This window comes from Salvia miltiorrhiza, chromosome 3, assembly GCF_028751815.1.
Source record: "Salvia miltiorrhiza cultivar Shanhuang (shh) chromosome 3, IMPLAD_Smil_shh, whole genome shotgun sequence".
Taxonomy (NCBI): Eukaryota; Viridiplantae; Streptophyta; class Magnoliopsida; order Lamiales; family Lamiaceae; genus Salvia; species Salvia miltiorrhiza.
This window is the reverse complement of record NC_080389.1, coordinates 8,255,205-8,327,293: the sequence shown is the minus strand read 5'-3', so window position 1 is coordinate 8,327,293 and position 72,089 is coordinate 8,255,205. Positions and strand designations below refer to the sequence as shown.

At 39.6% G+C, this 72,089-nt stretch overlaps 2 protein-coding genes and 2 long non-coding RNA genes across 9 annotated transcripts; 2 read left to right on the top strand and 2 right to left on the bottom strand.

Moving 5' to 3' along the window:
* Positions 1 to 13,019: 13,019 nt before the first annotated feature.
* On the bottom strand, positions 13,020 to 13,516 carry LOC131017359 (uncharacterized). Its single transcript, XR_009099561.1, has 2 exons — positions 13,326 to 13,516; positions 13,020 to 13,251 (listed from the first exon to the last, which is right to left on the bottom strand). It is a non-coding gene; the product is annotated as an uncharacterized LOC131017359 (long non-coding RNA).
* A 14,659-nt stretch (positions 13,517 to 28,175) lies between these two features.
* Positions 28,176 to 28,672, bottom strand: LOC131017357 (uncharacterized). The gene is made up of 2 exons (XR_009099560.1): positions 28,482 to 28,672; positions 28,176 to 28,407 (listed from the first exon to the last, which is right to left on the bottom strand). It is a non-coding gene; the product is annotated as an uncharacterized LOC131017357 (long non-coding RNA).
* Positions 28,673 to 35,388: 6,716 nt separating this feature from the next.
* On the top strand, positions 35,389 to 36,238 carry LOC131018253 (E3 ubiquitin-protein ligase RING1-like). The gene is made up of 2 exons (XM_057946977.1): positions 35,389 to 35,801; positions 36,211 to 36,238. The coding sequence occupies exons 1-2, from the start codon at positions 35,389 to 35,391 to the stop codon at positions 36,236 to 36,238; spliced, it is 441 nt and encodes a 146-aa protein (XP_057802960.1).
* A 4,676-nt stretch (positions 36,239 to 40,914) lies between these two features.
* On the top strand, positions 40,915 to 62,585 carry LOC131017356 (aspartate--tRNA ligase 1, cytoplasmic-like). 6 transcript variants are annotated; one of them, XM_057946088.1, is made up of 20 exons: positions 46,316 to 46,675; positions 47,018 to 47,579; positions 47,900 to 48,010; positions 48,121 to 48,234; positions 48,450 to 48,740; positions 48,837 to 48,947; positions 49,047 to 49,100; positions 49,296 to 49,375; positions 49,476 to 49,591; positions 49,921 to 50,035; positions 50,436 to 50,631; positions 50,740 to 50,832; positions 51,194 to 51,484; positions 51,554 to 51,664; positions 51,764 to 51,817; positions 51,956 to 52,035; positions 52,237 to 52,352; positions 52,483 to 52,597; positions 52,700 to 52,850; positions 62,343 to 62,585. In XM_057946088.1, the coding sequence occupies exons 2-19, from the start codon at positions 47,076 to 47,078 to the stop codon at positions 52,824 to 52,826; spliced, it is 2,679 nt and encodes an 892-aa protein (XP_057802071.1). In that variant the 5' UTR covers positions 46,316 to 46,675; positions 47,018 to 47,075; the 3' UTR covers positions 52,827 to 52,850; positions 62,343 to 62,585. The 6 variants fall into 6 exon arrangements, with proteins under 6 accessions (XP_057802068.1, XP_057802072.1, XP_057802073.1 ...); XM_057946085.1 differs by lacking the exons at positions 46,316 to 46,675; positions 62,343 to 62,585 and adding an exon at positions 40,915 to 41,185 and having other exon boundaries at positions 46,979 to 47,579; positions 52,700 to 53,092; XM_057946089.1 differs by lacking the exon at positions 62,343 to 62,585 and having other exon boundaries at positions 46,214 to 46,675; positions 52,700 to 53,092.
* Positions 62,586 to 72,089: the final 9,504 nt, after the last annotated feature.

Genomic DNA, 72,089 nt, shown 5'->3' with positions numbered 1-72,089 from the left:
AACGTTTGAATCAGTGTGTTGAGAATTATCTACGGTGCATGGCCAGTTCAAGCCCGAAACATTGGTTTAAGTGGCTGCCACTTGCTGAGTATTGGTATAACACCAATTATCACTTCGGGATAAAATGCACTCCTTTTCAAGCTTTATACGGCTCTCCACCGAATCAGCTAGGTATGGGGTCCTATGTCGATGTGACTAATGTGGAAGCTAAGGAAGTTATGGAGGAGCGCCGGAGATTTACTCTTCAACTTAAAGAGAATCTGACTGAGGCTCAAAGTTGAATGAAGTTTTATGCCGACAAGAAACGGCAGGACCGGAGCTTCGAGGTTGGTGATAAGGTTTATCTTAAACTTCAGCCTTATCGCCAGAATTCGTTGTCATTACGCCGCAATCTCAAACTTTCTGCAAAATATTATGGGCCCTATACAATTTTGCAGAAGATCGGAGCTGGCCTATAAGTTAGATTTGCCTGAATCTTCAAAAATTCATCCCGTTTTCCATGTTTCACTCCTTAAAAAGTGTTTGGGAAAGGGAATAACTCCGGCTGCTGACCTGCCGGCTGTTGATTTCGATGGGTGTTTTTTGGTTTCTCCTATGGCAGTTCTCGACCGCTGTACTCTGCAGAGAAAGGGTGTTGACTTTCCCCAAGTTTTGGTTCAATGGCAAAACCAAGATCCTGATCTTGCAACATGGGAAGATGTGGCTTTTCTTCAGCGTAAGTTTCCTGCTTTTGATCCTTGTGGACAAGGATCAGGTTTGGTGGGGGGTATTGTCATGGTTCACGAAGCAATTGAAGGGAAGGTTGAAGAGGCGGAGTTAGGTATTCTAACTAACTCGGCAATCGCGGGTGATCAGAGCCATACACGTGGCTATGAGTGGCGGAACGAGCAAAAGGAGTCGCGTTTCCTTTAATTGAAAAAACGTTGTTTCACTTTTGTTAGTTTTAATATTCATTCGGTAGTTATTACTGTAGCAGAGTTTGTTAAGTGATTGAATTACAAACAATTATCTATTATATTAAGTGATTGTTAAAAAAATGCATGAAAATGAAGTGTACGGAATGTTCAAAAAAATTAATAAGTCAAGAATAAACTTGATACGATTATTATATTAATGATAGAGCTTTTCGAATAAATTCAAACTCCAAAAATATAGAGACATAGATGAAAAAGGGCTATTTGAGCAGCTTACGTTCCATTTATAAAATAAAAGTTTTAATTCATTTCATTGATAGTTACATAAAATAGAGATGATACATATAACATATTTATAACTACATATATTATTTAGCTATCAATTATGTATTTCTTAAATCTAATGGGCTCATTGGTGATAAATTTAGGCTTTTTATGTGGATGACACTCATTTGGGCTGGAGTAGTAATTGGGTCGGGTCAGTAATTGTGATGTGCATATCTATCATCCTTCGTTGGGGTCTTTCAAAGAACGTAAATCTTCTATTATTAAACCTTAACCTATATGGTATGCTTAGAATTGTTCTATTTCAATAATTTAATATATATAATATTCATTATTTATTAATTAATTAACTATTACATTTCATATAAAGATTCATTAATCTTAATAAATATAATTAGTAATCTTCTTTATAATTGTAATGACCCGACTTTTTATTAAGGATTATATACTTTTAATTACTGATTTAAGGATGTATTATGGTAATTAGAGTTCAGCATCCATTAATAAAATACGAACTTATATGAATTTGATAATTTATATATGTGATGATTTATTTTTTTTATTTTCAATAGATGATGCACTCAAAATATATTTTGAGTCCATTAATTTATTGTGGAGGATTTAACACTGAAGTGTTAAATATGAATCTTTTATCGATTGTTTACTTAAGCCCATGAGTAATTTAATTTATGTTAGAAGCAAGCTCAAATGGATTTTATGCTTCAATAAGAATTAGGCTTATATGTCTTAATGTATTTAAATGAGTTTGGAACCATATAATTAATATATTAATCTCTTAGATATTTTATTACATATATAATTCTAAGCATGCTGAATCCTAAGCATGCTGAAGAATTTTGAGCGCATGCTGAAGAAATTCTTCAGTCTTACATACCAGCTGAAGTGTTCATACTTGTCAGCTGAAATTCCACGATCCTCATCCATCCAAACCACCCCATTTTTCTTTAAAACCACAGCCACTTTCACCATTCTCACACCACCATTTTCAACTACTGCAGCCCAATTTCACAGCCAATTTTAAGGTAATGCAACAAAGAAATTTCTGCATCTTTCCATTCTCTTCCCAAATTGATTTCTAATTTTTGTGATATACAATATCTGCAGAGACTATTATCCACCTACTCAAGGTATCATCACCCTCAGGGAACCACCAATTCATACCAATTCATACGGCTGTTCTGATATTTCACAACATGTTTACATATGCACATATGAACTGAAATTTATAGACTAGTTCAGTTTCAAGAAAAGAATTTCAGATTTCAATAAGCATTTACAGTATTTGATTTCTGCTCAAAATCCTATGCTATTTTGTGAACTAAATTGTGGCTTGAACCTACTGTGTGTGTGAGTCGAAATCAGAGGGAGGCGGCAGCCGCGGTGGCTCGTCGCCGGCGACGGAGCGGCGGCGGTGAACCTGTCGTTGTCTCCGATCTGCCAAGAAAGGGAAAGAGGAGTTTCAGTTTTTAATTTAAAATGAAATGAGAATAGGGAGATCCGGGGCTTACCTTTGTGAGACGGTGCTCGGCTCCTCACAGCGAATCCGACGACGAACGGCAGCGATGGAGGACGAAGAGACGGCGGCCTGGCTTGGACTCCGGCAGAGAGGGCGCATGCCCTGTTCCGATCTAGAGATCTAGAAACCGAGAGAGAGAATCAGGGCGGGCAGGCGGCGGCCGTGCTCTTCCACGGCCAGGCGATGGCCGTGAACATCCGTGGCGTTGAACGACGGCGGCGGATCTGCCATGGAGGAGAGGCGGAGGCGACGGAGCGGCGGCGTGGTTGCGCTTGCTGTGCCTTTCCAGCGGCCGAGATTGAGCGAGAGAGATAGAGGAGAAGAGGGGGGGAAGAGTTCAGGGAGAGAGGAGGAGAGGCCGCGCCGCTCGCCGGCGGCGACGGCGCCGTTGAACGGCAGCGGCGGCGGCAGAACGATAGAGAGCAGAGAGAGTCGGGAGAGAGAGAGGTCCGAGAGTTAGAGAGAGAGGTCCGAGAGTTAGAGAGAGAGAGAGAAGCTTGTGTGTTTTGGTGTGTTATGTGTGTGTTTGAGTGTATTTAGTGTGTGTGTATATTTAGGATAGGATTTGGGCCGGGTATGGGCCGATTTTTTTTAATTGTTTGGGCCGATTTAATTAAATTGTTTGGGCCGATTTAATTAAATTGTTTGGACCTATTTTAATTAAATTGTTTGGGCCTTATTCAAAAAAAAAAAAAACATGATAGACTTAATTTATCTAATTAATTTGGGCTTATATCTATTTAAGTTATTTGAGCTCTTAATTATTAATTTAAATTGAGCTTGATTAATTTAATTATATATTGACCTTTAAATTAATTATTTAAATGGAGTTCTTTATTTCAAGTATTTATAAATGGATTATAAAATGAAATATTTCGAGTTAAACTCTCATTTAAATTAATTCTTTTCAAAATGACTTATTAATATGGATTATTTGAAAATGATTAAACGATTTTTTAAAAAAAAAAAAATAAGAAAGCATGATCTATGATGATATAATTTATCTATGTAATATTATAGGATTTGTTTTTTTTTAAATGACGGAATATTTGACTTGATGACATAAATAGAACGAGTTATGATTAATGCGCATGTTGATGTTCGAATAAATAGTTTCGAACCTAAATGATAGTTATGTGATAATGTTTTGAGTTTAAGGTTTTGACGAGATAAGATTAATTCTTTCCAGTCCACATTAATTATTACTTGGACTCCTATTATTTATTAATAATGGGTCTCGAATTTATATTACTTGGGCTCCTACAATTTAATTGATTAAGTCCAATGAAATTTATTAGTTAAGACCAATGAGATTTATTAATTTAGGCCCATTATTTAATCCTAATTATTTTAATTAGTGATAAATTTTAAGACTTACTAATTATTAATTAGTAAGTGAATTAGATTATTTTAAGATGAGTAGATTATTAAAGATTAATAATCCGACCTCATAAGACGAGATTTAATTCCTTAAATAGGATTAGCATCTCATAATTTAATTAAAGGAATATGAGTCATGCATAATCATTTCACGCATCCTCATTTATTGAGATTTTTCGAGAATTAGAATCTTATTTTATTTTCTCGGATTAAAGGTCAAGCACCAGAGTTAGAGCTAAACCGTGAGTCTGCTATTCAGGTGGGCTTTCTACGTATAAACTAAAATTATATATTAGAATTGTTAAGACTTTATGCTTATGAATTTAAATGATATTGTCAATGCCTAAATGCTTTATGTTTTATTATTAATTGCCTATCTGATGTTAATCGAATTCGGATTCTGGATGGGACCGTAAATCCCTTCGGAATTAGTGTACACCTTGTGATCGTGAGTCATCTAGCGGGTTGGCCGATCATAGTGTCCGTAGAGGGAGGCCTCCCTCTCGGCACGAGTTACTGATATGGTAATTAATGATATAAAATACCTGCGCGGGTTATTGATGAAAGAAATGATATTATGTTTGGTAAATACGAGTCTTTAAAGGAAAACCCTCGTATCTTACTACTGTTGAAAGGCTTGACAATAAAATATTATGCATGTATGTAAATTTCGGCAAGTGTCCACTAAGTACTTTTGTACTTAGCCCTGCATGTATTTTTAAATGTGCAGGTTGAGCGGTGATCGAGGATGTAGTGTGCAAGCGGAGCTTTGTCAAACTAGGATGATTACCTCAGAGTAGAGTATATGTCTTCATACATATACTCAAATTGTTATTCCGCTGCGAACACTGATTATGTTAAGATATTATGTCAAACAATATGTATTATTTAATAATGTACTAAAAATATTGAGTACCCCGTTTTGGGATAATATTATGTACGGTCCCCTTGTGGCCTTCATTGATATCTAGACATTTCGATTGATTTCCTTATACAAGTCGAGTCATCAAGAAACCGAATATGCCCCTTTCTTACTCCCGCTCCTAAATTCCCCCCCTTAGTCGCGGTTTCCCCGAATTTGCTATCCTTAGCAAGTGCAGTCGTGACAGAATGGTATCAGAGCATTTCTTTTGCTCTGAGTACTACTCATTCCTTCTAAGTTGAGTCTAGATTAAGTAAGTAAATACACTTTGAACTAGTTGACAAAAGCTTGGCACTACATCTCGTCACGCTCAACGGAGGTTATGGTAAGTACTTTCAAGTTTTAATTAAGTTAATTTCTTGAAATGTATGAAGCATGAATAAGTATGACTATTGTATGAATCACAAGAACTTAGAACTGTTAAGTTATATATGCTCACTCTCACGACGGAACATAGAAGAGAACTTAGGGAGATGCCTTAACTTTTTCTTCATGTTACGATGACATCGACAATGACGGTCGAAATAGAGAAAGAAGAATCACACGAAGGGTCGCATGATGAAACCACGAGCATGAAGATTGAGCAGCGTAACGAACGCCAATAGTACGTTGATGGCATGGGCATAGCTTAAATATTCGAGTGTTTTTTTTTCTACGATGAGATCTCGAATTAACTTGGCCTTTCGAACTTATTTTGTTGAAACTTTTAGTGCTCGTTGTTAGATTTAAGAAAATATCATCATCACATAACAAGCCCTAAGTTCGGTAAACAACGACACTAGAACTATATGATAGTCGAATTAGGTAATCTGTGATTAAGTATTAAGAACCTGTATGACTTGTGTAAATGCTAGATTTAGATGATGAGGTATTTTTGCACGTTATGGTTATTGAACCGAACTTGTTTTCCGATTTTAGATATTTAGAACCTTATCGCCTTAAGTTACTTGTCGTGTGCTACTTTTGACGATAGAACTTCCTTTGTTAGATGGCGAGGACTGTTTTCACCCGACGACGACCACTACCCCCATGGGCTAGTCCAGAGGAGGTCGAGCGGTCCTACCGCACCTATGCTCCATGTCACGGGGATAACCTCGGACAGTTCCTCGCAGGTTTTCACAGACACTGGGTCGAGGCGAGTGCACATGGAGTATCAGGATATGACGGTATCCAGAGGTTGATCTTACTGTTACCTTCCGAGTGGCAGGGATGGGCTAGACAGATTTCTGCCCACTACATCTTTCGCCGAGAAGATTACCACGACCTCATGGGAGACTTCCCTAGCTTTATTGCGGAGCTTCAGATCTGTTTCACTTTGTGGGGCCGCGCCCCTCTAGGGCCCTACATCCTTCCGGGAGACTACGTACAAGTGGGGACGCCTTTGCCAGCGGAGACACCCGCTACTGCCCCTGAGTCTCCGATGGCCTTGCCACGAGATTCTCCACCACGTGCCTCAGTTCTAGGGCGCCGTGGTAGGCACGATGACGAGGCAGGCCCTTCTCGTCCACGGGCTCGCAGGGATTTCCCATCGCCCCCTGACTCATCAGCCCGGGCTGCTACTCCTCCACCACCAATGATACCTACGGCAGAAGCAAGGCTTTCGACTGCCATGGCCAACGCTGACAGGGTCATGTCCAACCTGAGGGAGTTCATAGATAGGGGCAAAGCCCCTATGCAGGAGGATGATGGTACAGTACCGTATGGTACGATGAGGAGTACTCATCCCGAGCCCGTGCCAACTCCAGCTCCGATCAAGCCTCGTGCCACGGCCAGGATCAGCATCAGAGACGATCCGATCCGTGAGATTGCGGACGATATCTTCCGCTCAGCCCAGATCATGCAGGAGACAGGCGAGGGCCAAGGAGAGACTCCGTTGCCCAGCTGGGAGCCGGGCGAGGATGAGGAGGAGGACCCCGAGGAGGATGAGGAGGAGGACCCCGAGGAGGATCCAGAAGAGGACCCCCTGGCGTCACCAAGGAACAGTCGTACCGCGACTCAGAGTTCACAAATTTGATAGTTTTAGCTTGTGGATGTACTCCGGAAACGATGATTCGTTCCAATGACTATGATTTTATTTATGTTGTTTCTAGCTAGCATTAGTACGGAAATGTTGGTCTCTAGGACGTTCCGTGAATAAAAACCCTTTTGTGATTGCTTAACTAGTAAGCCGGTACATCATAGGGAGTACTGGATAGACTTTACTTACATTTTGGGTTGACAATGTAAAAGCCCTCGATGAGACAATTTTCCATGAGATATAAATGACCCTAGCATGGGCTTCCTGCGACGATCTCGTGTATGTTTTATGTTTCTCTACGGGTTTTATTCTTCACAAGTCAGTTAAGAATGTAGTAACTTTGAATAATGTGACTTGTGTATGCAACGGTTCCTGTTAATATCTTAGTTTTGGAGTTATGATAAGTTAAATTTAACAAACAGTTCTTTATTAATTGCCTTAGAGATTCCTGTATAGAATGTATTAAAAAGGGTGTTTGTAATTTGCAGAATGCCGCCTAAACGAGGTCGCCCCCCTAGGAGAAACGTTAACAATGATGGAAATCGCGATGAAATACCTGAAGGACGACGAAACGACAGGGAACCTACCCCACCCCCTCCACCCCCTGCTAGAAGGACTGAAGAACTGTTTCTTCGACAGAATCCGCCCACATTCACTGGGACAGGCGACCCAGCCGAGGCCGAAGCTTGGATACGCGCCTTGGAGCGTATCTTCACTTTCCTACACTGCACAGAAGAGGAGCGACTCTCGTGTATGTCTTTCCAACTAGCAGGATCGGCTGACTTTTGGTGGGAAGCCCGCCGAAAGACTCTGACTCCCGAACAATGGGCAGCATACACTTGGGAAGACTTTAAGACGGGATTATATGATAAGTATATTCCCAAAAGCTACAGAAAGAAGAAGGAGGCTGAGTTCTATAGCCTGAAACAAGGGAAGAAGACGGTGACAGAGTATGACAGAGAGTTCTGCGATCTATCGCGTTATGCTCCACAACAGGTGGATACTGATGAGAAAATGGCGGAGAAATTTTGTGCCGGTCTGAGGCACGAGATTCGGATGACTCTAGCTAGTCATGGTGGACTCTCATACACTGAATCTTTGAACAGGGCACTGGACATCGAAGTTGCGATGCCAGTAGAAAGGTTAGCTCCATCACAGACCTCAGCGCCAGCCAACCCACCTGCACGCCCTCAGAACTTTAAAGGGAAGCGCAACTGGAACGACCATAGAGGAAATGAAAACCAGACTAACAAGAGGCCATGGCAAGGAAATGCGCCGTTGGGACAATATCAGCAACAAGGACAAGGGAAGCAACAGGGTCCTGCCCCGGCTGGAGGCAGCCAAAGACAAAATGAAGTTCCCCTTTGTCCAAAATGCCACAAACCACATCGTGGTGTCTGTAAGGCTGGAACTGACAGTTGCTACACGTGTGGCCAGAAGGGCCACTACTCCTCACAATGCCCCAACAAACAGCAGGGCGCGGCAATCAGGGCCACTTATGCCCAGCCCCTGCAAGCAGTTCAAGGGCAACACCAGCCCCGCCAACAACAGCCATACCAGCAGCAATACCAATACCAGCCCCGCCAACAACAGCCATACCAGCAGCAATACCAACACAAGCACCAACAGCGCCAACAGCAACAGAGGCGCCAGCAACCATTGCCGCAGCAGGCGAGAGCCTTTGCTCTCACCCAAAACCAGCCCGAGAAAAACCAGGGAAACCTGGCAGGTATGGGCAAGCTTAAAGGTTTTTCCATAATGATTCTGTTCGATACTGGTGCTTCGCATTCTTTTATATCTGCCCCTTGCGTAGATACTTTAGAAATCGAATCAGAACGAGCTAAGTGTGCCTTAAGAATCACTACACCCTCAGGAGGAAGATCTACCACCACACATGTTTGCTCGAATGTAGAATTTGAAATAGGAGAACTTAAGATGGTAGCGAACAATCTTAATATTCTGCTCATGTGGGACGTAGATATGATCTTAGGAATGGACTGGCTAGCTGAGAATCACGCCACCATCCTTTGTAGTGAACGAAAAATTTCTCTTCGACCACCTGGAAAGGAACCAACGGAATTTCACGGCATAGGTATGAAGAAAAGAGTACCAGTGATATCCGCATTACAAGCCAGAAAAGAGATGATGAAGGAAGGAAGGACAGCTTATCTCGTCTACCTAAACGGGGAAGCTAGTAAAGACAAGAAGGTGGAAGATGTGGCAATAGTACGAGACTTTCCAGAAGTTTTTCCTGAAATATTGCCCGGACTACCTCCAGACAGGCAACTAGATTTCACCATTGATCTAGAACCTGGATCTGCCCCAGTATCAAAGGCACCGTACAGGATGGCCCCAAAGGAACTACAAGAATTAAAGGTGCAACTACAGGAACTCTTGGACTTGGGTTTCATCAGACCCAGTGTCTCGCCTTGGGGAGCGCCTGTACTCTTTGTCAAGAAGAAAGATGGAACCATGAGAATGTGCATTGATTATCGAGAGTTGAACAAACTGACGCTTAAAAACAAATACCCTCTTCCAAGGATAGATGATTTGTTCGATCAACTCAAAGGAGCCAGTGTATCCTCAAAAATAGATTTAAGGTCTGGTTATCATCAACTGAAGATCAGACCAGAGGATATATCTAAGACCGCTTTCCGCACAAGATATGGTCACTATGAATTCATTGTCATGCCATTTGGTCTAACCAATGCACCGGCAGTATTCATGGACCTCATGAATCGAGTTTTCCATCCATACTTAGACAAATTTGTCTTAGTGTTTATAGATGATATCCTCATCTATTCTAAGAATGACCAAGAGCATGAAAATCATTTGAGAATCATCCTGGAGACATTAAAGACGGAGAAGTTGTTCGCCAAATTCAGCAAGTGCGAATTTTGGTTGAAAGAAGTAATGTTTCTAGGGCACATCGTATCAGCAGATGGAATCAAGGTGGACCCCGCCAAGGTGCAAGCAGTGCGCGAGTGGAAATCACCAACCACACCTAATGAAATCCGAAGTTTCTTAGGTTTGGCAGGATACTACCGGAGATTCATCGAAGGATTCTCTAAAATAGCGAGACCAATGACGCAATTACTTCACAAAGGAATCAAGTATAAGTGGAACGAAGAGTGTGAAGCCAGCTTCCAAGAGCTGAAGAAGAAATTGACAACTGCACCAGTGCTAGCAGTTCCAGCAGCCGATAAAGAATACGTGATCTTCACAGACGCGTCCAAAAATGGGCTAGGTTGTGTGTTGATGCAAGAAGGGAAGGTCATCGCCTACGCCTCGCGACAACTAAGGCCACATGAATTGAACTACCCCACTCATGATCTGGAACTGGCAGCAATTGTGCACGCTTTGAAAATTTGGAGACACCATCTATACGGAGTTAGATGTGAAATCTTCACTGATCACAAAAGTCTTAAGTATTTTTTCGAGCAGAAAGACTTGAACATGAGACAGAGAAGATGGCTCGAGCTCGTGAAGGATTACGATTGCGGTATCAACTACCACCCGGGAAAAGCTAATGTAGTAGCTGATGCTTTAAGTCGTAAAACTCAATCCGAGTTAGGACTTCTTCTCACTCAAGAGGACACGCTTGTAAGGGATTTTGACAAATTGAAGATAGAAGTGGTTCAGCCACCGGCAACGACAAGAGCAATTATTGCAACTCTAGTAGCCGTCCCAGACCTCAGAGAAAGGATCGTCAGTGCCCAGAGAACGGATGAGAGCTTGGAAAAAGTTCGTCTCAAGATCCGAACAAGCACGCCAGGAGGCTACCAAGAGGCAACGGATAACGCAGTTCTTTTTGAAGGAAGATTGTGTGTTCCCCATAACGAGGAACTGAGAAACGAGATCATGAGTGAAGCTCATGACACGCCCTATACCGCTCATCCCGGAAGTACCAAAATGTACCAAGATCTAAAACAGAAATTTTGGTGGGACGGGATGAAACGAGATATAGCCTCGTTTGTAGAGCGTTGCCTTGCATGCCAGCAAGTGAAAGCTTTACATCAACGACCATATGGGAAATTACAGCCATTGGAAATTCCAGAATGGAAGTGGGAGCACATAGCGATGGATTTCGTGACGGGTCTACCCAAGACAAATAGGGGCAACACATCTATTTGGGTAATAGTAGACCGTCTCACAAAGAGCGCTCATTTTATACCGATTCCAATTACCCATGGATCGGAGAAACTAGCCCAACTGTACGTTCGTGAGATTGTACGGCTACATGGAATACCAATATCCATTACTTCAGATAGAGATTCAAAATTTACTTCTAGATTTTGGATCAGTTTACAGAAAGAGTTGGGAACGAGATTAAACTTTAGCACCGCCTTTCACCCTCAAACAGATGGACAATCAGAAAGGACAATTCAGACCCTTGAAGATATGTTGAGGACGGTGGTGCTAGACCGAGGAGGAAGTTGGGAATCAGTGCTGCCATTAATCGAATTCGCCTACAACAATAGTTACCAGGCAACCATTGATATGGCACCTTATGAGGCGCTGTATGGAAGGAAGTGTAGATCACCACTTTACTGGGATGAGGTAGGTGAAAGAAAAATCCTTGGGCCAGATGCAGTAAGCGAGATGATTGAGACCATCCGCCAGATTAGAGCAAGAATTAAAGAGGCTCAGGACAGACAGAAGTCTTATGCTGATACCCGACGAACTGAACTACAATTTCAGATTGGAGACAAGGTTTTCCTTAAAATATCACCCTCGAAAGGGATCGTTAGATTCGGTGTTAAGGGTAAGTTGAGACCTCGTTTTGTAGGACCTTATGAGATCCTTGAAAGAATATGTCCCGTAGCGTATAGGTTGGCACTGCCACCTAGCTTTGGAAACGTCCACAATGTGTTCCACGTGTCACAGCTGAGACGGTACGTGTTTGACCCCAAACACGTGATTCACCAAGATGAAATGATTCTTAACCCAGACTTGACGTACGAAGAAAAACCTGAAGCCATTTTGGACCGAAAGGTGCAAGAGTTAAGGAATAAATCGATCGCGTCAGTCAAAATACTGTGGAGACACCATGGACCAGAAGAAGCAACGTGGGAACTTGAGGACCAGATGAAAGAAAAATACCCAGAACTTTTCACATAGGTATGCAAATTTCGGGACGAAATTTCTTTTAAGGGGGATAGTATGTAATGACCCGACTTTTTATTAAGGATTATATACTTTTAATTACTGATTTAAGGATGTATTATGGTAATTAGAGTTCAGCATCCATTAATAAAATACGAACTTATATGAATTTGATAATTTATATATGTGATGATTTATTTTTTTTATTTTCAATAGATGATGCACTCAAAATATATTTTGAGTCCATTAATTTATTGTGGAGGATTTAACACTGAAGTGTTAAATATGAATCTTTTATCGATTGTTTACTTAAGCCCATGAGTAATTTAATTTATGTTAGAAGCAAGCTCAAATGGATTTTATGCTTCAATAAGAATTAGGCTTATATGTCTTAATGTATTTAAATGAGTTTGGAACCATATAATTAATATATTAATCTCTTAGATATTTTATTACATATATAATTCTAAGCATGCTGAATCCTAAGCATGCTGAAGAATTTTGAGCGCATGCTGAAGAAATTCTTCAGTCTTACATACCAGCTGAAGTGTTCATACTTGTCAGCTGAAAATTCCACGATCCTCATCCATCCAAACCACCCCATTTTTCTTTAAAACCACAGCCACTTTCACCATTCTCACACCACCATTTTCAACTACTGCAGCCCAATTTCACAGCCAATTTTAAGGTAATGCAACAAAGAAATTTCTGCATCTTTCCATTCTCTTCCCAAATTGATTTCTAATTTTTGTGATATACAATATCTGCAGAGACTATTATCCACCTACTCAAGGTATCATCACCCTCAGGGAACCACCAATTCATACGGCTGTTCTGATATTTCACAACATGTTTACATATGCACATATGAACTGAAATTTATAGACTAGTTCAGTTTCAAGAAAAGAATTTCAGATTTCAATAAGCATTTACAGTATTTGATTTCTGCTCAAAATCCTATGCTATTTTGTGAACTAAATTGTGGCTTGAACCTACTGTGTGTGTGAGTCGAAATCAGAGGGAGGCGGCAGCCGCGGTGGCTCGTCGCCGGCGACGGAGCGGCGGCGGTGAACCTGCCGTTGTCTCCGATCTGCCAAGAAAGGGAAAGAGGAGTTTCAGTTTTTAATTTAAAATGAAATGAGAATAGGGAGATCCGGGGCTTACCTTTGTGAGACGGTGCTCGGCTCCTCACAGCGAATCCGACGACGAACGGCAGCGATGGAGGACGAAGAGACGGCGGCCTGGCTTGGACTCCGGCAGAGAGGGCGCATGCCCTGTTCCGATCTAGAGATCTAGAAACCGAGAGAGAGAATCAGGGCGGGCAGGCGGCGGCCGTGCTCTTCCACGGCCAGGCGATGGCCGTGAACATCCGTGGCGTTGAACGACGGCGGCGGATCTGCCATGGAGGAGAGGCGGAGGCGACGGAGCGGCGGCGTGGTTGCGCTTGCTGTGCCTTTCCAGCGGCCGAGATTGAGCGAGAGAGATAGAGGAGAAGAGGGGGGGAAGAGTTCAGGGAGAGAGGAGGAGAGGCCGCGCCGCTCGCCGGCGGCGACGGCGCCGTTGAACGGCAGCGGCGGCGGCAGAACGATAGAGAGCAGAGAGAGTCGGGAGAGAGAGAGGTCCGAGAGTTAGAGAGAGAGGTCCGAGAGTTAGAGAGAGAGAGAGAGAAGCTTGTGTGTTTTGGTGTGTTATGTGTGTGTTTGAGTGTATTTAGTGTGTGTGTATATTTAGGATAGGATTTGGGCCGGGTATGGGCCGATTTTTTTTAATTGTTTGGGCCGATTTAATTAAATTGTTTGGGCCGATTTAATTAAATTGTTTGGACCTATTTTAATTAAATTGTTTGGGCCTTATTCAAAAAAAAAAAAAACATGATAGACTTAATTTATCTAATTAATTTGGGCTTATATCTATTTAAGTTATTTGAGCTCTTAATTATTAATTTAAATTGAGCTTGATTAATTTAATTATATATTGACCTTTAAATTAATTATTTAAATGGAGTTCTTTATTTCAAGTATTTATAAATGGATTATAAAATGAAATATTTCGAGTTAAACTCTCATTTAAATTAATTCTTTTCAAAATGACTTATTAATATGGATTATTTGAAAATGATTAAACGATTTTTAAAAAAAAAAAAAATAAGAAAGCATGATCTATGATGATATAATTTATCTATGTAATATTATAGGATTTGTTTTTTTTTAAATGACGGAATATTTGACTTGATGACATAAATAGAACGAGTTATGATTAATGCGCATGTTGATGTTCGAATAAATAGTTTCGAACCTAAATGATAGTTATGTGATAATGTTTTGAGTTTAAGGTTTTGACGAGATAAGATTAATTCTTTCCAGTCCACATTAATTATTACTTGGACTCCTATTATTTATTAATAATGGGTCTCGAATTTATATTACTTGGGCTCCTACAATTTAATTGATTAAGTCCAATGAAATTTATTAGTTAAGACCAATGAGATTTATTAATTTAGGCCCATTATTTAATCCTAATTATTTTAATTAGTGATAAATTTTAAGACTTACTAATTATTAATTAGTAAGTGAATTAGATTATTTTAAGATGAGTAGATTATTAAAGATTAATAATCCGACCTCATAAGACGAGATTTAATTCCTTAAATAGGATTAGCATCTCATAATTTAATTAAAGGAATATGAGTCATGCATAATCATTTCACGCATCCTCATTTATTGAGATTTTTCGAGAATTAGAATCTTATTTTATTTTCTCGGATTAAAGGTCAAGCACCAGAGTTAGAGCTAAACCGTGAGTCTGCTATTCAGGTGGGCTTTCTACGTATAAACTAAAATTATATATTAGAATTGTTAAGACTTTATGCTTATGAATTTAAATGATATTGTCAATGCCTAAATGCTTTATGTTTTATTATTAATTGCCTATCTGATGTTAATCGAATTCGGATTCTGGATGGGACCGCAAATCCCTTCGGAATTAGTGTACACCTTGTGATCGTGAGTCATCTAGCGGGTTGGTCGATCATAGTGTCCGTAGAGGGAGGCCTCCCTCTCGGCACGAGTTACTGATATGGTAATTAATGATATAAAATACCTGCGCGGGTTATTGATGAAAGAAATGATATTATGTTTGGTAAATACGAGTCTTTAAAGGAAAACCCTCGTATCTTACTACTGTTGAAAGGCTTGACAATAAAATATTATGCATGTATGTAAATTTCGGCAAGTGTCCACTAAGTACTTTTGTACTTAGCCCTGCATGTATTTTTAAATGTGCAGGTTGAGCGGTGATCGAGGATGTAGTGTGCAAGCGGAGCTTTGTCAAACTAGGATGATTACCTCAGAGTAGAGTATATGTCTTCATACATATACTCAAATTGTTATTCCGCTGCGAACACTGATTATGTTAAGATATTATGTCAAACAATATGTATTATTTAATAATGTACTAAAAATATTGAGTACCCCGTTTTGGGATAATATTATGTACGGTCCCCTTGTGGCCTTCATTGATATCTAGACATTTCGATTGATTTCCTTATACAAGTCGAGTCATCAAGAAACCGAATATGCCCCTTTCTTACTCCCGCTCCTAAATTCCCCCCCTTAGTCGCGGTTTCCCCGAATTTGCTATCCTTAGCAAGTGCAGTCGTGACAGAATGGTATCAGAGCATTTCTTTTGCTCTGAGTACTACTCATTCCTTCTAAGTTGAGTCTAGATTAAGTAAGTAAATACACTTTGAACTAGTTGACAAAAGCTTGGCACTACATCTCGTCACGCTCAACGGAGGTTATGGTAAGTACTTTCAAGTTTTAATTAAGTTAATTTCTTGAAATGTATGAAGCATGAATAAGTATGACTATTGTATGAATCACAAGAACTTAGAACTGTTAAGTTATATATGCTCACTCTCACGACGGAACATAGAAGAGAACTTAGGGAGATGCCTTAACTTTTTCTTCATGTTACGATGACATCGACAATGACGGTCGAAATAGAGAAAGAAGAATCACACGAAGGGTCGCATGATGAAACCACGAGCATGAAGATTGAGCAGCGTAACGAACGCCAATAGTACGTTGATGGCATGGGCATAGCTTAAATATTCGAGTGTTTTTTTTTCTACGATGAGATCTCGAATTAACTTGGCCTTTCGAACTTATTTTGTTGAAACTTTTAGTGCTCGTTGTTAGATTTAAGAAAATATCATCATCACATAACAAGCCCTAAGTTCGGTAAACAACGACACTAGAACTATATGATAGTCGAATTAGGTAATCTGTGATTAAGTATTAAGAACCTGTATGACTTGTGTAAATGCTAGATTTAGATGATGAGGTATTTTTGCACGTTATGGTTATTGAACCGAACTTGTTTTCCGATTTTAGATATTTAGAACCTTATCGCCTTAAGTTACTTGTCGTGTGCTACTTTTGACGATAGAACTTCCTTTGTTAGATGGCGAGGACTGTTTTCACCCGACGACGACCACTACCCCCATGGGCTAGTCCAGAGGAGGTCGAGCGGTCCTACCGCACCTATGCTCCATGTCACGGGGATAACCTCGGACAGTTCCTCGCAGGTTTTCACAGACACTGGGTCGAGGCGAGTGCACATGGAGTATCAGGATATGACGGTATCCAGAGGTTGATCTTACTGTTACCTTCCGAGTGGCAGGGATGGGCTAGACAGATTTCTGCCCACTACATCTTTCGCCGAGAAGATTACCACGACCTCATGGGAGACTTCCCTAGCTTTATTGCGGAGCTTCAGATCTGTTTCACTTTGTGGGGCCGCGCCCCTCTAGGGCCCTACATCCTTCCGGGAGACTACGTACAAGTAGGGACGCCTTTGCCAGCGGAGACACCCGCTACTGCCCCTGAGTCTCCGATGGCCTTGCCACGAGATTCTCCACCACGTGCCTCAGTTCTAGGGCGTCGTGGTAGGCACGATGACGAGGCAGGCCCTTCTCGTCCACGGGCTCGCAGGGATTTCCCATCGCCCCCTGACTCATCAGCCCGGGCTGCTACTCCTCCACCACCAATGATACCTACGGCAGAAGCAAGGCTTTCGACTGCCATGGCCAACGCTGACAGGGTCATGTCCAACCTGAGGGAGTTCATAGATAGGGGCAAAGCCCCTATGCAGGAGGATGATGGTACAGTACCGTATGGTACGATGAGGAGTACTCATCCCGAGCCCGTGCCAACTCCAGCTCCGATCAAGCCTCGTGCCACGGCCAGGATCAGCATCAGAGACGATCCGATCCGTGAGATTGCGGACGATATCTTCCGCTCAGCCCAGATCATGCAGGAGACAGGCGAGGGCCAAGGAGAGACTCCGTTGCCCAGCTGGGAGCCGGGCGAGGATGAGGAGGAGGACCCCGAGGAGGATGAGGAGGAGGACCCCGAGGAGGATCCAGAAGAGGACCCCCTGGCGTCACCAAGGAACAGTCGTACCGCGACTCAGAGTTCACAAATTTGATAGTTTTAGCTTGTGGATGTACTCCGGAAACGATGATTCGTTCCAATGACTATGATTTTATTTATGTTGTTTCTAGCTAGCATTAGTACGGAAATGTTGGTCTCTAGGACGTTCCGTGAATAAAAACCCTTTTGTGATTGCTTAACTAGTAAGCCGGTACATCATAGGGAGTACTGGATAGACTTTACTTACATTTTGGGTTGACAATGTAAAAGCCCTCGATGAGACAATTTTCCATGAGATATAAATGACCCTAGCATGGGCTTCCTGCGACGATCTCGTGTATGTTTTATGTTTCTCTACGGGTTTTATTCTTCACAAGTCAGTTAAGAATGTAGTAACTTTGAATAATGTGACTTGTGTATGCAACGGTTCCTGTTAATATCTTAGTTTTGGAGTTATGATAAGTTAAATTTAACAAACAGTTCTTTATTAATTGCCTTAGAGATTCCTGTATAGAATGTATTAAAAAGGGTGTTTGTAATTTGCAGAATGCCGCCTAAACGAGGTCGCCCCCCTAGGAGAAACGTTAACAATGATGGAAATCGCGATGAAATACCTGAAGGACGACGAAACGACAGGGAACCTACCCCACCCCCTCCACCCCCTGCTAGAAGGACTGAAGAACTGTTTCTTCGACAAAATCCGCCCACATTCACTGGGACAGGCGACCCAGCCGAGGCCGAAGCTTGGATACGCGCCTTGGAGCGTATCTTCACTTTCCTACACTGCACAGAAGAGGAGCGACTCTCGTGTATGTCTTTCCAACTAGCAGGATCGGCTGACTTTTGGTGGGAAGCCCGCCGAAAGACTCTGACTCCCGAACAATGGGCAGCATACACTTGGGAAGACTTTAAGACGGGATTATATGATAAGTATATTCCCAAAAGCTACAGAAAGAAGAAGGAGGCTGAGTTCTATAGCCTGAAACAAGGGAAGAAGACGGTGACAGAGTATGACAGAGAGTTCTGCGATCTATCGCGTTATGCTCCACAACAGGTGGATACTGATGAGAAAATGGCGGAGAAATTTTGTGCCGGTCTGAGGCACGAGATTCGGATGACTCTAGCTAGTCATGGTGGACTCTCATACACTGAATCTTTGAACAGGGCACTGGACATCGAAGTTGCGATGCCAGTAGAAAGGTTGGCTCCATCACAGACCTCAGCGCCAGCCAACCCACCTGCACGCCCTCAGAACTTTAAAGGGAAGCGCAACTGGAACGACCATAGAGGAAATGAAAACCAGACTAACAAGAGGCCATGGCAAGGAAATGCGCCGTTGGGACAATATCAGCAACAAGGACAAGGGAAGCAACAGGGTCCTGCCCCGGCTGGAGGCAGCCAAAGACAAAATGAAGTTCCCCTTTGTCCAAAATGCCACAAACCACATCGTGGTGTCTGTAAGGCTGGAACTGACAGTTGCTACACGTGTGGCCAGAAGGGCCACTACTCCTCACAATGCCCCAACAAACAGCAGGGCGCGGCAATCAGGGCCACTTATGCCCAGCCCCTGCAAGCAGTTCAAGGGCAACACCAGCCCCGCCAACAACAGCCATACCAGCAGCAATACCAATACCAGCCCCGCCAACAACAGCCATACCAGCAGCAATACCAACACAAGCACCAACAGCGCCAACAGCAACAGAGGCGCCAGCAACCATTGCCGCAGCAGGCGAGAGCCTTTGCTCTCACCCAAAACCAGCCCGAGAAAAACCAGGGAAACCTGGCAGGTATGGGCAAGCTTAAAGGTTTTTCCATAATGATTCTGTTCGATACTGGTGCTTCGCATTCTTTTATATCTGCCCCTTGCGTAGATACTTTAGAAATCGAATCAGAACGAGCTAAGTGTGCCTTAAGAATCACTACACCCTCAGGAGGAAGATCTACCACCACACATGTTTGCTCGAATGTAGAATTTGAAATAGGAGAACTTAAGATGGTAGCGAACAATCTTAATATTCTGCTCATGTGGGACGTAGATATGATCTTAGGAATGGACTGGCTAGCTGAGAATCACGCCACCATCCTTTGTAGTGAACGAAAAATTTCTCTTCGACCACCTGGAAAGGAACCAACGGAATTTCACGGCATAGGTATGAAGAAAAGAGTACCAGTGATATCCGCATTACAAGCCAGAAAAGATATGATGAAGGAAGGAAGGACAGCTTATCTCGTCTACCTAAACGGGGAAGCTAGTAAAGACAAGAAGGTGGAAGATGTGGCAATAGTACGAGACTTTCCAGAAGTTTTTCCTGAAATATTGCCCGGACTACCTCCAGACAGGCAACTAGATTTCACCATTGATCTAGAACCTGGATCTGCCCCAGTATCAAAGGCACCGTACAGGATGGCCCCAAAGGAACTACAAGAATTAAAGGTGCAACTACAGGAACTCTTGGACTTGGGTTTCATCAGACCCAGTGTCTCGCCTTGGGGAGCGCCTGTACTCTTTGTCAAGAAGAAAGATGGAACCATGAGAATGTGCATTGATTATCGAGAGTTGAACAAACTGACGCTTAAAAACAAATACCCTCTTCCAAGGATAGATGATTTGTTCGATCAACTCAAAGGAGCCAGTGTATCCTCAAAAATAGATTTAAGGTCTGGTTATCATCAACTGAAGATCAGACCAGAGGATATATCTAAGACCGCTTTCCGCACAAGATATGGTCACTATGAATTCATTGTCATGCCATTTGGTCTAACCAATGCACCGGCAGTATTCATGGACCTCATGAATCGAGTTTTCCATCCATACTTAGACAAATTTGTCTTAGTGTTTATAGATGATATCCTCATCTATTCTAAGAATGACCAAGAGCATGAAAATCATTTGAGAATCATCCTGGAGACATTAAAGACGGAGAAGTTGTTCGCCAAATTCAGCAAGTGCGAATTTTGGTTGAAAGAAGTAATGTTTCTAGGGCACATCGTATCAGCAGATGGAATCAAGGTGGACCCCGCCAAGGTGCAAGCAGTGCGCGAGTGGAAATCACCAACCACACCTAATGAAATCCGAAGTTTCTTAGGTTTGGCAGGATACTACCGGAGATTCATCGAAGGATTCTCTAAAATAGCGAGACCAATGACGCAATTACTTCACAAAGGAATCAAGTATAAGTGGAACGAAGAGTGTGAAGCCAGCTTCCAAGAGCTGAAGAAGAAATTGACAACTGCACCAGTGCTAGCAGTTCCAGCAGCCGATAAAGAATACGTGATCTTCACAGACGCGTCCAAAAATGGGCTAGGTTGTGTGTTGATGCAAGAAGGGAAGGTCATCGCCTACGCCTCGCGACAACTAAGGCCACATGAATTGAACTACCCCACTCATGATCTGGAACTGGCAGCAATTGTGCACGCTTTGAAAATTTGGAGACACCATCTATACGGAGTTAGATGTGAAATCTTCACTGATCACAAAAGTCTTAAGTATTTTTTCGAGCAGAAAGACTTGAACATGAGACAGAGAAGATGGCTCGAGCTCGTGAAGGATTACGATTGCGGTATCAACTACCACCCGGGAAAAGCTAATGTAGTAGCTGATGCTTTAAGTCGTAAAACTCAATCCGAGTTAGGACTTCTTCTCACTCAAGAGGACACGCTTGTAAGGGATTTTGACAAATTGAAGATAGAAGTGGTTCAGCCACCGGCAACGACAAGAGCAATTATTGCAACTCTAGTAGCCGTCCCAGACCTCAGAGAAAGGATCGTCAGTGCCCAGAGAACGGATGAGAGCTTGGAAAAAGTTCGTCTCAAGATCCGAACAAGCACGCCAGGAGGCTACCAAGAGGCAACGGATAACGCAGTTCTTTTTGAAGGAAGATTGTGTGTTCCCTTCCCCTTCTTTATTTGATTTTGGTGTTGTTTTTGTGTGTGGAAGAGAGAAAAAATGGTAGAGAATGGAGGCTAGGGTTTGGGATTGGAGAGTTGGGGAAGATGAAGTGGGTGTGTGTGGTGAATGAATGGGGAAAGGAAGGGAAAAAATAGAGTTTTGGGGCTAAAATCGCGTCTGGGGCCCACTTGGGGGAAGCCCCGCCCTTTTCCCGCGGTCACGGCCCGCGTCCGCGGCCTTCAAACGTGGGGGATGCTCAGGGGACCCGCGGTCCCGCCCCGCGGCCGCGGTTGGTGACCGCGGGTGTCTCCTGAGTCGGGAACAGCTGACCCGCGGTCTTACCCCGCGGCCGCGGGTGGTGACCGCGGGGTACTGGGCGTTTTGCACAGTCTGCTCGTTTTGCTCCGTTCTCCCTCGTCCGGACTCGGATTTGGTCGCCGTTTGCGCTCACGGATTCCTCTCGAGACGTACTTCGATCTCATGTCTTCAAAATCCTCCAATTAATTCTTGATTTTCCCTGAAATCACTCCAAAACTACACCAAGGAATTAAAACTCAACAAAACTCAAAATTGGGATACAAACACATATTAGCAATCAATTCATGGGGGAAAATGACAACAATTCATGCGATATTGAGGTACGAAAACCATGTTTGTCAACCCCCCCAAACTTAAAGCGTTGTTTGTCCCCAAACAACAAAGAGAAGAGAAATAAAAGATAACAAACATGTGAGAATGAATTGGTGTCATTTCAAGGGCTTCAATTTTTTTTCAAAATATTTCACTAGTGTATCACAAGTAGATATGCATTTCAAGAAGTCACAAGTGATAGTAAGTTCAACATTATAGCCTCCAAGCTTGAATCCTCACAAGGTGAATGTTTCAATGATGCACTCGACTCTCAAGTGTTTAGAATGGACGTGTTTACACTCAATTCGAAACAATGCATGCAATCTACCATAGGCTTGCCATTTGTCCTAACTCTCTATGCTTCAATGTGTTATAAATAGAGATCAAAAAGGGCTTTCATTGGGTTGTAATGAGGGCTCTTTGGTAAGGTGAGTAGTTTTTTAGGCAAAGTTACTCATCCCACAATCCATCAATCACAATGAACAAATCAACTTCACCATTTCTCTTATCAATCAAAAACCAAAATCCCTACATTTCATCTTTTCATCCTTAGTGATATCTATCATGGCTATGATTCAAAAGGCAAATCACTCCCCTTTATGCTCTTTTATTCACATTCATTTTCATTTCTTTTTCTTTTTGAGCTCATAGGGGATTAGTGATTTTCATACAATCAAAGCTTGATAAGCAATTTCAATCATTTCCCAAACTTTTTTCTTCATCAAAGCAACCACTAACACTCTAAGTTCTACCCCTTTATCATTGGTTCATTCAAAGAAAGGCTACAAGGCACAAAAGGGGTAAACTAGGATCATATGAGAATTTGGCACAATTGGGGTCAAGTGGCTAACAAAGATGGCCTTAAATCACTTCAATATTAACAACACATCTACTTTTATTTTCAAGAGAGGACTCATGGCAAGTTCTAGAGACCAACATACATGCTCAATCGATTTACACTCAAGAACAAAATGAGATTGTGATAATATGACAATCAATGGCTCAAATCTTACAAGCTCATTATCAAGTTCTTGGAGGCAAAACATTTAAATCACTTGTCACAAGTTCAAACTTTTCATGCATAATCCACAAGTGATACACACAATTTCTTTTCAAAAGCAACATTCATATCATAAGCCCAACACACATTTCATCCAACTCATGTTTTTCAACAATCAAGCTCAAACTCAAGAGACATGGAAAAGCTCAAGAAAAGAGACAAAATCTCATTATTCGAAAACTAAACTAACTAAATAAATAAACAACGGATAAACGAGATAAGTAACCCATCTTCACCCTCCCCCAAACTTATTTCACACAAAGGAGAAATAAGTTTGGATGAAGGAGAAAATGGTTACTTGTCTCGTACTCACAAGCGAGGTGGAGGCTTAGGCGGTGGCCATTTCTCATCAAATTTGCATGCTCCATCCACCGCGACCCAAAAATATGGTGGCTTTGCAATTCTTGAGACATCACGGGCGTCATGGTAATCTCGTTCACCATCTAAAGTACCACAACACTCAAACAATTCCTTATTAGATAAATCAAAATGAAAATCAAAAGATGAAGATAAATAAAAGTGAAAGAAGCAAGCCTTCATAGAATCGCCCATGTCGAGGTAAGGATCGACAAAATTTTTGACTTTGCATTCTTTAAAGCTTGTGAAATCTTCATCTTTTTGGAATTGTAGAGGTTGCGTTGGAAAAGTTGGGCTCTCAACTTCAAGGGGTTTGGAGAATTGATCCTCATCTTCTTTATACTCTTCTTCAACTTCTTGAGGCTCTTCACTTAGCATCGGCATTGGTTCCTCATACAAGGTTCCATTCCGTAGGCTAATGGCCATGCACAAATCATCAATTCGCTTTTGATTTTCCATAGTGGTAGCCAAAGACCTCCTTTGCTCATCTAGCATAACCTCCGATTTTGCTAGACTTTTTTCTATCCAAGCTTGTGTAGTTAAGAAGCATTGTAGGAGATCGTCTTTCGAATTCGATTTCTCCACTTGATAGTATCGATTTCCCCCTTGGAAGCCTTCTTGAGTGGAATAAGAATTTTCATAATTCCAACTATTGAAATGGTCCTCATACTCCAATGGTGATTGCCACTCCATGGCATTGCACCCCATGTCATAATACTCACCATAGGAAGGTGTTGGTTGGAAGGCTTTTTGGATCATTGGTTGCCTACAATTTCTTTTGGCTTCCAAAACACGCAACTTAAGTTGCATCAACGCCAATTGTAGTTGGAGTTGCTCAACCAACTCATTCCTTCCATCATCCATTTTTGGTGCCGCTTTTACGGTTGTGGAGCAATTTTCTCTAACAAAAACAAATAAACATATAAATAAACAAACATAAAAACAATATCTAAATTAGATAAAAACAACTTTTCACAATATCAAAAGTAAAAACTCAACCAATCCCCGGCAACGGCGCCAAAAACTTGTTCGCTATTATTTTCACCACGCCGCAAGTATACGGTGTAGTTGCAACATAGGGAAGCAAGGTCGTATCCCACAAGGATTGGTGAATTCAAACTTCTAAATATTATTAATAAGTTGTTTTCAATCTATTTAGACAAACCAAAGATGAAGAGATATTGAGAACTAAAACAAAGCTAAATAAAGCAAGTAAATAAAATAACAACAAGATAAACTTAGTTAATAAATTGGGGAATGACTCGAATGAAAGTTATCCTAGGGACTAGATTTCGATGGATCGTAATGAACTTCAATCTAAATCAATATAAATCTTGATATGGCCTACTCATCTAGGGCGATCTCCCCACTAGTTTTAGCCCCCTCCCGGACGACTAAAATAGTAGATTACGGGTCATAATTGCCGTCCCCGGTCAATTTCTAACCTATAACTCCCAAGAGCACAAAAGATCAACAAGCCCTCACCCACCTCTCGACCTCCCGGTTTATTGAGATGATATGTATCAAACTCCTAATCTATTGTAATTATCTTCTCCCGATTCAAATCACAAATTAGAAATGCACAAAAGGTGGCCAACCAATCATACAAGAGATAAATCTAGGACTTGAAAAGATAACAATAAGCACAATCAAGATATATATTGAACAAAGAAATCAATCCATTACAAATCCATCTAATCTAATCCCTAAGATAAGAGATTTTAGCCAAGCATATTCATAATAAAAGCAAATCTCAAGTCATAAGAAAACATAAATAAAGATATAGAGAGATAGAGATTCATAGACAAATCCTATAATCTTGATCTTCAATCATGTAGTCTTGATGAGCTCCTTTTCAAGTCTTCCCCTTCTTTATTTGATTTTGGTGTTGTTTTTGTGTGTGGAAGAGAGAAAAAATGGTAGAGAATGGAGGCTAGGGTTTGGGATTGGAGAGTTGGGGAAGATGAAGTGGGTGTGTGTGGTGAATGAATGGGGAAAGGAAGGGAAAAAATGGAGTTTTGGGGCTAAAATCGCGTCTGGGGCCCACTTGGGGGAAGCCCCGCCCTTTTCCCGCGGTCACGGCCCGCGTCCGCGGCCTTCAAACGTGGGGGATGCTCAGGGGACCCGCGGTCCCGCCCCGCGGCCGCGGTTGGTGACCGCGGGTGTCTCCTGAGTCGGGAACAGCTGACCCGCGGTCTTACCCCGCGGCCGCGGGTGGTGACCGCGGGGTACTGGGCGTTTTGCACAGTCTGCTCGTTTTGCTCCGTTCTCCCTCGTCCGGACTCGGATTTGGTCGCCGTTTGCGCTCACGGATTCCTCTCGAGACGTACTTCGATCTCATGTCTTCAAAATCCTCCAATTAATTCTTGATTTTCCCTGAAATCACTCCAAAACTACACCAAGGAATTAAAACTCAACAAAACTCAAAATTGGGATACAAACACATATTAGCAATCAATTCATGGGGGAAAATGACAACAATTCATGCGATATTGAGGTACGAAAACCATGTTTGTCAACGAGGAACTGAGAAACGAGATCATGAGTGAAGCTCATGACACGCCCTATACCGCTCATCCCGGAAGTACCAAAATGTACCAAGATCTAAAACAGAAATTTTGGTGGGACGGGATGAAACGAGATATAGCCTCGTTTGTAGAGCGTTGCCTTGCATGCCAGCAAGTGAAAGCTTTACATCAACGACCATATGGGAAATTACAGCCATTGGAAATTCCAGAATGGAAGTGGGAGCACATAGCGATGGATTTCGTGACGGGTCTACCCAAGACAAATAGGGGCAACACATCTATTTGGGTAATAGTAGACCGTCTCACAAAGAGCGCTCATTTTATACCGATTCCAATTACCCATGGATCGGAGAAACTAGCCCAACTGTACGTTCGTGAGATTGTACGGCTACATGGAATACCAATATCCATTACTTCAGATAGAGATTCAAAATTTACTTCTAGATTTTGGATCAGTTTACAGAAAGAGTTGGGAACGAGATTAAACTTTAGCACCGCCTTTCACCCTCAAACAGATGGACAATCAGAAAGGACAATTCAGACCCTTGAAGATATGTTGAGGACGGTGGTGCTAGACCGAGGAGGAAGTTGGGAATCAGTGCTGCCATTAATCGAATTCGCCTACAACAATAGTTACCAGGCAACCATTGATATGGCACCTTATGAGGCGCTGTATGGAAGGAAGTGTAGATCACCACTTTACTGGGATGAGGTAGGTGAAAGAAAAATCCTTGGGCCAGATGCAGTAAGCGAGATGATTGAGACCATCCGCCAGATTAGAGCAAGAATTAAAGAGGCTCAGGACAGACAGAAGTCTTATGCTGATACCCGACGAACTGAACTACAATTTCAGATTGGAGACAAGGTTTTCCTTAAAATATCACCCTCGAAAGGGATCGTTAGATTCGGTGTTAAGGGTAAGTTGAGACCTCGTTTTGTAGGACCTTATGAGATCCTTGAAAGAATATGTCCCGTAGCGTATAGGTTGGCACTGCCACCTAGCTTTGGAAACGTCCACAATGTGTTCCACGTGTCACAGCTGAGACGGTACGTGTTTGACCCCAAACACGTGATTCACCAAGATGAAATGATTCTTAACCCAGACTTGACGTACGAAGAAAAACCTGAAGCCATTTTGGACCGAAAGGTGCAAGAGTTAAGGAATAAATCGATCGCGTCAGTCAAAATACTGTGGAGACACCATGGACCAGAAGAAGCAACGTGGGAACTTGAGGACCAGATGAAAGAAAAATACCCAGAACTTTTCACATAGGTATGCAAATTTCGGGACGAAATTTCTTTTAAGGGGGATAGTATGTAATGACCCGACTTTTTATTAAGGATTATATACTTTTAATTACTGATTTAAGGATGTATTATGGTAATTAGAGTTCAGCATCCATTAATAAAATACGAACTTATATGAATTTGATAATTTATATATGTGATGATTTATTTTTTTATTTTCAATAGATGATGCACTCAAAATATATTTTGAGTCCATTAATTTATTGTGGAGGATTTAACACTGAAGTGTTAAATATGAATCTTTTATCGATTGTTTACTTAAGCCCATGAGTAATTTAATTTATGTTAGAAGCAAGCTCAAATGGATTTTATGCTTCAATAAGAATTAGGCTTATATGTCTTAATGTATTTAAATGAGTTTGGAACCATATAATTAATATATTAATCTCTTAGATATTTTATTACATATATAATTCTAAGCATGCTGAATCCTAAGCATGCTGAAGAATTTTGAGCGCATGCTGAAGAAATTCTTCAGTCTTACATACCAGCTGAAGTGTTCATACTTGTCAGCTGAAAATTCCACGATCCTCATCCATCCAAACCACCCCATTTTTCTTTAAAACCACAGCCACTTTCACCATTCTCACACCACCATTTTCAACTACTGCAGCCCAATTTCACAGCCAATTTTAAGGTAATGCAACAAAGAAATTTCTGCATCTTTCCATTCTCTTCCCAAATTGATTTCTAATTTTTGTGATATACAATATCTGCAGAGACTATTATCCACCTACTCAAGGTATCATCACCCTCAGGGAACCACCAATTCATACGGCTGTTCTGATATTTCACAACATGTTTACATATGCACATATGAACTGAAATTTATAGACTAGTTCAGTTTCAAGAAAAGAATTTCAGATTTCAATAAGCATTTACAGTATTTGATTTCTGCTCAAAATCCTATGCTATTTTGTGAACTAAATTGTGGCTTGAACCTACTGTGTGTGTGAGTCGAAATCAGAGGGAGGCGGCAGCCGCGGTGGCTCGTCGCCGGCGACGGAGCGGCGGCGGTGAACCTGCCGTTGTCTCCGATCTGCCAAGAAAGGGAAAGAGGAGTTTCAGTTTTTAATTTAAAATGAAATGAGAATAGGGAGATCCGGGGCTTACCTTTGTGAGACGGTGCTCGGCTCCTCACAGCGAATCCGACGACGAACGGCAGCGATGGAGGACGAAGAGACGGCGGCCTGGCTTGGACTCCGGCAGAGAGGGCGCATGCCCTGTTCCGATCTAGAGATCTAGAAACCGAGAGAGAGAATCAGGGCGGGCAGGCGGCGGCCGTGCTCTTCCACGGCCAGGCGATGGCCGTGAACATCCGTGGCGTTGAACGACGGCGGCGGATCTGCCATGGAGGAGAGGCGGAGGCGACGGAGCGGCGGCGTGGTTGCGCTTGCTGTGCCTTTCCAGCGGCCGAGATTGAGCGAGAGAGATAGAGGAGAAGAGGGGGGGAAGAGTTCAGGGAGAGAGGAGGAGAGGCCGCGCCGCTCGCCGGCGGCGACGGCGCCGTTGAACGGCAGCGGCGGCGGCAGAACGATAGAGAGCAGAGAGAGTCGGGAGAGAGAGAGGTCCGAGAGTTAGAGAGAGAGGTCCGAGAGTTAGAGAGAGAGAGAGAGAAGCTTGTGTGTTTTGGTGTGTTATGTGTGTGTTTGAGTGTATTTAGTGTGTGTGTATATTTAGGATAGGATTTGGGCCGGGTATGGGCCGATTTTTTTTAATTGTTTGGGCCGATTTAATTAAATTGTTTGGGCCGATTTAATTAAATTGTTTGGACCTATTTTAATTAAATTGTTTGGGCCTTATTCAAAAAAAAAAAACATGATAGACTTAATTTATCTAATTAATTTGGGCTTATATCTATTTAAGTTATTTGAGCTCTTAATTATTAATTTAAATTGAGCTTGATTAATTTAATTATATATTGACCTTTAAATTAATTATTTAAATGGAGTTCTTTATTTCAAGTATTTATAAATGGATTATAAAATGAAATATTTCGAGTTAAACTCTCATTTAAATTAATTCTTTTCAAAATGACTTATTAATATGGATTATTTGAAAATGATTAAACGATTTTTAAAAAAAAAAAAATAAGAAAGCATGATCTATGATGATATAATTTATCTATGTAATATTATAGGATTTGTTTTTTTTTAAATGACGGAATATTTGACTTGATGACATAAATAGAACGAGTTATGATTAATGCGCATGTTGATGTTCGAATAAATAGTTTCGAACCTAAATGATAGTTATGTGATAATGTTTTGAGTTTAAGGTTTTGACGAGATAAGATTAATTCTTTCCAGTCCACATTAATTATTACTTGGACTCCTATTATTTATTAATAATGGGTCTCGAATTTATATTACTTGGGCTCCTACAATTTAATTGATTAAGTCCAATGAAATTTATTAGTTAAGACCAATGAGATTTATTAATTTAGGCCCATTATTTAATCCTAATTATTTTAATTAGTGATAAATTTTAAGACTTACTAATTATTAATTAGTAAGTGAATTAGATTATTTTAAGATGAGTAGATTATTAAAGATTAATAATCCGACCTCATAAGACGAGATTTAATTCCTTAAATAGGATTAGCATCTCATAATTTAATTAAAGGAATATGAGTCATGCATAATCATTTCACGCATCCTCATTTATTGAGATTTTTCGAGAATTAGAATCTTATTTTATTTTCTCGGATTAAAGGTCAAGCACCAGAGTTAGAGCTAAACCGTGAGTCTGCTATTCAGGTGGGCTTTCTACGTATAAACTAAAATTATATATTAGAATTGTTAAGACTTTATGCTTATGAATTTAAATGATATTGTCAATGCCTAAATGCTTTATGTTTTATTATTAATTGCCTATCTGATGTTAATCGAATTCGGATTCTGGATGGGACCGCAAATCCCTTCGGAATTAGTGTACACCTTGTGATCGTGAGTCATCTAGCGGGTTGGCCGATCATAGTGTCCGTAGAGGGAGGCCTCCCTCTCGGCACGAGTTACTGATATGGTAATTAATGATATAAAATACCTGCGCGGGTTATTGATGAAAGAAATGATATTATGTTTGGTAAATACGAGTCTTTAAAGGAAAACCCTCGTATCTTACTACTGTTGAAAGGCTTGACAATAAAATATTATGCATGTATGTAAATTTCGGCAAGTGTCCACTAAGTACTTTTGTACTTAGCCCTGCATGTATTTTTAAATGTGCAGGTTGAGCGGTGATCGAGGATGTAGTGTGCAAGCGGAGCTTTGTCAAACTAGGATGATTACCTCAGAGTAGAGTATATGTCTTCATACATATACTCAAATTGTTATTCCGCTGCGAACACTGATTATGTTAAGATATTATGTCAAACAATATGTATTATTTAATAATGTACTAAAAATATTGAGTACCCCGTTTTGGGATAATATTATGTACGGTCCCCTTGTGGCCTTCATTGATATCTAGATATTTCGATTGATTTCCTTATACAAGTCGAGTCATCAAGAAACCGAATATGCCCCTTTCTTACTCCCGCTCCTAAATTCCCCCCCTTAGTCGCGGTTTCCCCGAATTTGCTATCCTTAGCAAGTGCAGTCGTGACAATAATAGGATTAAACCTTAACCTAGAATTGTTCCATTTTAATAATTTACTATATATAATCTTCATTATTTATTAATTAATTAACTATTACATTCCATATAAAGATTCATAAATCTTAATAAATATAATTAGTAATAAATGTATATATATATATATATATAGAGGTTCAAGAAAGAACCACAAATAAAAAAAAGGGAGAACCTATATATGATGGTGATGGTATTTTTCAACTCCTAAATCAAGGCAGTGCAGATTGATTCTGACAAATAGGTGGTGCCACTGCCACCAACATAACAGTTTCAACAAAGATTTGTCAACATATACTAATAGACTTTAGCCAATTATATTGCACGGAAATTACCCAGAAGTTTCTGTCCCTTTCTCGGTGTCGCGAGTTTAAAAGTTCTTTGATTCTATAATTTGTCAAAACTAACACTAATAGTAAGAGTTATTTTGAGTTGTTTAATTTTTCATAAGTTGATTCTGATTATTTTAATCGGAGGAGGGCGTGAATCACAGAATAAAATAGTGAGAGTTCTAAGAGATAATTATCAAAATTGCCCAAAATTGCCATCATCTTTTTGTATCATATTAATTTAGAAATTTTAAATTTCAAATATATTGCTTGTATATACTGTTTTTTAGTTTGTATATAGATCTCTTGTCCCAACCTAAGGTTGAATTTAGATTTAGCATCCATTGATTTGAGGTGGATACAATGAAATTTGTAAGGTAATAAACAATTGAGATTTAGTTACTGAAATCTGCAGTAATGGTCATTACCTAAAAGCATAGATGATTGGGAAATATGAGAAAAATAGCAAGTGAATATGAAGCAAATAAGAAAAAATAAAATGCAATCAACCAAATAAACCAACTTCTTATAAGTAATGCTCAGGGAAAAATAAAATAAAAAATCCTCCTGTAAGTCAAACATAATAGAGTGATTAACTGAGACACATGAAACTTAGCACCATCAAAACGTAGAAGTGGGGTGGGGGGGGGGGTCCCAGAAAGGGGGGCGAATAAATACTGTATTAGATTGACATAAGTTCAAAAACCACATATAAATGCTGTATTAGACTGATATAAGTTCGAAAACTACATATAAAAAAACAAGAAGAGCAAAGATATAAACAAAGTATTTGCCATTTATGCAGCCAATTTGTATATCGTATTCTCTCTACGAAATAGAATGGCATGATACACCGAGGAAAATTAATCTAACAACTAATCCTCAAAGTATAGATTTGTCTTGCTCTACCTTTCACATCAGAAATCATGAAATATCTAGAGCAAAAATCATCTTTGGACACAGTATATTCACATAAGATGACTTTCTGTACAATTACCCATCCTATAATTTCAGTAAGACACAAGATATCACAAATTATAGAAACAATGGATTGCACAGATAAATTTGATTACTTATCTTTTAATATCAAGGAATTTGCTCTTCTAGATAACTCAGAATTAAATCTTTCTTCCCTTCTTCAACTATCAAGAATCCATTACATCATATGAGTTCATCTGGCGCTACAACCTACTTCATGATTCCATGGATCAGTTTCTTAATTTTTGTTCCTTTTCAGTTTATCAGATAATTTTGTTAGGTTCTACATGTGGCGTTCTTAAAAGTAAAAACTTCAATGAGGCATTTATACAGACATTTGGTGTGCACAAGAGTACTTTCAAGTAGTCGTCAAAATATTTGACGGATGATAACAGAGTGATCAATGAACATAATAACATTTAGCTCATCACTCTGCGAATCTTACACTGCACTCTTTTGACATGCAACATACTTCATTTAAAAATAAGCAATGGTTTTAGAGTTATGCTCAAATGAAAACCGTAGGAGTCGCTACACAATAATTTCATATCTTAATAAAAACCAACACAGACCATGTCCAAAAATTATATACTTCATGTCCTAAGTCATTTATATGGAGTACACAAAATATTCTGGAAATGAGGTTTAACATCAAAACTATTATGATTATCCCAAAAATCGTTTTTATATTCATGTTCAAGTTGAATTTTCTGTTAAGCATTTCATCAAACATTTGGCGTACACTAAACTGTGGTTTTCATCCATTTTCATGATATTTTTATTCGAAGTATACTTTACACAATAATGCATATGTTAGTTTCTAGTTCATGCATGCTTGAAATCTATTTCAAGGTTCATATAATTCACATCTAGGGGCCTAGGGCAGTATACACATAAGAGAAACCAAACCGTAGGAGTCGATCCCTCACATAAACGACATCATATAAACTCATAAACATCTAGGGAAGAAGAAAATAAGAGTTAACAAGATACTTAGCTTCCACATCTATCAACTCTCGATCTCTCACTCTGATTCCTACTGTCAAGCTGCTGCTTCTCCTTCGCCTCTCCGTGGAGTCCCGACGGCGGCGGAAATGGTGGTGTGTGTGGAGAGAAAGAAGAAGAACACTTTGTGTGTGCCTGCCGAGAGTGATGAAAATAGGGTGGAGGTAAAACTGATATGGAGTGTGTGAGGGAGTATGAAGGTAATGATGAACCTGCCGAAATTTTGAATAAAAAGGCATAAATTTTGAAATGAAAGAAGGCATTGGTCGAAAGGAAAGGTGATTTGCTGCTGCTTTTGCAGGTGAGGATGCAAAGGGTTTTGGGTGAACAAAAATGGTGGCAAAACAGCAATAAGACCCGTACTCTTAAATTTTGGCTTTTTTTATTTTCTCTTTATTTTAATATATTTTTTAATTAAATAAAATTTAACACTATATTAATTAAAAATTAAAATTATATTAAAATAAAAATTAAAACCTACATTAATTCAAATTAAAATAACATTAAAACAAACATATCATTTGCAACGTATATTTGCTCATAAAAATATTCATGACTTTGATCATGTTTTTCATAGTTTCAACTATTTCTTTTCGCTTGCCCGATAACTCTTAATTCCTTATATTTCAACTGTTGGATATTATTTTTGTCTTCTAGCATTGTTTCCTTAAGCAAGTTGTAGCCCTGCTTTACACAAATACACATACACTCTCTAGACACACACACACACATATACTCCCTCCGTCCACGAATTAAAGCCCTACTTGCACTTAAATTTTTGTCCACCAATTAAAGCCCTATTGTGCTTTATGGACCTTTTTACTCTTCTTCTTTTCCTATATTTACTACCATTTGCCACTAATGGACCCACCTTACAACTACTTTATCATTTTTATATTCTATATTTATTACACTTTATCACTAGTGGACCCACCACACAACACCTTTAACACTTTAGTCAACTACTTTATCACTTTAGTCAACTACCCTTATATTTAATCTACAACACCTTTTTCAGCTTTCTTAGTCTCCGTGCCCACCCTCAAATGGGGCTTTAATTCGTGGACGGAGGGAGTATAATATATTTTCTTCTCTTATTTCGTTTCTCGAATCGTGATGCGTCGTTCCTTAGCCAAATCCGATCGAGTAATCGATAGTGAATATTAAATCATAGAAGAAATTTCTAAAAATTAACGGACAAGTAATACGAGATAATTCGTGCATTACTGTAAACATAATCTTCATCACATAAGAATAATTACTTCTAATTAATCAAAATAATATATCCACATGATCACATTTTTCACTTATTCACGTATCAAAGTAAACGAAATTAATTATCATAAGCTTCAAAATTGGAACACAAATTATGCGATAAATTTTAAATATCTTTTCATATAACATGATAGTGTTATTTGTAAAATAAAATAGTATTAGTGTCATTTCAAGATAATTTTAGTGTTAATTAGTGTCATTTACAACCGGAGACCATCTCTTCTTAAATTAATATTTTCAATGGAGGAAAATTCGGATTTTTACAATCAACAATAATTTCATCCACCAATATGTCATCACAGATTCACAATAAAGTCCTTCAACAATAATGCCATCTACTCTTGGTCGAGAATTGCATTAGTTGTCCACAAGAGTTCATCAAAACACCTATCATCATACAAAAGTCCTGAAATGTGTGCAGATTAGAAGATGAAATTAATTCTCAACATTGTGTTTGTTGCTCCATCCCCAATCGTAGAATCGAGATTATCTTCAAACTATATATAACTTTGGATATTTAATTAGTCCTTACTTTCAACAATATACAATCTATCCAATATGCGAGCAAATCAACAGCTACGCTTTTAAAAAAAACAAAACAAAAAAGATAAAGGAATCTGCAGTGTAACAAACTTGGTTCCGTACAACACATGTTTCGGCTGATGACAAGCAAAAAGCGGTCGCCTATTCCCCCAACCCGCCAAATCTGAGCTTTCTCATCACGCTACAAGTTCTATAAGTAGAGAGGATTTTTCTCGGGAAGTGTCTCACCATTTTCAAAACACATTTTCACAGTGTGCATGGACGACGATTTCCTTGCCCGATTCCTCCAAGCCGGAAGTAGCGCGAGGCGTTACAGCCGCGATCCTGTCTTCAGAGCACATGATCAGGTTTTGCTGTTGGAGGATCCAACTCCACCTGCTACGCCGGCATCTAAGTCGGCTATCGAGGCGCTGCTCACTGTTAGCATCGATAAGGCTGAAAATTGTGCTGTTTACAAGGATGAGCTCGGGCTGGGGATTTCCGTCTTGAAGATGCCGTGCCACCACTTGTTCCATCACAATTGCCTTCTGTCATGGCTTGAGGCGAACAATACTTGTCCACTTTGTCGGTTCAAGCTCTCCACGACAACGATCTCATCGTCCCTACTTGGCTGTTTGGTTCCGGTGAAGAATTTGGCTCCGTCGGTGGTGAAAATGCTGATCGGTGAACGGTAAGTTGTTCTCCCATAAACGCATAATTAATGGCGCCGAATTTAACTTTCTAGATTGTACTTAATCTCGATTAATTTATCATGCCTCTTTGAGGACCTACTTTGCAATTGTTGCCTGCATTTGTAAAACTGATAAAATTTGAATCTCTTATCAGCTTATATAAACACGCCACATGTAGAACCTAACAAAATTATCTGATAAACTGAAAAGGAACAAAAATTAAGAAACTGATCCATGGAATCAAGAAGTAGGAGGTCATGGATTCTTAATAGTTGAAGAAGGGATAGAAGGATTTAATACTGAGTTTTACCTAGAAGAGCATATTCCTTGACATTAATTAATTTATTAAAACTGTGCAGTCCAATGTTTCTATAATTTGTGATATCTTGTGTCTTACTGCAATTATAGGATGGATACTTGTACAGAAAGTAGATGATTTGAATACTGTGTCCAAAGATGATTTTTGCTCTAGCTAGATAGTTCATGAATCTGATGTGGTAGTGCTAGACAAAACGATACTTTGAGGATCAATTGTTAGATTAAGTTCAGTGACTACTTGTGTTGGTTATGAATTAGATGAATGTGACAGTCTATTCATCTGCCTTGCAGAGGAACGGTGCAAAGCTTGTTGTTGGGACCGATGTGTCGTTGCTAAGTTTACTCACATATTTTTTTGTCGTTGCAGATTGATTGGAATCTAGAAGACCCATGAATAATGCATAAACACAATCCAAGTGATTTCTCCGATAGACGACCTTGTTGCCCTATCTCATCTAAGGACAGGGCCGGTCCTGAGAAAAATGAGGCCCCCAACGAAATTATAAAAATGGGCCCTCAATATATTAGCGCATCAATATATTGAAAAATAAAAATTTCCATTACTTATAAAAAATGACTTCATCTAGTATTACTCCCGTGCGATGCACGGTAAAAAATTTATATTTTTTAGAATATTATATTTAGAAAATGAAATTCTATAAGTTAGTCATATTATTATACTCTAATAAAGATAATAGCATTAAAATGAAGATAAAACCATCTTATAATTGGAGGATGTAAAAATGAATGACCAAGATCTTGACAAAACCTTTTTAACTAACGATTATTATTATCTATTTAAAAATTTCCACCAAAATATCTAGATATTTTTCTTTCAAATTTTCTATTAGTTTTGAAAGGGTTTTTGGAACTTTTAATTACTTTTTACTGATTTTCATTTAATAATATATTTTTTTTTAATTACTTTTTACTGATTTTCATTTAATAATATATTTTTTTGAGGCGTTAATTGACTGTAAATCCACAAACTATTAGTGAAGTTTGCTATTTTTTCAACTATATAAAGTTGCAATATAAATACATAAACTTTAGCTCATTCCGGAATTTGCCCTGAATTTTAATTTCGTTCATACATGACAAAATTAAAGATGATATAATATATACACATTATATTAAAATAACTTATACAAAATATCTACTGAAATATACATAGTACTAATATTTATATTTAATGAATATATAGTTTAATTTTAAAATTTTTATTTTGATAAAATTAACAAATACAACCTAGCAAAGATGAAATTTAAAATTGTCATGATCAAGAATCATACATTTTAAAATTTGTTTATTTTATTTTATTTTTTTATATTTTTTCTATATAGTATTATTTTTATATTTATATTTTTTTATTATAACAATTTAATGCAGTTACAAAGATTAAACTTATATTTTTTCATTTTAGAACTCTTTAGCTTAAAATATAAATTTGTAGATAAATAATTGTATATATATATATATACATATATATATATAGGGAGAGGTTCAAATAAGAACCACTAAATAAAATTAGAACAGAGAACCATTTTAAACCATTCGATCATCAAGATCTACGGTGGATGCATCATCTTGGTGGATGAATGCAGATCCTGGGTTCGAATCCTGAAGGGAGCAAAAAATTTATTATTTTCTGATGCATTAAATTTAATAGCGAATGCATTAATTTATATAGTAGATGCATTGATTTTAATGGTTCTTATGTTCTCACGATAAGTGTGGTTCTCACTATAACCGCACCCTATATATATATATATATATATATATATATATATATATATATATATATATATATATATTAAAAATAGAATTTCTAATATGATTTACATTGATTAAATTTTTAGTGCGTTTTTGTATGAATTTTATATTATTATTATTATTATTATTATTATTATTATTATTATTATTATTATTATTATTATTATTATTATCTAGAGTAGAAGAAATTGATAAAAAAAAAATTAGAAAGAAAAAATTATTATAAAAAATAATAAGGTGATTTTTGGCAGGAAAACATAATTCACTATTTTTGAAAGTGATTGAGCTTTTTTATATATGTATATAGATATTGTCAAATCATTCAATCTCTCTAGAGACATTGACGATCTCAAATACGTTTTCAACATATTTAAATTTGAGAAGCTCCTTTTACAACAGTAAGTCAGTGACTGACATTGTCAGCATAATTTTATATTTCGATTTGAACTTTGAAGTTTTAATATAATATAAATTTGATAATAAGTTATATTGCCTAATATTTTTTAGTATATATAAAGTCTATAATTAATTAGATATATTTAAAATTTTGGGCCCTCAAAATTATGTCACAGAATTATCATCAAATTAATATGAAATTGATTTTAAATTGAACTTTGAATTTTTGACAATAAATTATATTATCTAATATTTTTTAGTATGCATAAAACTTATAATTAATGGGATATATTAAAAAATTGGGCCCTCAATTTTTTGGGGCCCTGGGCCGTTGCCCATGCCCGCCCGCCCTCAGGGCCGTCTTTAGGTGGTGTTGCTTCGAATGCTTTCTTTAAATTGCATGAAAATAACAAGCTGTAATCAGAAACAGGAACATGCTTTTCTATATTCAACTTCAGACATACTTTGTTTGTTTGATCTTATTATCTTCAAACCATACAGCTTATGCTCCCTCTCCGCCATATGCAGCATAAAAGAGAAAGCATCTGCACAAAGAATAGATAAATGTGTCCCAATCCACTCACCGGATGAAAATAATTTGAGTCGATCCTATGCTTTGCTCATATCTAGCTTTAACGCCATATACCCCACCCTTACCATTCTTCTTTTTCCTTTAAGGATTGGAAAACTTCAAAACCTCGCTTGGCATTCTGTTATGAAATGACCATGAATAAAAGCACTTTGGTTCAAAGATACAACAGAGTAAAAAAAGAAAAAGAAAAAAAAAAACTATTCTATGTCAATTAACAGACACCCGATGCAGCAATTACAATAAGTGAATAAAACGAACTTACTAAAATACCCCTAAAGATGAGATCAAAACACTATTTTAATACATATATATATAGATATAGATAACATTCATATATTTTCAGAGTTTAAAGTATTTCTTTTAACGCAAACGGATAAATGATGATCATGGGAAATCAAAGCAACTCATTTGCTGGCACTTCTAATTACAAGCAAATAGCTCCTAAGAGGAAATTGTGCATTGGCGCAGCATTCTATCTCGGCAGCCACCTCCATTAGATCCGTGCTGCAATATATAAACATGTATGTGTTGTGATCCAATTTGAGAAGATCATTTCTCCCAATACTGTTAGGTTAACCTGTTATTGTCGGAGTGACACAATTATAAACATGTATGTGTTGTGATCATATGATATATTCCATATTTTAGTTTCTGAGTCTTTTGAAATTGTCGCATATTAATATTGCAAATAATGCAATTGAAAGAAATTTTTATTCTTATCAGACAAAACATATGTTGAATAATGTATCTTAGATTATAAACCACATTTTTTTGTCAACAATTTTTATTTTTTATTTTGAAGTGTATTCAAAGTTTTGTTACTTTATATTTATTGTGAATTTAATATTTTTTGCCTACTCCATTTTACCCTTATAATTGAGTTTAATATATATATATATATATATATATATATATATATATATATATATAATGATTATGCAACTTCTTATATTTTTTCAATTCTACATATATATTTTTCTAAATTACATATTAGTCCACAAAACTTTTTAATTTTATTTAACGTGTGTAATTTATATCATGATTACTGTAGTTGTTACAATAGATAAGATTAGAACATCCACATTGGGGTTACATGATAGCTTACTTGATGACGGGGTGACCACATTGTGTAAGGAGACTGCATTGGGATTACATGATAGCCTACATGATTTTTTTAGTTTTGATTTTTATGCTTTTCACTTAAATTTAATTGCTCAAATTTAAATAACACATTTTACTAATAATTAAAATTCCATTAAAATAAAAAACCTAAAAATTACATTAAAAAAATTAAAAACATAATTAAAATTACATAAATTAAAATCCTACTTTAGATAAATCCACGACACTTGAGCATTTCAAAGCTGCATATTAATTCAAATTCGAAAATTATTATTATTTTTTTCACACACGCCTAATTTAAAGGGGCGATCGGGCTACACGTTAGAACGCGTAGCCCTCGTGTAAGGGGGGGGACTGCATCGCCCTATATGATGACGCTTCTACACGCGTAGGCCGCATCGCGTAGAGCGATGCGGATGCTCTTAGCTATGATAGATAAGAAATAAAGTTAATAAAAGTATATGAATAATGCATAATATTCAATAATTTTTTTTATAGGAATCAACAATATATACTCCCAAAAAGTACAAACTATTATTAAATCAACACATCTCATATTCTCAAAAATTAATTAAATTTAACGAAGTAGGTCACCCTTAATTTAATAATTTTGGCTTTTATAAAATAAAATTAATAGCTCATACTTCGTATTACACTTTGGGCTCTTAAAAATTCACACTATAGTAGTAATAAAACCCATACTAAATTAGCCCATAATCATAAGCTCAAATCTTTAAAAATTAATTAAACTTAACAATAAAAACATTAAAAATTTATAAAATGAAAAGTAGTTCTACCCCTATCCTAAATTCCTAATATCTATTGTTTCAGCCGCATTTTTTTTTTTAACTAATTAAAAAGCATCACAACCTATTAACTAAAAAGACCATCTCCGTATTAGGTTTACAGACGCACAACATTCACCCTCTAAATCCCACCGGCCGACGCCGATCGCCTCCTCCGGTTGTCGTCGCCAGCCTCACTTCACCTTGAAATCTCTGCACCAGCACCCAGCATTCCGCTTCGCCTCAGTGTGCCAGTGCACAACCCATCAATTTTCGTCGTCCTGCTTCCTCCGGCCTCCGCCCATTCGTCCGGCGACTATGTGGCTGCTATCTGCCGACATCTTCCCAGCCCAACGGCTAATAGCAGGTAAATTGACTGCAAATCTGAAATGTGGGAGTGAAGAATTCATGTTTATATATAGGGGGTGAAACTTGGAGGTTAAGCATTGAATTCAATTCTGGAATCCAACCTCCAAATCTCATTGTTTAGTATTAATCATCAAATTTTCTATTTATCCAATAGTTTGTTGTGTTGGACGATTAATTTTCTGTTTACCCAACAAATTGTTGGATGTTAATCTTGGGCTCCAAGACTTGAATTGATTTTTTTAATGTCAGATTCCAATTTTAGATTACACATTGGACTACTGTTGGATTGTTTTGGCGGGAAAATGGCCACACATAGCTGCACTTGGCTTTTATATATCTATAGATAGATAGATAGACTATTTTACTATTACTAGTATTGTACCTGTGCTATGCACAGTATAAATAATATAGATTTTTTTTTTGAGAAGAAACACAAGAACTATATTGAATCACGACGAGCAATATCCGACAGCCAAGTTGGAAAACCTGACTTCCAGATCATTACATCAGAAGAAGACATGGCAAGATTCGCCAAACAATGTGCCGCCCTATTAGCTTCCCTACGGGCATGGCAAAAATTCAAAACAATATGCTCCTTAGCATGAGCAAAAACGTCAAACAGATCATCACTAAGAGAATCCATCCCTCTCGACTCCTCATGAACCACGTGTACTGCCAAAAGAGAGTCGGTGTACACCATAAGCGGGCCAATCTCATTTTCCAAACAATAACCGATGCCGAGCAGCATAGCATGAAGCTCTCCCATTAAAACAGTCTCCGTTCTGCCCACCCTATGCGCCGCAGCAACGATAATCTTCCCCGCTGAATCACGAACAATAAAACCAACCCCCATAGCACCATTATCAGCGTGTAAAGAAACATCAGTGTCCAAACGGAGCACACCCGGGGAAGGGGGAGTCCAGCTGCTATCTCCTTCCTTAGGCAAGAACCGATCATACACCGCCATCTTCCGTTGAGCTTCCTGGAACGAATTCAGCAAACCCGCGCAGCTCTCCACCAACTCTAGTTCATCCTTAAAGCTCACATCATGTTTCACTTTGCATAACCACCTCCAAGACCACCACAACATCACACTAAAAAGCTCAAAACCCTCATTATCAAATTCATCACCAACTGCTCGACAAATATCCTCAATAGAAAAATGTTTTTTGCTTTTAAGAAACAGCCACCACTGCGTCTTCTTCCAAGCCAAGCAAGTTTTCTCACAGAAGATTAGGCAATGCACTGTAGAACCCCAATCTCTAAGGCACCAAGAGCAGATTCTCGAGCACGGAACGTGCCGACGGCGAAGATTTTCATCTGCCGCAAGAAGGTTGTGTGCCGCCCGCCACATAAACACCCTGACTTTAGGTGGAATATTAGCTCGCCAAACCCGACTCCACCAACGTTTCTGTTCAAGCGAGGTTGTAGATTCATGACCCGAATAGAAACCCACTTCATAGAGATAACCGGACTTTACAGAAAATCTCCCATTCTCATCAAACCTCCAGTACCGCTCGTCAAAACCAGCCCTCTGTTCTCTATTGATAGACAATATCGCTGAAATTTTGTAGGGAAAAAACGAATTAGCAAGTTTCTCTAGATCCCATTTACCATCCTTCTTCAAAAAATCAGCCACAACCAACGAGAGATCTTCACCCTCCTCCCGATTTCTCGGCATGCCAGCCTCAGAAGGGATCCAAGAATCCGTAAACGCCTTCACCTTCTTCCCATCCCCAATCTTCCACCTAAGACCTCCTTTCAACAAACCTCCACCCCAGCAAATCGATCGCCAAACATACGACGCATTGCAAGAAACCGTGGCATCCAAAATATCCCCTTTATTGTAGTATCTGCCTTTAAGAACTCGAGCAACAAGGGAGTCGGGAAACTTTATCAGCCTCCACGCTTGCTTCGCCAAGAGAGCACGGTTGAAAGCGGTCAAATCTCTAAACCCCATGCCCCCTTCGATTTCTGCTCACAAAGATATTTCCAGGATCGCCAGTGCATCTTCTTTCGATCCCTAGACACACCCCACCAGAAATTACAGCATTCCCTCTCAATATCATTGCAAACCGCCTGAGGAATACGGAAGCAGCTCATCAAATACGTTGGCATCGCTTGAATAATAGACTTCAAGAGCACTTCTTTTCCACCCGCCGAGAATTGTTTGTTTTTCCACGAACTAAACTTCTTACTCACTCTTTCTCTAAGATAATCAAACTGCAACTTTTTTTGTCTCACAATGAATGTAGGAAGCCCTAAATATACAGCATGACCCTGCGTCTCCTTCACTCCCAAAGCAGCCACCACATCATTCATATCTTCCCTTGTCGTACACGGGCTAAACGACACAGCCGACTTCTCAAAATTCACCAGTTGCCCCGAAGCTCTAGAATAAGTTTCGATAGCTTCTTTAATTGCCAGAGCGCCACCCAAATTAGCGTTAAAGAACAGCAAACTGTCATCAGCAAAAAACAGGTGGGAAACCACCGGACAAGCCCGAGCAACCCTTAGACCATCAAAAAGCTTACGACGAGCAAACTCATGGAGAATAGCAGAAAGTCCCTGAGCACAAAGGACAAAGAGGAAGGGAGAAAGCGGACATCCCTGCCTAATCCCTCTTGAAGGAGTAATCGCCCCATAAACCCTACTATTCACCACCACCGAAAACTCAACAGTGGAAATACAATCCATAATAACCTGGATCATACGAGTAGGAAATCTCATAGCAGCCAAGATCGACTCCAAAAACCCCCACTCCACACGATCATACGCTTTACTCATATCTAGTTTAGCTGCCGCAAAACCTTTCTTCCCCTGTTTTTGATTTCTCAGCCAATGCATACATTCATAACCCACCACAATATTATCCGATATCAGCCGACCAGGGACAAATGCACTATGAGACTCATCAACCACACTACCCAACACCTTTCGAATTCTATTCCCCAGCGCTTTTGTAACAATTTTGTAAATAGTATTACACAAGCTTATGGGTCGAAAATCACTAACCCTCTTCGGACATTTCACCTTAGGAATTAGAACAATCAAGGTTTTATTCTACTCCCGGATAGAATCCCCACCGTTCAAAATGCCCAACACCTCTTTAGTTACAGAATTCCCAATCTCACCCCAATATTTTTGGAAAAAAACAGGTGGGAAACCGTCGGGGCCAGGCGCCTTATGAGCACTCATCTGGAAAATAGCCTTGCGTACTTCCTTTTTGGTAAAAGGCTCATCCAAGAAACGGGTCTCCATATCATTAAACTTTTTACATGAGAATTGCGTCACCTCGTGAAAAACAGCTTGTCCCGGTTTATTCGAAGTGAATAACTCCTGAAAAAAGTCCTGAATAATACCTGCTATATCAGCCTCCTCTGACTTGCTCTCCCCAAACGGATCCAACAGTTCCTCAATAGAATTTTTCCTCTTCCGATCAGAAGCAAAAGAATGGAAATACTTAGTATTTTTATCCCCGCAATTGAGCCAATTAACTCTAGACCGCTGTTTCCAATGTATTTCCTCAGCCTCCATTAACCGATCAATCGTTTTATTTAGCTCGAACAGCTCATTATTAAGTTAAGTTAAGTTATTTGTCAATACAAATAATAATATCAAAAGATAAAGTTTAATAAAATGTATCATAATTATTAGTACATTATAAGTTGATTAATCAATAATGATTTAATTAGTTAAGAGTATTGTAACTCAGTGATGTTCCTTCATTTGTAAGAGTAAGTGGTTAGTTAATTATGAATCTAAATTAGTATGGATAATAATGAATAAGGCAGTATAAATTAATAAATAAGCTGCTTATATTACTTGAATAACGATATTCAGTTACATGAAAATCTAATATTCCAGATTCATTTTTCATTCTTCATTGAACCTTTCTCTTTCTCTCTCTCTCTATATATGTGTGTAATACCATTTTCCATAAAAAAAAAACTAATATATGTTGATATTATTAGGAGAATGCCCATTTTATTTGAAATAATGTTATTAATTGCCAAGAAAAATAATAAAATCCATATATATTTCATACACATATTATATCATAATATCATAATTTAACCCACAAAAAAAATATCAATGAATTTTGCTTCTGAAAAAACAATAACAAAATTACTTGAAATCTCATATTCAAACATATATATAATCAAAAAATATATTATTAAAGTTTGACTGAAAAATTTACTTAATTATTTGGATCCGTAAATAACTTTTGAATAAATTATTTACTTAACTCAAGATTTTTTTATAAAAAAAATGTAATATGTCTTTCTAAATTAATAAACAGTTAAGTCTCTAAATTTTAAGAATCATATAATACTATTCATGCAGGTTCCTTATTTAATTATGATTTTTTTAGTTGTACTTTTATGTATTAGATGATATTTATTTTTAATTGTACAGATAAAATTTATGTATTTAGTTATTTATTAATTTACTATTATTATAAGTAAGTGAATACGAATCATTAGACTTGCATTATTATTTTCCCAAAAAAATAGGTACATGCATCTTCAATAATAAAATTGAAGTCGCACATTTTATTGTCATTCATAATCGATGGTTTAAAAAAAAGTACTCTTTCTATATTCTTTATTATTAGTTTATTTAAAGTATGTAACTTATATTATTATTATGTTTATCATATTTTGACCCTAGCTATAACAATAAGAAATATGCAAATGTTGAAAATTTTGAACCCTTAAATTAAATATGAACATTTTGACCCTTAATTGGATTTAATATACTTAAAATTAAAAGTCCAAACTATTATTAAAGCAACATCCCATATTTAAAAAAAAAATTAGATTTAACAAAATAGCCAACACTTAATTTAATAATTTTGATATTTATAAAATAAAAGTAATAACTCACATTTAATATTACAATTTTGAACTCTAAAAGTACAAATTATAAAAGTCCATACTTAATTAGCCCAAAATCAAAAACCCAAATAGTAAAAAATATCATTAAGTTTAACAATCAAAAACAAAAATGAATATAACTACTATAAAATGGAAAATAGTGCAATTGCAGCCCTAATCCCTATTTGGTATCTTCTTCTAGCGCCGCTGTTCTTCATCATTTCTTTTATGCGTTTTTTTCTTTGTTCTATCTTCTTCCTTTTTTTCTTAATCAACATCGACAAACATTTTTGTGTCGCTTTCACCATCTGTCTCCTGTTGCGCTCTCGTTTGTAGCCTCATTCTCTGTTTCCCGTCGGTCGAAGTTGCTCGTCTCCTCCGGTTGTCGGCGGCCTTCTCGTTTCACCTCGGAAATCTCCGCAGCAGCAGCCTGCATCCCACCCCGACTTAGTGCACTGCTGCACGGCCCATCATTTCCTGTACCTCTTTCGGACTCGGCTTTTCCTTCCGATGATTCTATAGCAGCTGTTGAGCCTCTCTGCCCATCGGCTAATAGCAAGTAAATCGAGTACAAATTTGAAATGTGGGAGTGAAGAGTTTATATTTATAGTGTGTGAAACTTGGAGGCTAAGCATCAAGTTAAGTTCTATTAACCATTAAAAAATTTGTTTACCCAGTATGTAGTTTAATGTCTACGATTAATTTTTTGTTTCCCAATAAATTGTTGGAGATGTCAAACTTGTGCTCCAAGTCTGAATTGATTTTTAAAATTCAGATTTTACTTTTTAGATTATACATTGGATTGGATACATCATGATATTGTAAATTTTCAGTAATACATAATCAATTACACATTGTTTAATTGGTATGAGCTTTTTGGCGGGAAATTGGGCCAAAGCTTTTATATAGATATCGATATAGATTATATTTTTAAAATACAGTTACATTTGCTTATATTCTGATTTTTTTTAATAGTATAGATACATGTAATCCGTCTCTCATAACTACTACGGAAATCTCTCTCTAGACAAGACAAACATGTCGTCTGAACCCTCCCACAACCCCGCCGCCGCCGAAGAGTTGGGCGAGAAGAAGCTCTCCAAGAAAGAGCTTGCCAAGCTGGAGCGCCTGCGCAAGCGCCAAGAAGCAGCCGCCGCCGCTGCCACATCTGTCGCAGCCCTCACCCTCGAAGATGAGGACCGACTGGCGGTCAATTACGGCGAAATTCCGGCCAACGACTTACAGTCGAAGGCAGTAATTGGGAGAAAATTGATGGAGGTCAAATATTTGACCAAAGAGCTCAAGGACAAGGCGGTGCAGGTACAGGGCTACGCGCAGGCGATTCGTGCCGTGGGGAAGAAGATGGCGTTCCTGGTGGTGAGGGAGGAGTCCTTCACTGTGCAATGCGTGTTGACTGTGGCCCAGGATTTAGTAAGCCCCCAGATGGTGAAGTTCGCCAACAGTTTGAGCCGGGAGAGCATTGTTGATATTGAAGGGATTGTTTCTGTGCCCTCTCAACCGATCACCGGTGCCTCTCAGCAGGTATAATTAAGTATAGTGTTTGTTTGTGTTGTTGCAAATTTTAGTTAATTGATCTGCAATGCAATGCTAGTTTAAGACTTTTGGTTATCATCATGGTGGTGGTGGTGTTTATTTATTTATATAAGTTATACTCATATAGAAGGGTGGGTTTGATTTGATGAAAGGTATAGATGTTTAAGATGTTTAGGCAAAATCTTGCTAATGGTTAGACTCGATTATAATTGAATATTAGGAAACATATCATACATGCATATTTGTGTATAACTGCTATTAGTTTAGAATTAGTTTACTATTTGAGTGAATTTGTTTGAATTCTATAGGTGGAAATTCAAGTGAGGAAACTCTATTGTGTTAGCAAGGCTGTTCCTATTCTTCCTTTCAATATTGAAGACGCTGCAAGAAGCGAGGCTGAGATTGAGAAGGCTTTGCAGGTATCGAGTTACATTTAAAATAAAAAGAGACACGCTACACATAATGACATACTTGTCTTTCTTTTTAATATATTGGAAACATTGGGGCAAAAAGTGCATTCTGAATGCAGGCTGGCGAACCACTTGTTCGTGTGAATCCGGATACGCGCTTGAATAACAGATTCTTTGACTTACGAACTCCTGCTAATCAAGGAATATTTGGAGTCGAAAGTGAAGTTGAGAACGTAAGTATAACTTGTTTTATTTTGTAGGTGTTTCCCATTTCTTTAGAATCTATTCCTGCTGTTGCTTATGCAGTATTTGAAGTGATATTGACATCTTTTCGTTTGTTGAAGTTCTTCGTATTTTTTCAAAATTTTATGATTGTTTAATTTTCTGACAGAATGAATCATAGTGAAGTCTTGAGCTGAAATGCTTAATATGCTACATTTTCATGCAGATATTTAGGCAATTTATGTTATCAGAAGGTTTCTGTAAAATCCACACACCAACATTGACTGCGGGTTCTAGTGAAGGTGGTGCAGCTGTGTTTAGATTGGATTACTTTGGAAAACCTGCTTGTTTGGCACAGTCACCTCAGTTATTTAAACAGATGGCCATCAGTGGTGGTTTTAGCCGTGTGTTTGCGATTGGTCCAGTATTCAGGGCAGAGAACTCTTCCACTCACCGACATTTGTGTGAGTTTATTGGTCTTGATGTGGAAATGAGGATTGAGAAGCACTATTCGGAGGTATGTATGTATTATTTGTGAACGGTTTGCTGCTTCTAGACTTCTAGTTCTAGGTCCTTTTTTATAGGTTAATAACACTTACACTTATTTGTGCAGGTGATGGACATTGTCGATTGCTTATTTGTTGAAATGTTTGACAGATTGAATGAGAGATGTGCTAAGGAGCTTGAATTTATTAATAAGCAATATGCATTTGAAAATCTAAAGGTTGGCCCTTTATTCAAAAAAAAAAAAAGTATTTTTATGCATATACACTCACTTTGTTGTGGTGAATGCTCATCCTTGAATTTTAATGTAAATTTGCAGTACTTACGGAAGACCTTACGACTTACATTTGAGGAGGGGGTTCAAATGCTTAAGGTAAGATGTGAAATGATTTGATGGAGATGTGCAAGTATGAAGTGGTGGCAATCTAGTCTAAGATGTGAAATGAGTTGATAGAGATATTTCGACGCTGATTTTTTGCTTGGTTGCAAAATGAGAAAATGGTAGAAGTTTGGAAATTTACAAGCCATTTACCCTTTTATTTTACCTTTTCTTTAATGACATTGACAGGAAGCTGGCATAGAAATTGATCCTTTTGGAGATCTCAACACAGAAACAGAGCGAAAGCTTGGCCAGCTTGTCCTAGACAAGTAACGAAACAGATTGTTATTATTTTATTTACTTGAGCTAATTATTTTCCTCACATGCATGTGACTTGCATGTTAATTATCGGCTAAATTTGAATTTCAGGTACGGTACTGAGTTCTACATACTTTATCGCTTTCCTCTAGCAGTTCGACCATTCTATACAATGCCATGCCCTGATAATCCTAAGTATAGCAATTCATTTGATGTTTTCCTACGAGGTAAATGTTCGCTTGATAACCTTATTTTACTTGACCGTCGACTGGACATCCCCGTACCTCCTCTGCATAGCATCCTGTCCTTGTTCCTCTTAGCGGTGCACTGCTTTTCGGACTGGAAATTTTTAAATTACTAAGTTTTTGGGCAAAAATTATGTATTTTGCCTAAATGAACAGCTAATACAATTAAATTTCTCCTCCCATAGCAATTACCAATAAAAGTTTCATGATTTGTTGTAGTTTAGAAGCTGCATTTGTGTATTGGATTTGTTACCTGAATCTTTTTCTTGTTTTTTTTTTTTTTATTTTTTATTTTATTTTTTTATTGCTAGGTGAGGAAATCATATCAGGAGCACAACGTATTCACGAGCCCGAGTTTTTGGCAGAGCGTGCACGAGCATGCGGGATTGACGTCAATACTATATCGACGTACCTTGATTCCTTCAGGTCGACCCTTTATATATTCCTATAACTATAAAAGAGTTTAATTTTATTTCATATATTGATGATTAGAAAGTTCAATTAACTGACTTGCTCTATTGTTTACATGAGTTTGTGAAAGTCACAAAAAACGATGGGACTGATCTACACATATGGACTTTTGATTCAAAACTAGACTGTCTCATGTTCTTAAGAAGAATAAATCATTTAAACATGTAATGATATCAAAAATACCCACATTAAACATGTCTATCTTATTCAAAACTACCCATTCCCACCTCTTCGGACCATCATTGGAATTCCACGTTAATTTTGACTTTCCTGTATATGGAAATCATGTAAGGTAGGTTACATATTTATTCATGTTTAACATATATGCTTGTTTTTGTACATTTGTTGCTCTAAGGTACGAGATGCCACCTCATGGTGGATTTGGAGTGGGATTGGAGCGGGTGGCGATGCTTTTCTGCGCACTTGATAACATTCGTAAAACATCACTATTTCCCCGTGATCCACGGAGAATATTTCCTCATGATCCTATACCACCTTTCACTATTGAAGACACGGCAAGAAGCGAGGCTGTAATTGAGAACACTTTGCAGGTTTCAAGCTGTGTTTAAATTCAAAATGCTAACACCTGCATATAACATACTACTTGTCTTGTTTCTTTTGTTGGAAATATCGTTCCAAAAATTGTTTTCTTGATGCAGGTGGGCGATAAACTTTTCATAGATAACAGAGTCCTTGACTTACGCGCTTCTGCTAATCAAGGAATATTTCGAGTCAAATGTCAAGTTGATAACGTAAGTATAACTTGTTTTTATTTTGTAGGTGTTTCCCATTTCTGTAGCATGTATTTCCACTACAAGATGTCTATTTCTTCGAGCATCTCCCTGCTGTTCCTAATGCAGCAATTGAAGTGATATTGACATCTCTTCATTTGCTAAAGTATAAAAAGTTGAATTAATAGGTTTCTTGTTCATCATCTGTTTGGTGGCATATAGTGAGATCAAATTTTATGTAGCATTCAATCTAGTTTGGACGTAGTGTCTGTTATTAATACATAAATACTTACTCATATGTTTGTGATTGTTTAATTTTCTGTCTAAGACTAATGAAATCTTCAGCTGGGATGCTTAATGTTAGTACTACTTTTTGGTGCAGATAATTTTCCAATTTTTGGTGTCCGAAAGTTTTCGTTCGATCCACACACCAAAATTGAATGCGGATTCTGGCGAAGGTGGTGCAAATGTCTTTAGATTGGATTACTTTGGAACACCTGCTTGTTTGGCTCAATCAACTCAGGCTTATAAACAGATGGCCGTTTGTGGTGGTTTTAGCCATGTGTTTGAGATTGGTCCACTATACAATGCAGAGGTCTCTTCTACTCACCGGCATCTGTGTGAGTCTATTGGTCTTGATGTAGAAATGAGAATTGAGGAGCACTATTCAGAGGTATGTATTTTTTATGACTGCTTTAGCTGCTTATAGTTTCAGGTCGTTAACCTACATTTATTCATGCAGGTGATGGACATTGTCGATCGCTTATTTGTTGAAGTATTTGACAGATTGAATGAGAGATGCACGAAAGAGCTTGAAGCTGTCAATGAAAAGTATCCGTTTGAAAATCTCAAGGTTGGCTCTTTGTCAAATTGATCTTGTTTTATTTAGTATCATCACTCACTTTTTTTTTTGTGAATGCTCATCATTAAATTTGATTTTTGCTATTTGCAGTACCTACGGAAGACCTTACGACTTACATTTGAAGAGGGGGTTCAAATGCTTAAGGTAAGATTATGTGAAATGGTTTCATAGAGATGCATAATAATTAGAAATTTCCAAAAATATGTTTTGTTAGATGGATAATTATATCCTGTTCACACAAAGTTCTCCTCTTCTTTAATGAGACGACGTCTTCTACTGCAGGAAGCTAGCATAGAAGTTGATCCTTTTAGAGATCTCAATGCAGAAACACAGCGAAAGCTTGGCCAGCTTGTCCTTAAGAAGTAATTAAGCTGATTAATTCATTGGGTGTTCTCTTTGGTTGTAAATTTATCATGTATAAAGGAGAGATAACATAAATTCTATCCTTTAAATTTATCCTTTCTTTTCTCTCATGATAAATTTATAACCAAAGAGAACACACCATTAGTATTATTTAATTGACTTGAATTGCATATTAATTATCGACTACCTTTGAATTTCAGGTATGGTACTGAGTTCTACATACTTCATCGCTACCCTCTAGCAGTTCGGCCATTCTATACAATGCCATGTCAGGATAATTCAAAGTATAGCAATTCGTTTGATGTCTTCATTCGAGGTAATAGACGCGACAAACAAATGAAAAGCTAATTAGTATTGTCAAATTAAAAGTTCGATGATTTGTAGTAGATTAGAAGTTAGCTTCAGTGGTGTGTTGACTAAATCTTTTTGTTGGTGTTTATTGGTAGGTGAGAAAGTGATATCAGGAGGTCAGCATATTCACGAGCAAGAGCTTTTAGCAGAGCGTGCACGAGCATGCGGGATCAATGTCAATACTATATCTACATACACTGATTGCTTTAGGTTCACTTATTGAGCTCCCTTTCTTTTTTTTCTTTTTCTTTTTAAAAATCTAAAAGAGCTTTTCATTTTATTTTGTTTTGTACATTGGTTGGTGTTAATTAGGTACGGGGCAGCACCTCAGGGTGGATTTGGAGTGGAACTGGAGCGTGTTGTGATGCTTTTCTGTGCGCTGGATGACATTCATAAAGCCTCACTTTTCCCGCGTGATCCGCAGATATTAGAGCCTTGATTAAGGATGTCATATGTATATCAAGTAAGTTTTTGAAATTTTTAGTGTCCTGATCGAGCCGTTTTCTCATAGCTAGATTAGATATAAAAGTAGACGGTTTAATATCAATATCGTTGATGATGGTCAAGATCGATGTTTGAATTGTAATTCCACACTAGCGTATTTTCTCAGTAGTTTTTTTTTTTGTCTTCTAAAAGAGATTTTCGTTTTATTTTATTTTGAATTAGTGTTCGAATTGGAATTTGAAATTTGCTGGTTTTTCTCAATGGATAGATCAATGTTTCTTTGCAGAGAGATCGAAAAGTTCCAACATTTTTCATAAAATGTTTCCTTGTCTTCTCTAAGAGTCCATGCATATTGTAAGTTCATATGTAAAATTAAAATTATATAAAAGTTCGTGTACTTTAGAGAGCCATTGCCTCTCTTTTTTTAAAAAAATTATTCCTAATTTTTACCCCATAAATATTACACTAATTTACTAAGTGTAACACGTTTTATTTTATTTGGGTTCTTAAATTAATGTAAATTTATTTCAAATTGGATGGCAATGGCATCATTGCGGATGCTTTTAGAGCCTCCGATCCCTAGTTATCACTTATCGAAAGAGTATTGCTTATTCACTTCATATTTTAGATTTTGCGTGTATATTGAAAGAGCATAGTTTATTTATGGGATAGTTGCGTATAATATCACCAACATTGAAGAAAATCCATTTTCCCCACCATCTTTAAAAAATCCACAAAATATCAAATACTTTCAAGGTTGTCCAAACTCCCCACAATAATCTTCATAATAATTACAAATCTACCCAACATTCAGACAAATTATAGAAAAGACCCCCACATCAAACAAAGCATCAACAAGGAACCCCAACATGCAATCATTTAAGACAAAATCACCCATAATTATAATGCAATTTAAAAAGGGTCCAACATGCTTCCGTATAACTTCAAAATAATTCTAAACATAAATCAACATTATACCTTTCGCCGAATGGTTTTCTTCAGGAGTCAGTACTCGTTGCGTTTTACGGACCGTCCGCCCACCAGGCTCCGTCCAACCACGCGCTCGCAAGGGATGGTTGCAACCTTCCTCCTTCACTAAGTTCCGACGTTTGAATATTTTGTTGATAAATGAAAGAAAATTTTTACTAACCCGGAAAGTTGGAACAAAACAAAGCTTTAAAAGAGGAATTATAAAATATTTAATTTATTTCATAAAATCTCCCTTAGGGAGGAGACCAACTTGTTTAGCTACTCATTGGTAGCTGATACTTGTATACATAAAATAAAAGAAACTAAAACTAGGCTTGAAAAACTGTTTGAAAAACAAAAATTAAAAATACAAAGATAAATTCTAGAGAGAGAGTGTGTTGTGTGAAAGTGTTGAGAATTTTCGATATCCTCTTCTCTCCAGAGCTTGCCCTTTTATAGAGGTTTGATGCCCTCTATAATTGCTTGGTGGTTGGCCTTGGATTCCTTTCCTCGTGGCCAGCTCGCTTGGATGGTGACTGCCCCCTTCTTTTGTCGACTATTATGGCCGACACCAGTTAGTGCCTTCACCTGCCTCTGTGGTCCCTTACTCCATTATTAAGCTGATAATGCTTATGGAGGGGCTTATGGAGGGGTCTGCAACTTTTCCACCATCCTTTGTCTTCTTTTGATGAGTGGAATTCCTGTAGAATTACCCACTTTTGTCAGTGGGTAGTAGATCTGCATTATTTTCCACCCACTTTTGTCGTTTCTTTTTTAGTGGGTGGTCCTCTTGTCCTGAGTCACATGACTCTCTTTTCTTTGTCGGGCCTCTTACTTTTTTGGTGCCCGAGGTGCTCGTCCACGTGGAGTCTTGTACTCCTCATACTCGTCGGACCGGAACTTCTTCTTGTTAGGCTTCGGTAGAAAGCTTTTCCGAACTCCGGTTCCTTCTGTGTGGGACACTCCGCACAGATATGATCCACCCAATGGCCTAGATGAGCCATGTTGCAGAACTTGTGACGGGTCTCTTTGCTTCCCGCTATCTTGTTGCGCTAGAGTAGCTGCCTTTTTTCTTCAAAGGCCTTCTCTGCGAAACTTGTTGTTGTTCCTGTCATAGTATTTAACAAGAACGATCCAAGTACTGAATTATGAGAGAACTTGAATTTATATTTGACTTTGTCCATCTCCGTGAGACAGACCTTGTGGAGATTTGATCCTCCGAGAAAGTAGCGACAATGGAGACTTGATGATCTGGTGCCTTAATTCGGTTTAAGGCCTTCGTGTCGGGTCTCCGAAGCCTAATGAAATGAAAAGCTTCGTGATTCCCTTTTCCTGCGGGTTCTGGTGCTGCACTAAGAAAATACAATTCCAGAACATCTCCCCTGTTAAGGGAAGAATTATTCGCCCAGGCATCATGGACTGTCTCTTGGATCCACCTTGGTAGACCCTTGATTTCGCTGAATGCTGGTGATATAGTATAAACTGAGGCAAGCGCCCCAAATTCATACCACTCCTTGACCTCGTGAGGATTGGCTCCGGTGGTCATCCAAATACGAGGATATTTTCCTCCAACATCAACCCGACTATATCCCGGATTGATACCTTTTCTGGTATTGATCTTCTCCCATCTAGACTGGTACAACTGCCAAACAGGAGATATTTCAATAGTGTTAATATCAATCTTAGATTTGCCTGTCAGCGGCCTAAGATTGATCTCTCCCTCTTTTACCCCAGAGGTGGAGGGTTGACATGTTGGTTCGGGCGATGAAGCCTTAACAACATCTTTTTCTTGAGGATCCGGTTTTGACACCTTAGCCTCAGAACTTGTGCTAGGGGTACTCGAATCCCCTGCTACCGATAATCCGGCTGGTACGGTAATGCCTGCTTCGATCAGGGGAGCCCTGATCCCACGCAGGAGCGGCTCGTGGATTGTATCATGAAGATTTATCATCTCCTTAATACATGCTCGTATACGGTTGGATACTTTGGTTTCATCATCCGTTTGTATCCTTCCAGCTTGTTTGGCATGGAGTACACACTCTTGCCATTCTTGTTGTAGTATCTCCATATTATCTTGGAGCTGCCTCTGGTGTATGATGATGGCGTCAACCTCAGTTGGCTCCATCCCTTGTTAAGAAATCTGCAAAAATATTTTCATCAGATTTCAGAATGACAATATCAAAATCATAATATTGGCATTCAGCTTGTCATCTAAGTAACCTAGCCTTTTCAGGTTTAGATTCTATTTTCTTGGTTAGGAAAGCCTTAACATTAGTGTTATCGACTTTCAGAGTAAATTTCTTTGCCAGTAAGAATAGTGGCCATTTTTTGAACGTTTTTCTGACTGCATAGAATTCTTTCTCGTTGATGTGCCATCACACAGCTTCACTGTCGGAAAAGAGACCGCTACAGTATCTGCATGGTTCTTCTCCATATGGGGTGATCTTAGTGAGCACGGTTGCCCACCAGAAGTCACTCGCATCTGTGTATAGGACCAGTTCGTCCTCGTCTTGAGGTATGGAAAGCTTTGGGAGATTTTTGCAAATCTCTTTCAGCTTCTTCATGCCTTCGCGATGCTCCTCCTTCCATATGAAGGGAACATCTTTCTTCAGAAGTGGACTGAAGATTTTCCTATGCTCCGCAAGATTTTTGATGAACATCCCTGCAAAGTTAACAACTCCGAGAAAGCTTTGGAGCTGCTTCTTTTCCTTGAGATCTTCTGGAAATTTCTGGACTTTTTCTACAATATGATCTTGTAGAATTATTCCAGATTCATCTATCTCAATTACCAGAAACTCCATCTTCTGGGTAGCTATGACCGCCTTCTTTTCAGACAGCACTAGTCGTTCCTGTTGACAAACATCTGCAAAGATCTTCAGATGCCTGACATGTTCATGAATGTTCTTTGATGCAATTAAAATATCATCAATATAAACAAACATGAATGAAGAATAATCTTTGAAGAGATTATCCATCTTCCTTTGGAATATCTGAGGCGCGTTGGCTAGCCTCATTGGCATGACATTCCAGACATAATGTCCTTGTGGAGTTGAGAAGACTGTGAACTTCTTACTCCCTTCCTCCATGCGAATCTGGTAAAACCTTGATTTGCAATCAAACTTTGAGAATACCTTTCCACTTCTGATGCAGTTGATCAGGTGTTCTCTGCTTGGGATGAAATATCCATCAAACTCAAGAATGTCATTAATTCCTTTGTAATTAATGACCAATCTCGGTTTTCCTCGCTTGATCTCCCCATGATTTTTCACCAGAAATCCAGGACTGCTATAAGGCGATTTCTCTGGTTCGATCAGTTTCAAATCAAGGTGTTCCTTGATTATATTCCTCATATCCTGCTGATCTTGAGTGTTCATCAGGATAGGTCTGAATCTTACGAACTCATGCTCCTTTCCAGTTTTAACTTTTAAGGTAGCTTTGAGCTGGTTCTTGTCCCACCATGCCAAAGGATTCTCATGATAACACTTTTGGATTCTCCTTTTGACGTCGGCTATGGACACCTGTTCTTCTTCCTTAATATCTTTATGTGATATCAAGGAGACTTTGAGGATTTGTGTTTCCTCTTTGGAGAGATCTGGGAATCCCTCAACTCTGCATTTGAGCAGAACATCTCTGAATCTCCTTTGATCCTTCATTTGTGGTCTCCGGAGTCTGCCATCATCACCATGCTTACTGCGGAATTTGATTGGCATCGAGCGATTAAAAGCTCCTTCGAGCTTCTGCACAATGATCTTGTGTTCACAATTGGTTGTGAACACTAGCCTCTTGGCCTCATTGTCCTGTGTGTACCTCTTGAAGGTTTGCAGAAAATTATTGCCAAATAATATATCTGCTCCGGTATCATGGAAATATATCGGTGGAGTTGTGACCTTGTACCAAGGCGTTTGTCCCGCTCCGCCGATCAATATTTCTGTCTGTTTTACTCCCTTTGATAGGAGCAAAATCTTTTTGGAGAAGTCTCTTTCCGCAATTCGAGGCAGTTCTTCTTCAACTTCTGTTGGAAAGACTCCTCGTTTTGCTGTACAGATTCCTGCTCCTGAATCGATGTAAGCAGCAAAATATTCTGCTTTGAAATTCTCGTATAACATCCCCACGGAGATGTAGATCGAGAATGGACTTGTCATTGGATCAGCAACCTTTGTCCGCCGATTGTGATCTCTATTCCACTTGCTTTCCATGACCATGGTTGATATTTGTCAAGGAAATTGCGTCCTAAGATCAGGACGTCAGCTTCTTGTCCGGCTTGGCCTTCGACTTGGATCTCAAAGCCTCCAACTTCCAGAATTCCGATATATCGGTTGCTTTCTGAATTTGCCAAGTAATACAACGTGTTGCAAGGAAACTGATTTTTCCTTCGGTTGTATCAAGTCTGGTGGAAACCCTTCTCCATCCTTCGGGACATTTGAGTTTTACCCTTATGTCTGGAACTGGCGTTTCTTGAATCGACCTTCTCTCATAAGAATGAGAGAAACTCCTTTCTAAAGGCTTTGAAGTCAGCCTATCTCCTTGGAATGATAGCCTTGGTGCTCCTAATCTGAGACTCTGATCGTAGTTTAGCACCTACTTGTCTCCTACTTCGATATCAATTTCCCTTATCTGGGGAATTTCCACTCGGTTCAGATTGACTGCCTTAGCTACTTCTTTAAATATTTCTGGTATCTCAATAAATTCCTTTCCCAGAAATAAATCTGTGTAGTGGGAATTCGATAGGGCATACGACACTTGATATGTAATCGAATATGGCCTATTTCCTTCCGTCAATAGATCCTTCCTCTTGTAGTCCTGATAGAGTGTCTGGGCTCGGCTGAAGGATGAATCCTGAAGATTATAAGCGATTTGTGGGTATAATTCGGTTATAATCTTCTTGGCATAAAGATTGCCTGAGAAGGCTCCCAGAACTGCATCTTTTGAATCCCTGATCCTTTTGTCGCAGATTGCGACATCAATTGGTGTATCTGTCTCAGGTGAGAGGGCAGATTTGATTACCAATTGAAGTGCTCCAATATGAATCCATTTCATCGTACTGGCGACTTCTGGCTTCATTCTTGAGAGATCCCGCCGTATATCTTTGGCTGGAACTAGTTGGATCTCCACCTGATTGCCTGTTATCTCAATTGGAAGCGCCAACTCTCGACTGGTAACGCCGAAATAGACATGATGCTTCCTTTTGAATGGACTCAAGCTATGTAGAACTTGATTCATTCTCCCACTTGAAAACCCTTGGTATGTTTGTACCTCCGTGGTTTTCTTCTTGAGTTTTTTCACGAGTTTCTTCACCACTTTTTCTTGTGGAATCAGAAAATGGCTAGTAAATTCTTTCTGATCCTCATTTTGAGAGTGAAAAACATCGTTCTCTTCTTTAGTCTGACTCGTCTCCGGATGATCCATCAGTCATTTCCGAATCTTCAGAGCTAAAGACTTCTTCCTGTTCATATATACTCTCGTCAGAGGATATATCTTCGAACTGATACACGGGTATCAATTCCTGGTGGTAGAGAGCGTCTTCGATATCCGGTGTGGATTCGAATCTCCTTATCCCTCTTTTCTCGTTGTCTGGGCAATTTGTGGAAATATGCCCCTTTGCACCGCATGTCCAGCAGTTGCAATCCTTGAAACTTTCATTTGTTTTGGCTTGGGTACGCCTGAAAGTTTTCCTTGGCGGGATTCGTTTATGAGATGGAAACCGGTTTCTTGATGGTCCGCTCCGTTGGCCTGATTTGTAGGAGCGCGTCTTTTGTCTGGTCCACATAGTTCTTGGCTTCCAAGAACTTTTCCTCGATCTTTTTTCATAGGGTTGGTACCTATGTTTCTTTCTGCTCTTCCGTTGATACAGCAACTCAACTCCAATCTCTGTTGGAAGATCAATGTTGTCACACATCAATGGAGATCTTTTGTTGAGTCTTCTCAATTTCCTGAGATTTCTCTGGTCCGCTGCCTTCTGGCACCATTCGGACAGTTTCCTGTGTACATATGACATCCTTCTTGATGCACTATCAAGTGGATAATCTCCTGGTGACACGTACTCGTTGATGAGCATTTCCCTCCATGGACTCGGAAACTTTGTAAAAAAGAGGTCCTTAGCGGTCTGATCATCAACAACCCCCATATGGACATATAGGGCGTACAGGCGCAGAAATTCATCGAGAGCTTTTGGCTCTAGCACCACCAATCTTAGATTGTAAAGTGCCTGTCGATATTTTTTGCGTTTCTCTTCTGCTGATCCTTCGAAAAAACTCATTCCAAGAAAATGGATTTTAATCTAATGGGTGGCCACCTCAAGGATTTCAAGAGCTGATGTTTTGGTGAACAACTCATTCTTCTCCTTTGTTGACGCTTTATCCCAGAATTGCTTTGCCATGCCGGCAAAACTTGCCTCGAAAATTTTGATAAATTCATCTTTGTCATATTCTATCGTGGCAATAACGATCTTCATTGTTGAAGCCCATTCATCGATGAGACCTTTCCAATCTTTGAAACTGGCTTCATCGAGGTTGAGAATCAATCTGTATGGATGGATTGGTTCAAGTGTAGCTTTTCCTACAGGAGTATCCCGCATCTGAGGCCGACGTCGTCTGGTTCGCTGATAATGGCTCGAATCTTCTTGAGCCCCATCTCTTTTAGACGATTCTGCTTGTGGATGCTTAGTTTTGGGCACCTCTCCTTCTTGGTTCATCTTTAGATCAACCATATTTAGGTTAGCAAATGACTCTGCTAACTCTTGTAGGTCTTCTAATCCGATTCGATCATGGTTATTCATGTTGTTTCCCTTTCACGATTCGAATTATGTCCTCCGGCTGCAACTCCTTGGGCGCTGTATCAAGTGGTAGTGGATACGTCGGGTCTTTAGACCATGAATTCCGAATTTTTCCGGAACATGGTTTACGTCTTTCGATGTTCTCCACTCTCTTTTGGATATCATTCAAGAGGTTAAAGATTTCCTCTTGTTTGAGTGATATCTGTTTTATCTCCACCGGTAGATTGTACAGCTTGATGCCATAGTATTCCACCGTTATCTGGATCTCCTGCAAGTTGACATTGTCGGAAGAGTTTGGCTCGATCTTTTGGTAGCTTGGATAAGCTACTCCTGCTTTGTCCTTCTGATCCATCAAACGTGTAATTAATGGAGGTTGGCTCTGGCTCGTTCATTTGCCGATTTGGCCTCGACATTCTCCAGTAGGGCATTAAGACAACCCTATATGTTCGTAATAATTTCACGAACAGTCTCCTCGTCCTCAGTAATGTGATTCGCTAGGAATCGCCAATACACTCGTAATTCACCCATTAGGTGACTGTTTTCTCTCTCCAAATATTGGAGAGCTATCCTGTATACAAGACATCTCGGACACTCGTCCGGATCCATACCAAATCAAATGGAGTCTCCTCCCACATAGGTTAATCATAAAATAAATTAAATATAATATAATTCCTCAATAAAAACCCGCTCTGATACCATTTCTGGCGAGCGTGGGTATGCATATGTTATAATTAGGGTAATTTGAAAAGAAGTTCCAAAAGTGGGGTTGTTGTGCAATTTATTTTGTGATGGGGTCAATTTCAAATATTCAGGGAAAACAGGGGTATAATTTTAAATAGTCAAGAATAAAACTATGGGCAATTTGAACACATATCAAAGTATTTGATATAATTTGGATTTTTAGAAGTTCATGGGGAAAATGGATTTTGAGCATAGTTGGTGATATTATACGCAATTATCCCTTTTATTTATTTATTAACTATTGGAGTGTAGCCCATTGAAAGTTGACAGGATTTAGTGTTATTTAATAAAATTGAGTTTCTAATTAAACTTTTTTGTGATAAGAAAAGTAATAATAGAATTGAACCAAAAGAGGCACCAGTAATATCAAACGTTTACAGACTCAGCGGGGATTCATCATCAAACATCCATCTGTGAATCCCAAAATCATCATCAACAAAACCAAAAATTCTACCCCAACTCCACATTCTAGCTTTTACTTCTCCTATCAAGCTTGCAATCTCCCACCTTTTGTTCTCAAACCTACTCTCATTACGCATTTTCCATATAAGCCAAGTAGTACAACACCATAAAGCCATAAAAAACTTCTTATTTCTTTTCCCGCCACTCAAACCTGTGAAGAACCTAAAATGCGAGGGCACGTCTTGTGGCTGCGCCACACTAACACCTAGCCATGGTAGACTGCTTCCCAGACCTTTGTAGTCTTTGGGCAATGAAGCAGCACGTGCAAGTTTCTAATTAAACTAAAGATGCATATTTGGTATTCGTACGAATTTTTTTAGAAGTAAAATCTTTAGTTTCTAATTAAATTTAATAAAATCATTAAACTTTCAACTTTGTGTTATTTAATAAAAAAGATGAGTTTAGCCTTCAATCATCTTCAATCGTCAACAATAATCTTCATGCATCTCTCTCTTTCTCTTGGCATCATAATATCTGAAACTAAAAGAGAAAAAAAAATGAGGCAATTATAATTTTCATGCATCTGTGTGAAACAATCTTAACCATTGATTTCTTCTCTCTCAGTAGGTTTACGAATTACGATGGAAGTGGGTTTTGCATATGCAAATCAACTGTTTAGTAAGATATATAATTAATTGCCATTGTTTTTGTGATTCCTTTTGCAGAATATCGTAATTATGCGACGTGGTGGACTTTTTTTGGCGAGCATAAATTTTGGTGAAAGACCGTGGAGACGGCTTCTTTTTTGTTCGAAATAATAATACCGTAAATTTTGTTCGAAATAATAATACCGTGGAGACGGCTTCTTTTTTTGGAACAAAGATCACCGTGTTTGAATTAAGACCATCGGGAAAATAGGATTTGACGAAGAAAGTTTGAACAACCCTTGTAACATCATAATAAGCAATTATAGGCCAAACATTCCACTAAATTAAATACATTATAGCCTATAGCCTCAAATAATATAATTTTTATTCTTCTTCTACATAAAAAAACAAGAGCACACACACACGCCAACAAAGACACACTCACATCGTTACACCCTTCTTCTTCGATGTTGCCGGTTCCTCGCTCCACTCCCTCACCCTCTCTCAGTTTCTCACATTCACACATTACAGATACAGGTCCCTAAAACGCTGCCTCCTCTCTCGATTTCCAGCGATATTGACGCCACACCGCTGCCTACAGGATAGATCCAGGATTTGTCGCTAGGCTGAATTTGTTAAGTATGAAGCCTTGAAGTATTTTGCAGGGAGCCGATTTTTTTTGGACGGTTCGTACAATTCGTTTTTGTGTCCAAGTAGAATTTTAATGAGCTTAAAACTAGAACTGAGTCACCTACTATAATAAATAATTGTTCTTATACCATTGATTTAATAAGTACATTGAAAGCGCAAAAAGAGTTATATATGTGCACTTTTTCTAAGAAATTGTTTAATTCTCTATGAAAACAAACTAATATATCTTATTAACTACATGATTGGTTCAAACTGGAAACTAACTAAGATTTTATAAGGAAACAAAAAATAATATAAATTTAACAAACTAATATAACAAACCACTATAAAATGTTAAGCATTTACTATTATAAAACAATGTCATGTTATCATTTGTACATTTCTTATATATATTGATGAGGACTGAAATATGCACCAGCGCTGTGCTAAACATAACGGGAATATTTCTAGTTATGATTATTATTATTATTATTATTGTTATTGTGGTTATTTCCAATATTTGATACAGGATTGCCCTGACTCTCGGCTTGGCTCAGCTCGGCTCCGCTTTCTAGCTCTGATGGCTCAATTTCAAGATGTAGATAGAATAACGGGGCTTGGGCTTGATTCATTGGGTTAATGGGCTTTAGGGGTCTAATGGGCCCTTATTTTCTCTCTTTCCTATAAATAGCTCCTTTTAGCTCTCATTTAGAGGAGTAGTCATTATTTCTTAGTCGACAATTTGTAAACTGTAAAATACTCTCTCAATTATAGTGGAAAACCCCCAAAACCCCCGTGGACGTAGGTCTTCTCGACCGAACCACGTAAATCCGCTGTCGTTTACTGCTTTCTAGTTTAGGTGTTGGTTTCATGTTTCACCAACTGGCGCCGTCTGTGGGAAATTGAGCTGAAGGCGTGAGTTTCAATCTTACACTCTTCTCGATTTTCGGATTTTCCAGATTCAGATACTGTTCATTGAGGCTAGATTACTGTTCATCGGAGAAAAAAAAAATTTGGAAAAATTGGGGATTTGGTTACTGTTCATCCGAAAAAAGAAAATTAAATTAAAAAAAAAATTGGGGCAAGCTTTCTCACTTTTCTGGGCAAAAAATTTCCGGCGAGATTCCTCATTTTTCTTCCGGCAATTTTCTTCGATTTTGGCGACAGTGGGGGGCTTATGTTCAGGTCCAGATTGGGATTTAGGTTCATATTCTTTGATGATCCAGATTGTGAATCAACCAAAAATGGCTTTGGGTCCTATTCATCCTCATCCAGATTGGGATTTGGACTCGTCGATTCAATTGAATCAGTCGCCGGATTCTCGACCAAAGAGCCTTCTGCCGCTGTCATTAAGCGTAGAGGCTGATCAATCAACCCAGACCAAGCTCAGTGCAAGTTTCGATCGAAGCCGTCGCCCTTCTTCCATGACTATAACCTCCGATCGAAGACCCCAATCGCAGCGGAAACCAGTCACCACCGCCGCGCCGAGCTCTCCTCCTCTGAGCCAACCATTAGCTCGCCGACTATTGGCATATGGGAAACCCCCCAATTTTCTAATTCATGAATCTCTTAGCAATTTCGAACTAATTATGGTGAATCATGATGATTATTTATGTTTTCCTCATTTTTGTAGTGTTTCCCAGCAAATCACTGGTGGAGATTCATTTTGCGGAGATCATTACCCGCCTCATCAGCATTTGAGGGCTGCAAGACCTACGCCTTTTGAGAATCAGGGGAATCGCAGAAAGCCGGTGCTCTGTTGCCGTTTCAGAAGAACAACAATCTAGTTCCAGAAATGGCGGATTCAGCTACAATCAAGGAATTTTCAGAAAGTTTCTGAGGAATTTGGGCTAAGACCAAATCACCAGTAAATTTTGGCAATCAAACTCCGGCAAGTGCCGCCACCTCCTTATCTGAACTCCGGCGAAGCCAGCACCTCGTCCGGTCGGCGACGCTTTCGCCTGACTCGCCTCTCTCTTAAACACCACAGAACATTCTCCCACATAGATTCAAGCCACCCCACCGCCTTATCCGGTGAAAATCGATGGCGCGGCGAATTACCGCCCTCTGGAACAGATTCACTCGAGCCCAACAAAGATAGGAACATAGCCCTAGGTTCCACTATCAGAATCGCTACCTCCGCTGCCACCGAGGGCTGGCGAGGTTCGCCGCTTCGCTGCATGCTCGACTGAATAGAGCAGTTGTTCTTCCTTCGTCAAAAGCTAAGTTATCTATTTTCACTATACTAAGTCTTGATGAATCAATTACTTGCTACTGCTGTGCTAGTTGATTGGTGGTTCAATTGATTGAGATAAGGGCATAACATACGGCAAAATGCATTTGTGGAAAAGTCTTCATTTAGCTTGAGCTGATGAATTAGAGTTGTTTGTCAGGATTGAGTTCGAATGTTCCCACGTGGTGGGTATATCGCTGGTCAAATTTGCATATGCCTACTTTGAATTTGCGAGTGTTTATCTCTAATTCAATTCAGCTTCGCGAAATCTCTGTTCGATATTTGGTACATGATTGTTGATGATTTGGAAAAATGAGGGGAAAGCCCCAAATTAGAATGGGGCTTTAATGGTTTTCAACTGCCATTTTGATCGATGTTAGTTTAATATTTGATGGATGGTTTGAATTAAGTAATATGAGGGCAAAATATGGAACGAAACGCATTTCTGGAACGTCTTCATTAACGTCTTCATTATACTTAATCTTCTGTGGGATTATGTTTATTTACATTACTACTCTTGAGATCTGAATTGGCAGTTTACATATCAACCTTGATATTTTTTCTATGGTGTCTGTGCAAGGATTATATCTGCAAATATGATGGGTTTGACAAAATGTGCTATACATTGATCATGTAGCGATTGACTTTTTTAAGTTTATCATTTGCCCCGTGCTGATTCTTGGGATTTTTGAGCTTGTTATTGTTGTAATTTTACTTTATTGATAAGCTATGATGCTATTATGGTTTTTGGGACTCGATATTATTGTGATATAGCTTTGAACTTGGGAGTGATTTAGCTATGATTTTTGCTTTGATTTTGGGGATTAATTCTGTCATTTTGTTGGACTAACTTAGCCCTGATTTCGCATTGTGAGTTCAAGACCACCAAGACGGGTATTTCAACATTTGCTCGCTGTTGAGAACACTACGATTGCCTAGCTGAGCCAAATATGGTTTATTCATGGGAGCTCTTGACAAAAGGGGACAAATGACAGCTCCGCTAGTTACTTGCTCGGGTCCTAAGCTCAACTTTTGGGGAATGTTATAGCGTTAAAAGAGGGTTGCTGAACACACTCACAAAAAAGAGACTAATCGTGACATGGGTTTTTGGGTTAAAGACATTATTGAATTCGTGGTTTCATATCTTCTGCACTGACGAATAATTATTGTTTATCCATTATACTTTCTCTTTGAGAATCGTGATTTCAGGATTGTGAATTTCAGCCATTGGGACACAAATATTCTAATTTATGTGTCATTTTTGGGGATTCTCACAACTTTTATTCGGTGGAATAAATGTTTAGGGCGGCACTATTGCTTGGGAAAAGCAAAGCGTACACTTTTTTACTTGTTAACAAGTTTACAGCCCTATCTAAAGGGGCTCTCATATTATTACTAATATATGTGGTTAAGAATTTTTGTAGCACAGGATAAGCAAATTTGGGGAATGATTTGAACAATTATGGTAAATACCATAATGTAAAAAAGGTGGTGTTTAATGAAACCAACACCTAAAACTATGGAGAAAAACCATGAACTATACCTAGTGTGATGACTGGAAGAAGACGGAGTAAAGAACAATCGGAAATCTTGCACGAAAGGAGAAAATATCAGTTGTGTTCGAAAATATGAGATAGCGTAGTTTATAATACACGAGCTCGGGCCCTATTTATAGATTTACAAACGGAGGGGTAAAATAGTAAAAACATCTTCGATGCATGCGTCTTGCGTGGTGGAAGGGTATACTGGTAATTTCAATGATACGCGGGGAGACCTTCCCGCGCATTTAATGACTCCTCTGGTAGAAACGTCTCTTCTGGCAAAGGCGTCTCCTCTGGCGATGTAATCTCTGGTGGAGGTGACTCCTCTGGTAGACACGTCGTTCTCTGGCAAAGGCTTCTCCTCTGGCGATGGTGACTTCTCTGAAGAACGCGATTCCTCTGGCAAGAGCCATTCCTCTAATGAGTGAGATCCTTCTGATAAGAATGGTTCGTCTGACCCATATGGCTCCTCTGACGGGAATAATTCCTCTGATTTGTACTTTCTCCCTACTCTGCACATATTGCTCCTCACCAACCACTCCCCCCTCTAGTCTGGTTGAACCGGGTATTCTTCGTGTTCAACCAGTGGTGTATTATTAGCATCAACACTTTGTTGTTTTCCTTGATCCCCTGTAAATCATAAAGACATAAGCATTTTGATATTATGAGAGAGCAAAGATAAGCCCTGTAAATTGTTCTCTGGCGTTTTTGTTGCTCCCACCCCCTGGTCTGGCTAGTTCACTCTGGAGTGGTGCAACTAGCCAGAGGATTCGCCCGCGTGGATGACGTCATCTGCATTAAATGCCTGCCCAGTCTACAGTGTTTTCCCCGTACCCCGAGGTTACTTTTTAACCTTTGCGTCCTTTCGCCTTTCCGTAGAAATTCTCATCCGTTGATTTTTTCCGTATGCCACGTGCCGTTCATCCCGCGTGCTGGTGGTTACCCGCGTACAATCTTACTTAGCCGATTCGAACTCCCCTTTTTTCACTATTCTTCTTCTCCAAGTTTTCCGAGCGAATTTTCTGCATTTTCCGGCGATTTCCTCACTGTTCCGGTATTCTCCCGCGACCCTTCCGCTCCAGGTTTTACCGTCCATCTTTCTCTGGCCTAGGTAACTCGCGTATCCTCTTCACTGCAATTTTGTGTTTAATCGTAGCGTAGTGGTATAACTGTTGGTGCTCTGATTGAGCGTGTTAGAAACCCTAGGATTATCATTTCCTAACATGGCCTGCACCTCCACCCCTCAACCCTCTCGCTCGCCCTCTCCTTCTGCCCGAGACCCTTCATCTTCCTCCCCATCGCGGCAAGATCTTGAAAATCTTCCTTCCCCCTCTGTTTCTAACGAATCTCAAACTGCAGCCCCTCCTTCTCCACCTAAGAAAAAAGGGAAAAAGCCCCGCCAACCCCCCAAAAGTGTTCCTCCATCCCGCCTTAGTGTCGCGGAGGTGGAAAGATTGAGAAGCAAATGTAGGCGTCCTGAAGGTCTAAAGTTCGAGGCCTTTTCTAAGGATTCAACGCCTCCCGAGAGCCTTCACCATCACAAGTTGATAGTTGTTTGGAAAGCCCAGATAGAGGCTGGTTTGAGGCTCCCTCCCCCTACCTTGCTGGTTGACGTTTGTAATTACTTTCACATCCCCTTTTTTCAAGTTGCCCCTTCTGCTATCCGGAGGTTATATGCCTTCCATGTTTTGTGCCGGGCTAACGGTGTTGGGGACACCGCCAAGCTATTTTGTCAGACCCAGACCCTTCGCATGCAGGGCAGTCCCCTGTATAGTTTTGCCTCTCACCCTAAATATCCTACTACTTTTCTTTCCTCCCTGAATTCTTTGGATAAGGGCTTCCTGAAATATTATTGTTATGTGCGCACCCTTTTCGGCAACTGGCGCGATTATCGTGCTTCGGAGCTAGAATGGCATACAAGTCGCACTACTTATAAACCAGCCTCTCCCGAAGTCCCTTCTACCCGTGACCAGAGTATTATAGCTCACCTTAATGCTATGAATAAGGCCCAGCCTCTAGACTGTAGGTATCTGGCCGAGAACAATTCCTCTCTGGCATATAATGGTCTGTTTCCCCTGTATCCAGCGAGATCAATAGGTAAAAAATATACATTAGAAAACACATTAGCTTTTGTTACCCTGATTTTAATGATGTGAAATTTTGGTTTGCAGATATGTCTTGGAGATCGAAATGTGGGGACAATTTGCCTGACACCCCTTCTCTTGCTGGCAGTGGAGCACATGGCTCAGGCGGTTCTGCTTCCAGAACAAGTCCCTCGGAGCAGCCTACTGGGTCCGAACTGATCCCCATTCCCCCTGTAGTTGAAATCCCAGAGGGGAATGTGGAAGCCTCGCGCCCCTTTGATGCGGAGGAAGTTGATGCGGGGGCTCTTGTTCACAGGGGTAGGCACTCCAGCGCTGGTGATGCCGCTGGCACCCGTGAAGAAGATATCCAAGTCGTGGATATCACCGATGAGGTTCCTTCACCTGATTCGGCTCCCGATGCCATCCTTGCCGATCTTACGAAAAAGAGGAAGAGAGGTTCCCTGATCTCTGTGGGTGAGAAGGAGAGGCAGGAGGGCCTAAAAAAGGCTGGCAAGTCCTCAGAGCCAGCGAGGAGGTCTGCTGGTGGTGTGAAGATTCTCCCTTCTGCTGGGGACAAGGGCAAAGGGCCAGCGAAGAAGTCAGCTGGTGGTTCCAAGGTTCTCCCCTCTGCCGGTGGAAAGGGTAAGGGCAAGGCTGTGGTGCCCTCGGCTGCTGAGTCAGAGGATCTTGTTCCTGGGCCAATTTCGAGTTTATCGGGTAAGGAATTAATTAATGCCCTGATAGCTCGTGTCCACTCGGAGGACCAGGAGAAAGTGGAGAATTTGTCTCGGGCGTCTCTGGCTACTCAGCTATGCCAGCTGGCTCTTCAGGTACCCTGCATATTATATCTTTGCCATAAAAATTTCGAGTTACTAACCTCTCTATTGTTCTGTCGGGCCCCTTTCTGTTTGCTTGCAGGTGGAATCACGGTTATGGGGTGCTGTTAAATGCATCCATGACTATGATATGGCAGAGAAGGAAAGAGAAAAAGAGCAGGCAGATATCGCCAAGCGCGATGATGCTGTTGCCGGAGTTGTGGAGCGCCTGAGCAAGGCCGAAGCGGAGGTTGCTGAGTTGAAAGATAAATTAGCTCAGGTGGAGGTGGAGAGAGCGTCCTTGGCCTCCGAATAGTCGAGAGCCACAAAGGAGAGCCACGAAAGCTTAGCCAGGTTCAAAGCTGGTTACGAAAGAGACTACAAGGAAGCCAGGCGGGGCTGGAAGAGGATACTTGTGGAGGCTCAGAACCGTGCGTACACCCTGGGGGCTCGAGATCAACGCCTGGAGTATTTCTTATCTCCGCGAGGCCAACACTTCCTGGGGGTGATGCTGGAAGGCACTCTGGAGGCTTTCAAAAAGACTCCCGAATACTTGGAGGATTTTGGACCCCTCTTTGCTTATGTGATAGAGCAAACAGCTTCCAAGGCATTGGAGATGGCGGGGGCCACCCCAGAGCAACTTGCCTCTTTGAATTTCAGAGCCCTGATGGATAACCTCCAGGATGAGGAGATAAATAAGCGGATGGGAATCCCTGCGCACTCTCCAGAGAAGCCAGAGTGGTGGTACCCGGTGCTAGAGAAAGCCATTCCCTATTTTTCTCTTGGGATTGGATCTGACTCGCTACCCTCTGCTCCCATGTATGCGCCTGCGTTCTCTGCTTCCCTGGCGCGCTTTGTGAACCGGCTGCGGGATCCCTCTGGCGAGAGCTCTCGAACATTTTCTCAGTTCGGACTGGAGCCTCCCCTGCCCTCTGACTTAGCGGCTTCTGCCTTCACCGACTCTGCCTCTTCCTCTGCCGCGGTGGAACAGCTGTTCAACCTGTACCAAAACGAGGATCTGTATGTGCAGGAGGCTGCAAAGTTGTTGGATTTGGGAGTTCGTCTTCCCCAAGTGAAGGAAACTGGCCTGTTGCCCGTGTTCACAGAGAAAACCATTTCTGGTCATGCTTCTGCAAGTGGTGTTCCTTCCCGGGCTCCATCTGCCTCTGCTCCCGTCTCCTCTGCTGTTGCCCAAGCTGCCTCTATTCCTCCCTCTTGATGTTCCCCCTTTCTCTCCTGACTTTATCAAAAGAAAATTTTGTGACTCTTTAATTTGTACCAACTGAACACTTACCGCCAGTTTTTGATGTACAGCTTTGCTTCTTGAGCATGCTTTAATGAAATTTCTTTCCCATCCTTGCTTCTTTTATCTCTGTTATTTGTGTTGTTTTCGCTGCTAGTTGAGGTGGGGTTTATATTTCCGTCTTTCCCCTGTTGATTTGAGTTGACTTGTTATGATTGTTGTTGATGCTTCTCTGATCCCCTTCCTTGGAGTTTCTTTAATTTCTGCTATGAGGATCCGTTGACTCCTCTGGCGAGGATTTGAACGACTCCCCTGTTGAGGATTCTAATGACTCCTCTGTCGAGGATTCTGATGACTCCTCTGGCGAGGATTCTGAGGACTCCTCTGTCGAGGACTCTGATGACTCCTCTGTCGAGGATTCTGACGACTCCTCTGGCGAGGATTCTGAGGACTCCTCTGTCGAGGATCCTGATGACTCCTCTGGCGAGGATTCTGATGACTCCTCTGGCGAGGATTCTGAGGACTCCTCTGGCGAGGATTCTGAGGACTCCTCTGGCGAGGATTCTGAGGACTCCTCTGGCGAGGATTCTGAGGACTCCTCTGGTAGAGGTTTCACCGCCTCCTCTTACGAGGGTTTGGTTAATTTCTTTATCAGTGATTTTGCGCTTCTCATCCAAGCTGCTTCCCATCCGAGCTGCTTCCTCTCGAAGCTGCTTCCCATCCAAACTTGAACACTCTGCGCGGAGCATGGAAGACCCAGAGAGGGTGCAACCAACTTTCGCGGCTTACGATTGTCAGGAACACCCTGCACGGAGCATGGAAAACCCAGGGGGTGTAACCAGCTTTCGTGACTTACGGTTAAAGCAACCTCTGCGCGGAGCATGGAGAACTCGGGGGGTGCGACCAACTTTCGCGGCTTACGATTAAGTGCTATCTCTGCGCGGAGCATGGAAGGCCCGAATGGCACGACCAACTTTCGCGGCTTACGATTGTCAGGAACCTCTGCGCGGAGCATGGAGGGCCCGGGTGGCACAACCAACTTTCGCGGCTTACGATTGTCAGGAACCTCTGCGCGGAGCATGGAGGGCCCGGGCGGCACAACCAACTTTCGCGGCTTACGATTGTCAGGAACACCCTGCACGGAGCATGGAAAACCCAGGGGGTGTAACCAGCTTTCGTGA

Bases quoted from the DNA above. Each gene is read 5' to 3' on its own strand.
- LOC131017356 (XM_057946088.1), top strand. From the start codon at position 47,076: ATGTCGTCTGAACCCTCCCACAACCCCGCCGCCGCCGAAGAGTTGGGC. The intron at 49,376-49,475 runs GTAACGAAACAG...TTTGAATTTCAG, and splicing joins GGCCAGCTTGTCCTAGACAA to GTACGGTACTGAGTTCTACA. The intron at 52,036-52,236 runs GTAATTAAGCTG...TTTGAATTTCAG, and splicing joins GGCCAGCTTGTCCTTAAGAA to GTATGGTACTGAGTTCTACA.
- LOC131018253 (XM_057946977.1), top strand. From the start codon at position 35,389: ATGGACGACGATTTCCTTGCCCGATTCCTCCAAGCCGGAAGTAGCGCG. The intron at 35,802-36,210 runs GTAAGTTGTTCT...CTGCAATTATAG, and splicing joins AAAATGCTGATCGGTGAACG to GATGGATACTTGTACAGAAA.